At 43.0% G+C, this 62,809-nt stretch overlaps 1 long non-coding RNA gene across 2 annotated transcripts; it reads right to left on the reverse strand.

Annotated features, from left to right (window-relative positions):
* Window positions 1-27,260: 27,260 nt before the first annotated feature.
* LOC309622297 lies at window positions 27,261-58,480 on the reverse strand. 2 transcript variants are annotated; one of them, XR_014240690.1, is made up of 3 exons: window positions 58,280-58,480; window positions 36,587-36,764; window positions 27,261-27,409 (listed from the first exon to the last, which is right to left on the reverse strand). It is a non-coding gene; the product is annotated as an uncharacterized lncRNA (long non-coding RNA). The 2 variants fall into 2 exon arrangements; XR_014240691.1 differs by lacking the exon at window positions 58,280-58,480 and adding an exon at window positions 42,194-42,513.
* Window positions 58,481-62,809: the final 4,329 nt, after the last annotated feature.

Below are 62,809 nucleotides of genomic sequence, written 5' to 3' on the forward strand. Positions count from 1 at the left end.
AGCAACTTGAAAGTTGTTTAAACAACTTGATAACAGATTTGTTCTATCTATACTTGCTATGTATAAACTCTTCATTTTTATAGAGTAACTGGCTTGCTTAAGCAATACTACCTTGAGATGGTGATTCTCAAACTTGGGCACGCATCACGATCACCTAATGGGTTTGTGAAACTCCTGATTGCTGGGCCTCATCCCCAGAGTTGCTGATTCTGGGGTGAGGCCTGAGAATTTGCATTTCTCATAAGTTCCCAGGTGATGCTATGCTGCTGGTCCACACTTTGAGAACTATTACCTTAAGGAATTGGCTTCATTTAAAAAAATTAGGTCATATATAGTTTTTGCATATATAAAATATGCAAAAAGGGAGGTTTAGTTTCTTAGGAGTTACCTATGTAATTCAGGACTCTGTTTTAGATAGCTCATGAATACTACCTCAGGGAGAACTGAATTTTTTATTCATGCAATGGCATGTATTTAAAATCAGGACTATCATGTCAAAGCAGTTGCAGAAAATCCTCCTTCCCTTTGTTATTTATAAAACTAAAAGCTCTCTGTTGTTTTTTGGGTTTTTTTTTGCAATGCAGTAGGTACTTGTGTGCCATTTTCATCCTCGATGACAGACACTTTTCCCATGTGGATCAGAATCAAATGAGGAAAGCATTCTTTCTCAACATCCTGGTTAAAAGGATTTCTGTCAGTGATGTCCTCCAATTAGGAAGTGTTAGCAGGAGACCTTCAAATTCTCCATATCCTAAACACTCCTGGTTGAATGGAAAAAACCTTGAACTCATAGATGGGGAGGGCAGAGTAATGTAGTCCCTGGACTTCTGATGGCATCCGCAGCATAGACATAAGGGCACAGATTGTGAAACCAGACTGACCGGGTATGAATCTCAGTTTTGTCACTCATTAGCTTGAGCAAATGATTGAACTCCTTTGTGACTCAGTTTTCTTATCTGTAAAATAGGAATAATAGTATTTACTTCCTAGAAACAGTAATGAAGGTTAAATGAGTTAGTGTGTGTAACGTGCTCGGAATTGTGCCAGGCGCAAAGTAAATGTTAAATAAATGTTACCTTTTACTATCCACAAGCAAGTCTCTCTGTGCTCTAACGAAGTTGGCTTAATCTGAAACCCACTGATCTTATTTCCCCGACCAGGGATCGAACCCATACCCTTGGCAGTGAAAGTGTGGACCCCTAATCACTGGACTGCCAGGGAATTCCTGCTCCCACACCCCCCCGCCCCCCGTCCCCCGTCCCACTGATCTTTTCAATGTCATAATTTTGGAGGCTTCTTGAGGGATAGGTATACAGTTAAATCCATTTTTGCTAGTGGTTCTCAGGCAGGGTGATGTTGCCCCTTGGGATAAATGTCTGGAGACATCTTTGGTTGTCATAACTGGGGGGAGGGAGGGTCGTCAGTGGGTAGCACCTAGTGGCTGGAGGCTGGGGATGCTGTTAAATTCTACAATGCTCAGGACTAGCCCCCGCCACCACAAAAAATTACCAAGTCCTAAATGTGCCGGAGTTGAGAAGCCCTGATTTGTGCTGTCTGGCGTGAGATTAATATGTGGCTCTTCATCTTGGTGACAGCCTGAATCTGTGGTGTGTTGATAAATATTTAACAACCTGTTTCCAGCCCCACTGATGGGGGTGGAAACAAAGTCCAGATTTGCAGAATTTTGCCAAGTTCCGTGGTGTAAAAGTTCCCACTGTAACCCGTTTCAAGCAACCAACTTTACGTCACTGCACGTAGAATCAGGAAGAGAGAATGTACCAAACCATTACAGTTCCTGGTCACATAGGGGATGGGGGCTCAGGTTGTCCAAGGGGTTCTCCTGTTGGTTCCTTTATGGGGTGCAGAGAAAAGGATAACATTCTTGTTATTACTCCCATCTGCTTGTTTAGTGTTTCTCTAGGGGTGGGATTATGAATTTGAGCATGAGGATGAATAACTTAATTCTGAGTGCCATTGACAGTGTTAATTTCACAAAAAAAGATAAGGTTAAAAAAAAAAGAGAGAAAAATAGGATGTGGAGGAATGAAAAATGGGAAAGGCTGGAGAAGAGTAGAGAGGGAAAAATTGATGTACTGTGTGAGAAGTGACAGTGTCTATTGACAAAAATGTTAACTATTAAGACAATGAATAGAGAAAAATGTATAATAGAATACAGTGTTTAAAAAAAATACTACTATCCTGACACATCTCCTCTCCCAACCCTGTATTTCCCCTCTTGGCTAATAGCATCATTAGCTACCTGGTCACTCAAGCAAGAAACCTGGGCATCACCCCTAACTTCTCACTCTGACCTCCCCACTTAGAATTGGACACGGAGTCCTATCAGTTCTCCCATCTCCTACCTGTCCCATTATCTTCCTTCTTAGCTCTCAATTTAGGCCCTAATGATTTGTGGCCTGGACTCTTCCAGTAGTTTCCTGATGGCTGCCTGGAATTCTGATTCTCCTCTACAGAATGGTTTTCTGAGTACAGTGGTTAACAGCATAGAACCTGAAGCCAGACTGCCCTGGGTTCCAGTCATTCCATTACTCACTAGCTGTGTGATTTGGAAGTTACTTTACGTCTCCGTCTTAGATCCCTCATCTGTGAAACAGGGATGACACGAGTAGTACCTCATAAGGCTGCTGTGAGGTCTAAAGGAAGTGCTATATGGGAAGTACTTAGAACTGTGCTCTGCGTTACTTTGTTCAAGATTGCAGTTGACAACCCTTCAGCAGTTCTCTAGTCCCACTTACCAGGCAAAGTCCTGCTCAACCATCAGGACTTGGCTCCTGGGTCTATTTCTCATGAAGCCCTGGGTGACTCATTGAGGCAGTTCAACTTTTCTTCCTTCCAGACTTCACCTTGAATCTCTCACTGCACTCAGCACAATAGTGCAGTCACCTGCTTACAGACTTACAGTCGTCCTTCTGGGAAGTGAGCTACTGATACTTGAGAGCAAGGACTGTGGCTTTTTTCTTTTTCTTTTCTTTTTTTCTCAATCTTCAGTCAAGACCAAGCACTGTGCCTAACCACAGAGTAGATAATTAGAAGCAGTGAACAGTGTTAACTATGTATGAGTGTAAGAAAGGGACAGAAAGGATTCGGAAAAAAAACACCTGTTTCGCCACACTGATTGGATGATGGATGTTTGAACCCTTCTCTGTATTATTTTCATGTGGTTTCTATAATACAGAGTTTTGTTCAAAAAGAATAATTTTATGTATTATTTTTGGCTGCACTGGGTCTTTGTTGCTGCGTGTGGGCTTTCTCTAGTTGTGGCGAGTGGGGGCTGCTGTTCGTTGCGACGTGCGGGCTTCTCATTGCAGTGGCTTCTCTTGTTGAGGAGCGCGGGCTCTCGGCTCGCGGGCTCAGTAGTTGTGGCTCGTGGACTCTAGAGCGCAGGCTCAGTAGTTATGGCACATGGGCTTAGTTGCTCCGCGGCATGTGGGATCTTCCCGGACCAGGGCTCGAACCCGTGTCTCCTGCACTGGCAGGCGGATTCTTAAGCACTGTGCCACCAGGGAAGTCCTTGTCATACAAAGTTAAAGATGGCTCCCATGTATCCATATAAAACTGCCCTTTTCCCCCTTGGTTAAAGTAGACTGGATCCATAAAATGAACTACTGCTTAGCAATAAAAAGGAACAAAAGATTAAATCGTAAAATATGGGTGAGTCCCCAAAACTGTCTACTAAGTAAGTGACACCGACACACAAACATGGATAGACAGAGCTTGCCTGAGTTAGAATGTCATTTCCACCGCTACCGTAGCTGTGTCACATCAGACAAGTGGTTTAACTTCTCTGGGGCTATTTCCTTATCTGTAAAATAAGGATGACAGTAGTACCTACCTCACAGGGCTGACAGGAGAATTAAATGCTCATGTGCTCAATAAGTGTGAGCTAAAGCAGTCATTTCTGTAAACATTCTTTTGACATCCTGGGAGCCCCTTCTGTCCATGACAGGCTGCACTGTTCTCTGGACTCCCGGTGGCTTGTGGCAGGCCACACCTCTCACCTGAGGACCGCACCCCACCCTTCCTTCATACCTCCTCCTGAACCCAGAGGTATGAAGGAACTTTAAAAATTACACCTATTCATTCTTGAAGATCAGGAGACTAAACAGGAAAAAAAAAATGGAAGAATTAACTCAGTGGAAGTCTCACCCCACAGTTAACCACTAATGTAATAGGGAAGAACCTTTGTATTCTATTACAAGTTAGTCACTAAAGGGCTGTTGCCTGTAAGCTTCAATTATACATAATGGCCCATCTCTGGGAACCCTGCCTCCCAGGTAGTGAGCATTAAGCTAGAATACCTTTTCTTTTAGCTGACAAGAAACATCCTGACCAGGCCCACCTGTGAATGACTGCAAGGAGGAAGAGGAGGCTGACCAGAACCCGGACATGTTTGACTTTGCTCTCTCCCGTTTTAGTATAAAAGAAGCCTGAATGCCAACGCAGGCAGCTGGTTCCTTGGGGTCAGGAGTCCACCATCTTCTCGGTTTGCTGTCTCTCCAGGTAAGTCGTTACTCCTTGCCCCAACCAGTCATCTCTGGGATTCACTGGCCTGTCCTGCAGCGCGCAGCAGGAGCTTGGACTCGGTAACACTAATGTTTTGGTATATACTTTTTAAGACCTTTTCTTAGGCAAATACACCGTATCAGTATGTCTTTCTACTTTTAATTAAAAAACGAGTTCATATTATATAAACTTTATTTCATAACCCATCCTTTTACTTACTAGGGCCCTTCCCCCAGAAACACCCCTCCCACTTGCAGCTTCTACTGGTCAGCCCTTTCCTCGGAACCCCCGGCCCTGCGGGAGACCAGGTTCCGGCCCCACCTGCCAGGCCCGGGGCCGGCCGCCCCGCCCCCTTCCCCGCCCACGCCCCCCCGGCCCGCCCCACCCCACCCCGCCCCCGCCGCGGCCAGCTTCCATACCCGGCCCCGCACGCCGCGCTCGCGCTCGCTGTCACCGGGGGCCCGTCGGTCGCGGCTCCGGCTCCTCCGTGCGGCCCGTTTCCGGTGGGGCAAGGGCGTCTCCGCGGCGGCCCGGCTCCCGCGCGTTCAGCACCGCCGTCGGTGGCCAGATGCAGGCGGAGCTCGGAGCTCGGGGCGGCCGAGGACGCCGACCCGGCCGCGGCTGGCCTAGCGGGGATGGCGACCGCGAGCGGGCCGGCGCCCCGGCGGCGGTGGCGAGAGGCGGCGGCGGCGGGGATAGAGGCGGCCGCCGGGGCCGCGGCAGGGGCTCCCGGGGCAGCCGAGGAGGAGGAGGAGGAGGAGGAGGAGGAGGTCCGCGAGGCGGCCGCCGAGAGGCAGGAGGCAGGAGGCCGGGGCGCCGGGCCCAGTGCGCCGGTAAGAGGGGACGGCCGGTGGGGTTGTGGGCGGGGTCGGGGTCGCGGCTTCGTGGGAGCGGGGCTGGTGGGGGGTCCGGGCCCCGAGTCAGAAGCCGCGAGCGCCGTGCAGGGCACGCGCGAGCCAGACGGCGGCAGCGCCTGTGCAGGACGGGCGGAGGGCGGTGGGGGCGTGCGCCGGGGTGTGCACGTGGCGCGGGGGGTGGGTGTGCGTCCCTTGCTCCCTGTCTGCTGGGGTGCCCTGGAGGGTCAAGGCCATGGGCTTCCCCAGCCTGCCCAAGAGGTCTTGGCCCAATTATAAAAGAACCTAGCGGCTGCGGCTCTGTGTCCGCAAGTCTAGGGGGCCGTTTGGGTGCGGGTGTCAGTGTGATTAACCCTTTTGGGGTGGGGACAACCAGGGCTTGGTCTCCCAGTGCCTAACCTCCCAGGGAGACATTCCTGTTATTAAGAAGGAAGGGATTTGGGGGTCAGTTTTGTTCACTGCCTGTGCAATGCGTGGCACACAGTAGGCACATAATAAATGTTCATGGAGTGAAAGAATGACCCCGACGAGCTGGACTGGATAGTATTTGGGGGCGGGATCTGATGCATAGCTCTCTCTTTTTTTTTAATAGCATAGTTCTCTTTCATTGTATATGTGTAGGAATCAGGGGTCGGTGGCCTTCGTCTATTTGAATTTTCAATCTGTAAATGTTTCAGCAGTCAGGTCTCAATTTTACTAGCAATATAATCGGCCGTATTCATGCATTCGTAATGGGAAGTGTCTTACAGCTTGGAGCAGGGAATGGTTTGGGGGCAAACTTTTACTCTACTGATACCCTAGCTACAGGAGTTAAATTACTGTCTTTCTGAGCTGTTCTGTTGTTTTAACATTTGTAGTACAAAACTGTATATTTTGAATTCCCATGTGCATAGATTAAAAAATTATTATAGTTTTGGGTTGAGTTAAATTTCCTATTACTGAAGTATTGACGTTTGTAATATCTTAAGGGCATAGTAGGTAGGATGTCCCTAAAGATAGGAGTTGTGTACAAAAATGGAGTTGGGAAAAAATGCAAAACTTAAGTGTGCCATATTTAACCTTGTTAGGATTAAGGCAGGTAATAAGTAAAATTTGAGAGAGGTATCAAGTAATTCTTAGAGTCAGCTCACCAGGAAATGAAGGAAACTGACCAGTCTAGTGCACATTATATATCACCTCGTGTTTTTATAACAACGGTATTTACCTATATAACTTTATTACAACTTAATTTTTTTAGCAACTTGAAAGTTGTTTAAACAACTTGATAACAGATTTGTTCTATCTATACTTGCTATGTATAAACTCTTCATTTTTATATAGAGTAACTGACTTGCTTAAGCAATACTACCTTGAGATGGTGATTCTCAAACTTGGGCACGCATCACGATCACCTAATGGGTTTGTGAAACTCCTGATTGCTGGGCCTCATCCCCAGAGTTGCTGATTCTGGGGTGAGGCCTGAGAATTTGCATTTCTCATAAGTTCCCAGGTGATGCTATGCTGCTGGTCCACACTTTGAGAACTATTACCTTAAGGAATTGGCTTCATTTAAAAAAATTAGGTCATATATAGTTTTTGCATATATAAAATATGCAAAAAGGGAGGTTTAGTTTCTTAGGAGTTACCTATGTAATTCAGGACTCTGTTTTAGATAGCTCATGAATACTACCTCAGGGAGAACTGAATTTTTTATTCATGCAATGGCATGTATTTAAAATCAGGACTATCATGTCAAAGCAGTTGCAGAAAATCCTCCTTCCCTTTGTTATTTATAAAACTAAAAGCTCTCTGTTGTTTTTTGGGTTTTTTTTGCAATGCAGTAGGTACTTGTGTGCCATTTTCATCCTCGATGACAGACACTTTTCCCATGTGGATCAGAATCAAATGAGGAAAGCATTCTTTCTCAACATCCTGGTTAAAAGGATTTCTGTCAGTGATGTCCTCCAATTAGGAAGTGTTAGCAGGAGACCTTCAAATTCTCCATATCCTAAACACTCCTGGTTGAATGGAAAAAACCTTGAACTCATAGATGGGGAGGGCAGAGTAATGTAGTCCCTGGACTTCTGATGGCATCCGCAGCATAGACATAAGGGCACAGATTGTGAAACCAGACTGACCGGGTATGAATCTCAGTTTTGTCACTCATTAGCTTGAGCAAATGATTGAACTCCTTTGTGACTCAGTTTTCTTATCTGTAAAATAGGAATAATAGTATTTACTTCCTAGAAACAGTAATGAAGGTTAAATGAGTTAGTGTGTGTAACGTGCTCGGAATTGTGCCAGGCGCAAAGTAAATGTTAAATAAATGTTACCTTTTACTATCCACAAGCAAGTCTCTCTGTGCTCTAACGAAGTTGGCTTAATCTGAAACCCACTGATCTTATTTCCCCGACCAGGGATCGAACCCATACCCTTGGCAGTGAAAGTGTGGACCCCTAATCACTGGACTGCCAGGGAATTCCTGCTCCCACACCCCCCCGCCCCCCGTCCCCCGTCCCACTGATCTTTTCAATGTCATAATTTTGGAGGCTTCTTGAGGGATAGGTATACAGTTAAATCCATTTTTGCTAGTGGTTCTCAGGCAGGGTGATGTTGCCCCTTGGGATAAATGTCTGGAGACATCTTTGGTTGTCATAACTGGGGGGAGGGAGGGTCGTCAGTGGGTAGCACCTAGTGGCTGGAGGCTGGGGATGCTGTTAAATTCTACAATGCTCAGGACAAGCCACCGCCACCACAAAAAATTACCAAGTCCTAAATGTGCCGGAGTTGAGAAGCCCTGATTTGTGCTGTCTGGCGTGAGATTAATATGTGGCTCTTCATCTTGGTGACAGCCTGAATCTGTGGTGTGTTGATAAATATTTAACAACCTGTTTCCAGCCCCACTGATGGGGGTGGAAACAAAGTCCAGATTTGCAGAATTTTGCCAAGTTCCGTGGTGTAAAAGTTCCCACTGTAACCCGTTTCAAGCAACCAACTTTACGTCACTGCACGTAGAATCAGGAAGAGAGAATGTACCAAACCATTACAGTTCCTGGTCACATAGGGGATGGGGGCTCAGGTTGTCCAAGGGGTTCTCCTGTTGGTTCCTTTATGGGGTGCAGAGAAAAGGATAACATTCTTGTTATTACTCCCATCTGCTTGTTTAGTGTTTCTCTAGGGGTGGGATTATGAATTTGAGCATGAGGATGAATAACTTAATTCTGAGTGCCATTGACAGTGTTAATTTCACAAAAAAAGATAAGGTTAAAAAAAAAAAGAGAGAAAAATAGGATGTGGAGGAATGAAAAATGGGAAAGGCTGGAGAAGAGTAGAGAGGGAAAAATTGATGTACTGTGTGAGAAGTGACAGTGTCTATTGACAAAAATGTTAACTATTAAGACAATGAATAGAGAAAAATGTATAATAGAATACAGTGTTTAAAAAAAATACTACTATCCTGACACATCTCCTCTCCCAACCCTGTATTTCCCCTCTTGGCTAATAGCATCATTAGCTACCTGGTCACTCAAGCAAGAAACCTGGGCATCACCCCTAACTTCTCACTCTGACCTCCCCACTTAGAATTGGACACGGAGTCCTATCAGTTCTCCCATCTCCTACCTGTCCCATTATCTTCCTTCTTAGCTCTCAATTTAGGCCCTAATGATTTGTGGCCTGGACTCTTCCAGTAGTTTCCTGATGGCTGCCTGGAATTCTGATTCTCCTCTACAGAATGGTTTTCTGAGTACAGTGGTTAACAGCATAGAACCTGAAGCCAGACTGCCCTGGGTTCCAGTCATTCCATTACTCACTAGCTGTGTGATTTGGAAGTTACTTTACGTCTCCGTCTTAGATCCCTCATCTGTGAAACAGGGATGACACGAGTAGTACCTCATAAGGCTGCTGTGAGGTCTAAAGGAAGTGCTATATGGGAAGTACTTAGAACTGTGCTCTGCGTTACTTTGTTCAAGATTGCAGTTGACAACCCTTCAGCAGTTCTCTAGTCCCACTTACCAGGCAAAGTCCTGCTCAACCATCAGGACTTGGCTCCTGGGTCTATTTCTCATGAAGCCCTGGGTGACTCATTGAGGCAGTTCAACTTTTCTTCCTTCCAGACTTCACCTTGAATCTCTCACTGCACTCAGCACAATAGTGCAGTCACCTGCTTACAGACTTACAGTCGTCCTTCTGGGAAGTGAGCTACTGATACTTGAGAGCAAGGACTGTGGCTTTTTTCTTTTTCTTTTCTTTTTTTCTCAATCTTCAGTCAAGACCAAGCACTGTGCCTAACCACAGAGTAGATAATTAGAAGCAGTGAACAGTGTTAACTATGTATGAGTGTAAGAAAGGGACAGAAAGGATTCGGAAAAAAAACACCTGTTTCGCCACACTGATTGGATGATGGATGTTTGAACCCTTCTCTGTATTATTTTCATGTGGTTTCTATAATACAGAGTTTTGTTCAAAAAGAATAATTTTATGTATTATTTTTGGCTGCACTGGGTCTTTGTTGCTGCGTGTGGGCTTTCTCTAGTTGTGGCGAGTGGGGGCTGCTGTTCGTTGCGACGTGCGGGCTTCTCATTGCAGTGGCTTCTCTTGTTGAGGAGCGCGGGCTCTCGGCTCGCGGGCTCAGTAGTTGTGGCTCGTGGACTCTAGAGCGCAGGCTCAGTAGTTATGGCACATGGGCTTAGTTGCTCCGCGGCCTGTGGGATCTTCCCGGACCAGGGCTCGAACCCGTGTCTCCTGCACTGGCAGGCGGATTCTTAAGCACTGTGCCACCAGGGAAGTCCTTGTCATACAAAGTTAAAGATGGCTCCCATGTATCCATATAAAACTGCCCTTTTCCCCCTTGGTTAAAGTAGACTGGATCCATAAAATGAACTACTGCTTAGCAATAAAAAGGAACAAAAGATTAAATCGTAAAATATGGGTGAGTCCCCAAAACTGTCTACTAAGTAAGTGACACCGACACACAAACATGGATAGACAGAGCTTGCCTGAGTTAGAATGTCATTTCCACCGCTACCGTAGCTGTGTCACATCAGACAAGTGGTTTAACTTCTCTGGGGCTATTTCCTTATCTGTAAAATAAGGATGACAGTAGTACCTACCTCACAGGGCTGACAGGAGAATTAAATGCTCATGTGCTCAATAAGTGTGAGCTAAAGCAGTCATTTCTGTAAACATTCTTTTGACATCCTGGGAGCCCCTTCTGTCCATGACAGGCTGCACTGTTCTCTGGACTCCCGGTGGCTTGTGGCAGGCCACACCTCTCACCTGAGGACCGCACCCCACCCTTCCTTCATACCTCCTCCTGAACCCAGAGGTATGAAGGAACTTTAAAAATTACACCTATTCATTCTTGAAGATCAGGAGACTAAACAGGAAAACAAAAATGGAAGAATTAACTCACTGGAAGTCTCACCCCACAGTTAACCACTAATGTAATAGGGAAGAACCTTTGTATTCTATTACAAGTTAGTCACTAAAGGGCTGTTGCCTGTAAGCTTCAATTATACATAATGGCCCATCTCTGGGAACCCTGCCTCCCAGGTAGTGAGCATTAAGCTAGAATACCTTTTCTTTTAGCTGACAAGAAACATCCTGACCAGGCCCACCTGTGAATGACTGCAAGGAGGAAGAGGAGGCTGACCAGAACCCGGACATGTTTGACTTTGCTCTCTCCCGTTTTAGTATAAAAGAAGCCTGAATGCCAACGCAGGCAGCTGGTTCCTTGGGGTCAGGAGTCCACCATCTTCTCGGTTTGCTGTCTCTCCAGGTAAGTCGTTACTCCTTGCCCCAACCAGTCATCTCTGGGATTCACTGGCCTGTCCTGCAGCGCGCAGCAGGAGCTTGGACTCGGTAACACTAATGTTTTGGTATGTACTTTTTAAGACCTTTTCTTAGGCAAATACACCGTATCAGTATGTCTTTCTACTTTTAATTAAAAAACGAGTTCATATTATATAAACTTTATTTCATAACCCATCCTTTTACTTACTAGGGCCCTTCCCCCAGAAACACCCCTCCCACTTGCAGCTTCTACTGGTCAGCCCTTTCCTCGGAACCCCCGGCCCTGCGGGAGACCAGGTTCCGGCCCCACCTGCCAGGCCCGGGGCCGGCCGCCCCGCCCCCTTCCCCGCCCACGCCCCCCCGGCCCGCCCCACCCCGCCCCGCCCCCGCCGCGGCCAGCTTCCATACCCGGCCCCGCACGCCGCGCTCGCGCTCGCTGTCACCGGGGGCCCGTCGGTCGCGGCTCCGGCTCCTCCGTGCGGCCCGTTTCCGGTGGGGCAAGGGCGTCTCCGCGGCGGCCCGGCTCCCGCGCGTTCAGCACCGCCGTCGGTGGCCAGATGCAGGCGGAGCTCGGAGCTCGGGGCGGCCGAGGACGCCGACCCGGCCGCGGCTGGCCTAGCGGGGATGGCGACCGCGAGCGGGCCGGCGCCCCGGCGGCGGTGGCGAGAGGCGGCGGCGGCGGGGATAGAGGCGGCCGCCGGGGCCGCGGCAAGGGCTCCTGGGGCAGCCGAGGAGGAGGAGGAGGAGGAGGAGGAGGTCCGCGAGGCGGCCGCCGAGAGGCAGGAGGCAGGAGGCCGGGGCGCCGGGCCCAGTGCGCCGGTAAGAGGGGACGGCCGGTGGGGTTGTGGGCGGGGTCGGGGTCGCGGCTTCGTGGGAGCGGGGCTGGTGGGGGGTCCGGGCCCCGAGTCAGAAGCCGCGAGCGCCGTGCAGGGCACGCGCGAGCCGGACGGCGGCAGCGCCTGTGCAGGACGGGCGGAGGGCGGTGGGGGCGTGCGCCGGGGTGTGCACGTGGCGCGGGGGGTGGGTGTGCGTCCCTTGCTCCCTGTCTGCTGGGGTGCCCTGGAGGGTCAAGGCCATGGGCTTCCCCAGCCTGCCCAAGAGGTCTTGGCCCAATTATAAAAGAACCTAGCGGCCGCGGCTCTGTGTCCGCAAGTCTAGGGGGCCGTTTGGGTGCGGGTGTCAGTGTGATTAACCCTTTTGGGGTGGGGACAACCAGGGCTTGGTCTCCCAGTGCCTAACCTCCCAGGGAGACATTCCTGTTATTAAGAAGGAAGGGATTTGGGGGTCAGTTTTGTTCACTGCCTGTGCAATGCGTGGCACACAGTAGGCACATAATAAATGTTCATGGAGTGAAAGAATGACCCCGACGAGCTGGACTGGATAGTATTTGGGGGCGGGATCTGATGCATAGCTCTCTCTTTTTTTTTAATAGCATAGTTCTCTTTCATTGTATATGTGTAGGAATCAGGGGTCGGTGGCCTTCGTCTATTTGAATTTTCAATCTGTAAATGTTTCAGCAGTCAGGTCTCAATTTTACTAGCAATATAATCGGCCGTATTCATGCATTCGTAATGGGAAGTGTCTTACAGCTTGGAGCAGGGAATGGTTTGGGGGCAAACTTTTACTCTACTGATACCCTAGCTACAGGAGTTAAATTACTGTCTTTCTGAGCTGTTCTGTTGTTTTAACATTTGTAGTACAAAACTGTATATTTTGAATTCCCATGTGCATAGATTAAAAAATTATTATAGTTTTGGGTTGAGTTAAATTTCCTATTACTGAAGTATTGACGTTTGTAATATCTTAAGGGCATAGTAGGTAGGATGTCCCTAAAGATAGGAGTTGTGTACAAAAATGGAGTTGGGAAAAAATGCAAAACTTAAGTGTGCCATATTTAACCTTGTTAGGATTAAGGCAGGTAATAAGTAAAATTTGAGAGAGGTATCAAGTAATTCTTAGAGTCAGCTCACCAGGAAATGAAGGAAACTGACCAGTCTAGTGCACATTATATATCACCTCGTGTTTTTATAACAACGGTATTTACCTATATAACTTTATTACAACTTAATTTTTTTAGCAACTTGAAAGTTGTTTAAACAACTTGATAACAGATTTGTTCTATCTATACTTGCTATGTATAAACTCTTCATTTTTATATAGAGTAACTGGCTTGCTTAAGCAATACTACCTTGAGATGGTGATTCTCAAACTTGGGCACGCATCACGATCACCTAATGGGTTTGTGAAACTCCTGATTGCTGGGCCTCATCCCCAGAGTTGCTGATTCTGGGGTGAGGCCTGAGAATTTGCATTTCTCATAAGTTCCCAGGTGATGCTATGCTGCTGGTCCACACTTTGAGAACTATTACCTTAAGGAATTGGCTTCATTTAAAAAAATTAGGTCATATATAGTTTTTGCATATATAAAATATGCAAAAAGGGAGGTTTAGTTTCTTAGGAGTTACCTATGTAATTCAGGACTCTGTTTTAGATAGCTCATGAATACTACCTCAGGGAGAACTGAATTTTTTATTCATGCAATGGCATGTATTTAAAATCAGGACTATCATGTCAAAGCAGTTGCAGAAAATCCTCCTTCCCTTTGTTATTTATAAAACTAAAAGCTCTCTGTTGTTTTTTGGGTTTTTTTTTGCAATGCAGTAGGTACTTGTGTGCCATTTTCATCCTCGATGACAGACACTTTTCCCATGTGGATCAGAATCAAATGAGGAAAGCATTCTTTCTCAACATCCTGGTTAAAAGGATTTCTGTCAGTGATGTCCTCCAATTAGGAAGTGTTAGCAGGAGACCTTCAAATTCTCCATATCCTAAACACTCCTGGTTGAATGGAAAAAACCTTGAACTCATAGATGGGGAGGGCAGAGTAATGTAGTCCCTGGACTTCTGATGGCATCCGCAGCATAGACATAAGGGCACAGATTGTGAAACCAGACTGACCGGGTATGAATCTCAGTTTTGTCACTCATTAGCTTGAGCAAATGATTGAACTCCTTTGTGACTCAGTTTTCTTATCTGTAAAATAGGAATAATAGTATTTACTTCCTAGAAACAGTAATGAAGGTTAAATGAGTTAGTGTGTGTAACGTGCTCGGAATTGTGCCAGGCGCAAAGTAAATGTTAAATAAATGTTACCTTTTACTATCCACAAGCAAGTCTCTCTGTGCTCTAACGAAGTTGGCTTAATCTGAAACCCACTGATCTTATTTCCCCGACCAGGGATCGAACCCATACCCTTGGCAGTGAAAGTGTGGACCCCTAATCACTGGACTGCCAGGGAATTCCTGCTCCCACACCCCCCCGCCCCCCGTCCCCCGTCCCACTGATCTTTTCAATGTCATAATTTTGGAGGCTTCTTGAGGGATAGGTATACAGTTAAATCCATTTTTGCTAGTGGTTCTCAGGCAGGGTGATGTTGCCCCTTGGGATAAATGTCTGGAGACATCTTTGGTTGTCATAACTGGGGGGAGGGAGGGTCGTCAGTGGGTAGCACCTAGTGGCTGGAGGCTGGGGATGCTGTTAAATTCTACAATGCTCAGGACTAGCCCCCGCCACCACAAAAAATTACCAAGTCCTAAATGTGCCGGAGTTGAGAAGCCCTGATTTGTGCTGTCTGGCGTGAGATTAATATGTGGCTCTTCATCTTGGTGACAGCCTGAATCTGTGGTGTGTTGATAAATATTTAACAACCTGTTTCCAGCCCCACTGATGGGGGTGGAAACAAAGTCCAGATTTGCAGAATTTTGCCAAGTTCCGTGGTGTAAAAGTTCCCACTGTAACCCGTTTCAAGCAACCAACTTTACGTCACTGCACGTAGAATCAGGAAGAGAGAATGTACCAAACCATTACAGTTCCTGGTCACATAGGGGATGGGGGCTCAGGTTGTCCAAGGGGTTCTCCTGTTGGTTCCTTTATGGGGTGCAGAGAAAAGGATAACATTCTTGTTATTACTCCCATCTGCTTGTTTAGTGTTTCTCTAGGGGTGGGATTATGAATTTGAGCATGAGGATGAATAACTTAATTCTGAGTGCCATTGACAGTGTTAATTTCACAAAAAAAGATAAGGTTAAAAAAAAAAGAGAGAAAAATAGGATGTGGAGGAATGAAAAATGGGAAAGGCTGGAGAAGAGTAGAGAGGGAAAAATTGATGTACTGTGTGAGAAGTGACAGTGTCTATTGACAAAAATGTTAACTATTAAGACAATGAATAGAGAAAAATGTATAATAGAATACAGTGTTTAAAAAAAATACTACTATCCTGACACATCTCCTCTCCCAACCCTGTATTTCCCCTCTTGGCTAATAGCATCATTAGCTACCTGGTCACTCAAGCAAGAAACCTGGGCATCACCCCTAACTTCTCACTCTGACCTCCCCACTTAGAATTGGACACGGAGTCCTATCAGTTCTCCCATCTCCTACCTGTCCCATTATCTTCCTTCTTAGCTCTCAATTTAGGCCCTAATGATTTGTGGCCTGGACTCTTCCAGTAGTTTCCTGATGGCTGCCTGGAATTCTGATTCTCCTCTACAGAATGGTTTTCTGAGTACAGTGGTTAACAGCATAGAACCTGAAGCCAGACTGCCCTGGGTTCCAGTCATTCCATTACTCACTAGCTGTGTGATTTGGAAGTTACTTTACGTCTCCGTCTTAGATCCCTCATCTGTGAAACAGGGATGACACGAGTAGTACCTCATAAGGCTGCTGTGAGGTCTAAAGGAAGTGCTATATGGGAAGTACTTAGAACTGTGCTCTGCGTTACTTTGTTCAAGATTGCAGTTGACAACCCTTCAGCAGTTCTCTAGTCCCACTTACCAGGCAAAGTCCTGCTCAACCATCAGGACTTGGCTCCTGGGTCTATTTCTCATGAAGCCCTGGGTGACTCATTGAGGCAGTTCAACTTTTCTTCCTTCCAGACTTCACCTTGAATCTCTCACTGCACTCAGCACAATAGTGCAGTCACCTGCTTACAGACTTACAGTCGTCCTTCTGGGAAGTGAGCTACTGATACTTGAGAGCAAGGACTGTGGCTTTTTTCTTTTTCTTTTCTTTTTTTCTCAATCTTCAGTCAAGACCAAGCACTGTGCCTAACCACAGAGTAGATAATTAGAAGCAGTGAACAGTGTTAACTATGTATGAGTGTAAGAAAGGGACAGAAAGGATTCGGAAAAAAAACACCTGTTTCGCCACACTGATTGGATGATGGATGTTTGAACCCTTCTCTGTATTATTTTCATGTGGTTTCTATAATACAGAGTTTTGTTCAAAAAGAATAATTTTATGTATTATTTTTGGCTGCACTGGGTCTTTGTTGCTGCGTGTGGGCTTTCTCTAGTTGTGGCGAGTGGGGGCTGCTGTTCGTTGCGACGTGCGGGCTTCTCATTGCAGTGGCTTCTCTTGTTGAGGAGCGCGGGCTCTCGGCTCGCGGGCTCAGTAGTTGTGGCTCGTGGACTCTAGAGCGCAGGCTCAGTAGTTATGGCACATGGGCTTAGTTGCTCCGCGGCATGTGGGATCTTCCCGGACCAGGGCTCGAACCCGTGTCTCCTGCACTGGCAGGCGGATTCTTAAGCACTGTGCCACCAGGGAAGTCCTTGTCATACAAAGTTAAAGATGGCTCCCATGTATCCATATAAAACTGCCCTTTTCCCCCTTGGTTAAAGTAGACTGGATCCATAAAATGAACTACTGCTTAGCAATAAAAAGGAACAAAAGATTAAATCGTAAAATATGGGTGAGTCCCCAAAACTGTCTACTAAGTAAGTGACACCGACACACAAACATGGATAGACAGAGCTTGCCTGAGTTAGAATGTCATTTCCACCGCTACCGTAGCTGTGTCACATCAGACAAGTGGTTTAACTTCTCTGGGGCTATTTCCTTATCTGTAAAATAAGGATGACAGTAGTACCTACCTCACAGGGCTGACAGGAGAATTAAATGCTCATGTGCTCAATAAGTGTGAGCTAAAGCAGTCATTTCTGTAAACATTCTTTTGACATCCTGGGAGCCCCTTCTGTCCATGACAGGCTGCACTGTTCTCTGGACTCCCGGTGGCTTGTGGCAGGCCACACCTCTCACCTGAGGACCGCACCCCACCCTTCCTTCATACCTCCTCCTGAACCCAGAGGTATGAAGGAACTTTAAAAATTACACCTATTCATTCTTGAAGATCAGGAGACTAAACAGGAAAAAAAAAATGGAAGAATTAACTCAGTGGAAGTCTCACCCCACAGTTAACCACTAATGTAATAGGGAAGAACCTTTGTATTCTATTACAAGTTAGTCACTAAAGGGCTGTTGCCTGTAAGCTTCAATTATACATAATGGCCCATCTCTGGGAACCCTGCCTCCCAGGTAGTGAGCATTAAGCTAGAATACCTTTTCTTTTAGCTGACAAGAAACATCCTGACCAGGCCCACCTGTGAATGACTGCAAGGAGGAAGAGGAGGCTGACCAGAACCCGGACATGTTTGACTTTGCTCTCTCCCGTTTTAGTATAAAAGAAGCCTGAATGCCAACGCAGGCAGCTGGTTCCTTGGGGTCAGGAGTCCACCATCTTCTCGGTTTGCTGTCTCTCCAGGTAAGTCGTTACTCCTTGCCCCAACCAGTCATCTCTGGGATTCACTGGCCTGTCCTGCAGCGCGCAGCAGGAGCTTGGACTCGGTAACACTAATGTTTTGGTATATACTTTTTAAGACCTTTTCTTAGGCAAATACACCGTATCAGTATGTCTTTCTACTTTTAATTAAAAAACGAGTTCATATTATATAAACTTTATTTCATAACCCATCCTTTTACTTACTAGGGCCCTTCCCCCAGAAACACCCCTCCCACTTGCAGCTTCTACTGGTCAGCCCTTTCCTCGGAACCCCCGGCCCTGCGGGAGACCAGGTTCCGGCCCCACCTGCCAGGCCCGGGGCCGGCCGCCCCGCCCCCTTCCCCGCCCACGCCCCCCCGGCCCGCCCCACCCCACCCCGCCCCCGCCGCGGCCAGCTTCCATACCCGGCCCCGCACGCCGCGCTCGCGCTCGCTGTCACCGGGGGCCCGTCGGTCGCGGCTCCGGCTCCTCCGTGCGGCCCGTTTCCGGTGGGGCAAGGGCGTCTCCGCGGCGGCCCGGCTCCCGCGCGTTCAGCACCGCCGTCGGTGGCCAGATGCAGGCGGAGCTCGGAGCTCGGGGCGGCCGAGGACGCCGACCCGGCCGCGGCTGGCCTAGCGGGGATGGCGACCGCGAGCGGGCCGGCGCCCCGGCGGCGGTGGCGAGAGGCGGCGGCGGCGGGGATAGAGGCGGCCGCCGGGGCCGCGGCAGGGGCTCCCGGGGCAGCCGAGGAGGAGGAGGAGGAGGAGGAGGAGGAGGTCCGCGAGGCGGCCGCCGAGAGGCAGGAGGCAGGAGGCCGGGGCGCCGGGCCCAGTGCGCCGGTAAGAGGGGACGGCCGGTGGGGTTGTGGGCGGGGTCGGGGTCGCGGCTTCGTGGGAGCGGGGCTGGTGGGGGGTCCGGGCCCCGAGTCAGAAGCCGCGAGCGCCGTGCAGGGCACGCGCGAGCCAGACGGCGGCAGCGCCTGTGCAGGACGGGCGGAGGGCGGTGGGGGCGTGCGCCGGGGTGTGCACGTGGCGCGGGGGGTGGGTGTGCGTCCCTTGCTCCCTGTCTGCTGGGGTGCCCTGGAGGGTCAAGGCCATGGGCTTCCCCAGCCTGCCCAAGAGGTCTTGGCCCAATTATAAAAGAACCTAGCGGCTGCGGCTCTGTGTCCGCAAGTCTAGGGGGCCGTTTGGGTGCGGGTGTCAGTGTGATTAACCCTTTTGGGGTGGGGACAACCAGGGCTTGGTCTCCCAGTGCCTAACCTCCCAGGGAGACATTCCTGTTATTAAGAAGGAAGGGATTTGGGGGTCAGTTTTGTTCACTGCCTGTGCAATGCGTGGCACACAGTAGGCACATAATAAATGTTCATGGAGTGAAAGAATGACCCCGACGAGCTGGACTGGATAGTATTTGGGGGCGGGATCTGATGCATAGCTCTCTCTTTTTTTTTAATAGCATAGTTCTCTTTCATTGTATATGTGTAGGAATCAGGGGTCGGTGGCCTTCGTCTATTTGAATTTTCAATCTGTAAATGTTTCAGCAGTCAGGTCTCAATTTTACTAGCAATATAATCGGCCGTATTCATGCATTCGTAATGGGAAGTGTCTTACAGCTTGGAGCAGGGAATGGTTTGGGGGCAAACTTTTACTCTACTGATACCCTAGCTACAGGAGTTAAATTACTGTCTTTCTGAGCTGTTCTGTTGTTTTAACATTTGTAGTACAAAACTGTATATTTTGAATTCCCATGTGCATAGATTAAAAAATTATTATAGTTTTGGGTTGAGTTAAATTTCCTATTACTGAAGTATTGACGTTTGTAATATCTTAAGGGCATAGTAGGTAGGATGTCCCTAAAGATAGGAGTTGTGTACAAAAATGGAGTTGGGAAAAAATGCAAAACTTAAGTGTGCCATATTTAACCTTGTTAGGATTAAGGCAGGTAATAAGTAAAATTTGAGAGAGGTATCAAGTAATTCTTAGAGTCAGCTCACCAGGAAATGAAGGAAACTGACCAGTCTAGTGCACATTATATATCACCTCGTGTTTTTATAACAACGGTATTTACCTATATAACTTTATTACAACTTAATTTTTTTAGCAACTTGAAAGTTGTTTAAACAACTTGATAACAGATTTGTTCTATCTATACTTGCTATGTATAAACTCTTCATTTTTATATAGAGTAACTGACTTGCTTAAGCAATACTACCTTGAGATGGTGATTCTCAAACTTGGGCACGCATCACGATCACCTAATGGGTTTGTGAAACTCCTGATTGCTGGGCCTCATCCCCAGAGTTGCTGATTCTGGGGTGAGGCCTGAGAATTTGCATTTCTCATAAGTTCCCAGGTGATGCTATGCTGCTGGTCCACACTTTGAGAACTATTACCTTAAGGAATTGGCTTCATTTAAAAAAATTAGGTCATATATAGTTTTTGCATATATAAAATATGCAAAAAGGGAGGTTTAGTTTCTTAGGAGTTACCTATGTAATTCAGGACTCTGTTTTAGATAGCTCATGAATACTACCTCAGGGAGAACTGAATTTTTTATTCATGCAATGGCATGTATTTAAAATCAGGACTATCATGTCAAAGCAGTTGCAGAAAATCCTCCTTCCCTTTGTTATTTATAAAACTAAAAGCTCTCTGTTGTTTTTTGGGTTTTTTTTGCAATGCAGTAGGTACTTGTGTGCCATTTTCATCCTCGATGACAGACACTTTTCCCATGTGGATCAGAATCAAATGAGGAAAGCATTCTTTCTCAACATCCTGGTTAAAAGGATTTCTGTCAGTGATGTCCTCCAATTAGGAAGTGTTAGCAGGAGACCTTCAAATTCTCCATATCCTAAACACTCCTGGTTGAATGGAAAAAACCTTGAACTCATAGATGGGGAGGGCAGAGTAATGTAGTCCCTGGACTTCTGATGGCATCCGCAGCATAGACATAAGGGCACAGATTGTGAAACCAGACTGACCGGGTATGAATCTCAGTTTTGTCACTCATTAGCTTGAGCAAATGATTGAACTCCTTTGTGACTCAGTTTTCTTATCTGTAAAATAGGAATAATAGTATTTACTTCCTAGAAACAGTAATGAAGGTTAAATGAGTTAGTGTGTGTAACGTGCTCGGAATTGTGCCAGGCGCAAAGTAAATGTTAAATAAATGTTACCTTTTACTATCCACAAGCAAGTCTCTCTGTGCTCTAACGAAGTTGGCTTAATCTGAAACCCACTGATCTTATTTCCCCGACCAGGGATCGAACCCATACCCTTGGCAGTGAAAGTGTGGACCCCTAATCACTGGACTGCCAGGGAATTCCTGCTCCCACACCCCCCCGCCCCCCGTCCCCCGTCCCACTGATCTTTTCAATGTCATAATTTTGGAGGCTTCTTGAGGGATAGGTATACAGTTAAATCCATTTTTGCTAGTGGTTCTCAGGCAGGGTGATGTTGCCCCTTGGGATAAATGTCTGGAGACATCTTTGGTTGTCATAACTGGGGGGAGGGAGGGTCGTCAGTGGGTAGCACCTAGTGGCTGGAGGCTGGGGATGCTGTTAAATTCTACAATGCTCAGGACAAGCCACCGCCACCACAAAAAATTACCAAGTCCTAAATGTGCCGGAGTTGAGAAGCCCTGATTTGTGCTGTCTGGCGTGAGATTAATATGTGGCTCTTCATCTTGGTGACAGCCTGAATCTGTGGTGTGTTGATAAATATTTAACAACCTGTTTCCAGCCCCACTGATGGGGGTGGAAACAAAGTCCAGATTTGCAGAATTTTGCCAAGTTCCGTGGTGTAAAAGTTCCCACTGTAACCCGTTTCAAGCAACCAACTTTACGTCACTGCACGTAGAATCAGGAAGAGAGAATGTACCAAACCATTACAGTTCCTGGTCACATAGGGGATGGGGGCTCAGGTTGTCCAAGGGGTTCTCCTGTTGGTTCCTTTATGGGGTGCAGAGAAAAGGATAACATTCTTGTTATTACTCCCATCTGCTTGTTTAGTGTTTCTCTAGGGGTGGGATTATGAATTTGAGCATGAGGATGAATAACTTAATTCTGAGTGCCATTGACAGTGTTAATTTCACAAAAAAAGATAAGGTTAAAAAAAAAAAGAGAGAAAAATAGGATGTGGAGGAATGAAAAATGGGAAAGGCTGGAGAAGAGTAGAGAGGGAAAAATTGATGTACTGTGTGAGAAGTGACAGTGTCTATTGACAAAAATGTTAACTATTAAGACAATGAATAGAGAAAAATGTATAATAGAATACAGTGTTTAAAAAAAATACTACTATCCTGACACATCTCCTCTCCCAACCCTGTATTTCCCCTCTTGGCTAATAGCATCATTAGCTACCTGGTCACTCAAGCAAGAAACCTGGGCATCACCCCTAACTTCTCACTCTGACCTCCCCACTTAGAATTGGACACGGAGTCCTATCAGTTCTCCCATCTCCTACCTGTCCCATTATCTTCCTTCTTAGCTCTCAATTTAGGCCCTAATGATTTGTGGCCTGGACTCTTCCAGTAGTTTCCTGATGGCTGCCTGGAATTCTGATTCTCCTCTACAGAATGGTTTTCTGAGTACAGTGGTTAACAGCATAGAACCTGAAGCCAGACTGCCCTGGGTTCCAGTCATTCCATTACTCACTAGCTGTGTGATTTGGAAGTTACTTTACGTCTCCGTCTTAGATCCCTCATCTGTGAAACAGGGATGACACGAGTAGTACCTCATAAGGCTGCTGTGAGGTCTAAAGGAAGTGCTATATGGGAAGTACTTAGAACTGTGCTCTGCGTTACTTTGTTCAAGATTGCAGTTGACAACCCTTCAGCAGTTCTCTAGTCCCACTTACCAGGCAAAGTCCTGCTCAACCATCAGGACTTGGCTCCTGGGTCTATTTCTCATGAAGCCCTGGGTGACTCATTGAGGCAGTTCAACTTTTCTTCCTTCCAGACTTCACCTTGAATCTCTCACTGCACTCAGCACAATAGTGCAGTCACCTGCTTACAGACTTACAGTCGTCCTTCTGGGAAGTGAGCTACTGATACTTGAGAGCAAGGACTGTGGCTTTTTTCTTTTTCTTTTCTTTTTTTCTCAATCTTCAGTCAAGACCAAGCACTGTGCCTAACCACAGAGTAGATAATTAGAAGCAGTGAACAGTGTTAACTATGTATGAGTGTAAGAAAGGGACAGAAAGGATTCGGAAAAAAAACACCTGTTTCGCCACACTGATTGGATGATGGATGTTTGAACCCTTCTCTGTATTATTTTCATGTGGTTTCTATAATACAGAGTTTTGTTCAAAAAGAATAATTTTATGTATTATTTTTGGCTGCACTGGGTCTTTGTTGCTGCGTGTGGGCTTTCTCTAGTTGTGGCGAGTGGGGGCTGCTGTTCGTTGCGACGTGCGGGCTTCTCATTGCAGTGGCTTCTCTTGTTGAGGAGCGCGGGCTCTCGGCTCGCGGGCTCAGTAGTTGTGGCTCGTGGACTCTAGAGCGCAGGCTCAGTAGTTATGGCACATGGGCTTAGTTGCTCCGCGGCCTGTGGGATCTTCCCGGACCAGGGCTCGAACCCGTGTCTCCTGCACTGGCAGGCGGATTCTTAAGCACTGTGCCACCAGGGAAGTCCTTGTCATACAAAGTTAAAGATGGCTCCCATGTATCCATATAAAACTGCCCTTTTCCCCCTTGGTTAAAGTAGACTGGATCCATAAAATGAACTACTGCTTAGCAATAAAAAGGAACAAAAGATTAAATCGTAAAATATGGGTGAGTCCCCAAAACTGTCTACTAAGTAAGTGACACCGACACACAAACATGGATAGACAGAGCTTGCCTGAGTTAGAATGTCATTTCCACCGCTACCGTAGCTGTGTCACATCAGACAAGTGGTTTAACTTCTCTGGGGCTATTTCCTTATCTGTAAAATAAGGATGACAGTAGTACCTACCTCACAGGGCTGACAGGAGAATTAAATGCTCATGTGCTCAATAAGTGTGAGCTAAAGCAGTCATTTCTGTAAACATTCTTTTGACATCCTGGGAGCCCCTTCTGTCCATGACAGGCTGCACTGTTCTCTGGACTCCCGGTGGCTTGTGGCAGGCCACACCTCTCACCTGAGGACCGCACCCCACCCTTCCTTCATACCTCCTCCTGAACCCAGAGGTATGAAGGAACTTTAAAAATTACACCTATTCATTCTTGAAGATCAGGAGACTAAACAGGAAAACAAAAATGGAAGAATTAACTCACTGGAAGTCTCACCCCACAGTTAACCACTAATGTAATAGGGAAGAACCTTTGTATTCTATTACAAGTTAGTCACTAAAGGGCTGTTGCCTGTAAGCTTCAATTATACATAATGGCCCATCTCTGGGAACCCTGCCTCCCAGGTAGTGAGCATTAAGCTAGAATACCTTTTCTTTTAGCTGACAAGAAACATCCTGACCAGGCCCACCTGTGAATGACTGCAAGGAGGAAGAGGAGGCTGACCAGAACCCGGACATGTTTGACTTTGCTCTCTCCCGTTTTAGTATAAAAGAAGCCTGAATGCCAACGCAGGCAGCTGGTTCCTTGGGGTCAGGAGTCCACCATCTTCTCGGTTTGCTGTCTCTCCAGGTAAGTCGTTACTCCTTGCCCCAACCAGTCATCTCTGGGATTCACTGGCCTGTCCTGCAGCGCGCAGCAGGAGCTTGGACTCGGTAACACTAATGTTTTGGTATGTACTTTTTAAGACCTTTTCTTAGGCAAATACACCGTATCAGTATGTCTTTCTACTTTTAATTAAAAAACGAGTTCATATTATATAAACTTTATTTCATAACCCATCCTTTTACTTACTAGGGCCCTTCCCCCAGAAACACCCCTCCCACTTGCAGCTTCTACTGGTCAGCCCTTTCCTCGGAACCCCCGGCCCTGCGGGAGACCAGGTTCCGGCCCCACCTGCCAGGCCCGGGGCCGGCCGCCCCGCCCCCTTCCCCGCCCACGCCCCCCCGGCCCGCCCCACCCCGCCCCGCCCCCGCCGCGGCCAGCTTCCATACCCGGCCCCGCACGCCGCGCTCGCGCTCGCTGTCACCGGGGGCCCGTCGGTCGCGGCTCCGGCTCCTCCGTGCGGCCCGTTTCCGGTGGGGCAAGGGCGTCTCCGCGGCGGCCCGGCTCCCGCGCGTTCAGCACCGCCGTCGGTGGCCAGATGCAGGCGGAGCTCGGAGCTCGGGGCGGCCGAGGACGCCGACCCGGCCGCGGCTGGCCTAGCGGGGATGGCGACCGCGAGCGGGCCGGCGCCCCGGCGGCGGTGGCGAGAGGCGGCGGCGGCGGGGATAGAGGCGGCCGCCGGGGCCGCGGCAAGGGCTCCTGGGGCAGCCGAGGAGGAGGAGGAGGAGGAGGAGGAGGTCCGCGAGGCGGCCGCCGAGAGGCAGGAGGCAGGAGGCCGGGGCGCCGGGCCCAGTGCGCCGGTAAGAGGGGACGGCCGGTGGGGTTGTGGGCGGGGTCGGGGTCGCGGCTTCGTGGGAGCGGGGCTGGTGGGGGGTCCGGGCCCCGAGTCAGAAGCCGCGAGCGCCGTGCAGGGCACGCGCGAGCCGGACGGCGGCAGCGCCTGTGCAGGACGGGCGGAGGGCGGTGGGGGCGTGCGCCGGGGTGTGCACGTGGCGCGGGGGGTGGGTGTGCGTCCCTTGCTCCCTGTCTGCTGGGGTGCCCTGGAGGGTCAAGGCCATGGGCTTCCCCAGCCTGCCCAAGAGGTCTTGGCCCAATTATAAAAGAACCTAGCGGCCGCGGCTCTGTGTCCGCAAGTCTAGGGGGCCGTTTGGGTGCGGGTGTCAGTGTGATTAACCCTTTTGGGGTGGGGACAACCAGGGCTTGGTCTCCCAGTGCCTAACCTCCCAGGGAGACATTCCTGTTATTAAGAAGGAAGGGATTTGGGGGTCAGTTTTGTTCACTGCCTGTGCAATGCGTGGCACACAGTAGGCACATAATAAATGTTCATGGAGTGAAAGAATGACCCCGACGAGCTGGACTGGATAGTATTTGGGGGCGGGATCTGATGCATAGCTCTCTCTTTTTTTTTAATAGCATAGTTCTCTTTCATTGTATATGTGTAGGAATCAGGGGTCGGTGGCCTTCGTCTATTTGAATTTTCAATCTGTAAATGTTTCAGCAGTCAGGTCTCAATTTTACTAGCAATATAATCGGCCGTATTCATGCATTCGTAATGGGAAGTGTCTTACAGCTTGGAGCAGGGAATGGTTTGGGGGCAAACTTTTACTCTACTGATACCCTAGCTACAGGAGTTAAATTACTGTCTTTCTGAGCTGTTCTGTTGTTTTAACATTTGTAGTACAAAACTGTATATTTTGAATTCCCATGTGCATAGATTAAAAAATTATTATAGTTTTGGGTTGAGTTAAATTTCCTATTACTGAAGTATTGACGTTTGTAATATCTTAAGGGCATAGTAGGTAGGATGTCCCTAAAGATAGGAGTTGTGTACAAAAATGGAGTTGGGAAAAAATGCAAAACTTAAGTGTGCCATATTTAACCTTGTTAGGATTAAGGCAGGTAATAAGTAAAATTTGAGAGAGGTATCAAGTAATTCTTAGAGTCAGCTCACCAGGAAATGAAGGAAACTGACCAGTCTAGTGCACATTATATATCACCTCGTGTTTTTATAACAACGGTATTTACCTATATAACTTTATTACAACTTAATTTTTTTAGCAACTTGAAAGTTGTTTAAACAACTTGATAACAGATTTGTTCTATCTATACTTGCTATGTATAAACTCTTCATTTTTATATAGAGTAACTGACTTGCTTAAGCAATACTACCTTGAGATGGTGATTCTCAAACTTGGGCACGCATCACGATCACCTAATGGGTTTGTGAAACTCCTGATTGCTGGGCCTCATCCCCAGAGTTGCTGATTCTGGGGTGAGGCCTGAGAATTTGCATTTCTCATAAGTTCCCAGGTGATGCTATGCTGCTGGTCCACACTTTGAGAACTATTACCTTAAGGAATTGGCTTCATTTAAAAAAATTAGGTCATATATAGTTTTTGCATATATAAAATATGCAAAAAGGGAGGTTTAGTTTCTTAGGAGTTACCTATGTAATTCAGGACTCTGTTTTAGATAGCTCATGAATACTACCTCAGGGAGAACTGAATTTTTTATTCATGCAATGGCATGTATTTAAAATCAGGACTATCATGTCAAAGCAGTTGCAGAAAATCCTCCTTCCCTTTGTTATTTATAAAACTAAAAGCTCTCTGTTGTTTTTTGGGTTTTTTTTGCAATGCAGTAGGTACTTGTGTGCCATTTTCATCCTCGATGACAGACACTTTTCCCATGTGGATCAGAATCAAATGAGGAAAGCATTCTTTCTCAACATCCTGGTTAAAAGGATTTCTGTCAGTGATGTCCTCCAATTAGGAAGTGTTAGCAGGAGACCTTCAAATTCTCCATATCCTAAACACTCCTGGTTGAATGGAAAAAACCTTGAACTCATAGATGGGGAGGGCAGAGTAATGTAGTCCCTGGACTTCTGATGGCATCCGCAGCATAGACATAAGGGCACAGATTGTGAAACCAGACTGACCGGGTATGAATCTCAGTTTTGTCACTCATTAGCTTGAGCAAATGATTGAACTCCTTTGTGACTCAGTTTTCTTATCTGTAAAATAGGAATAATAGTATTTACTTCCTAGAAACAGTAATGAAGGTTAAATGAGTTAGTGTGTGTAACGTGCTCGGAATTGTGCCAGGCGCAAAGTAAATGTTAAATAAATGTTACCTTTTACTATCCACAAGCAAGTCTCTCTGTGCTCTAACGAAGTTGGCTTAATCTGAAACCCACTGATCTTATTTCCCCGACCAGGGATCGAACCCATACCCTTGGCAGTGAAAGTGTGGACCCCTAATCACTGGACTGCCAGGGAATTCCTGCTCCCACACCCCCCCGCCCCCCGTCCCCCGTCCCACTGATCTTTTCAATGTCATAATTTTGGAGGCTTCTTGAGGGATAGGTATACAGTTAAATCCATTTTTGCTAGTGGTTCTCAGGCAGGGTGATGTTGCCCCTTGGGATAAATGTCTGGAGACATCTTTGGTTGTCATAACTGGGGGGAGGGAGGGTCGTCAGTGGGTAGCACCTAGTGGCTGGAGGCTGGGGATGCTGTTAAATTCTACAATGCTCAGGACAAGCCACCGCCACCACAAAAAATTACCAAGTCCTAAATGTGCCGGAGTTGAGAAGCCCTGATTTGTGCTGTCTGGCGTGAGATTAATATGTGGCTCTTCATCTTGGTGACAGCCTGAATCTGTGGTGTGTTGATAAATATTTAACAACCTGTTTCCAGCCCCACTGATGGGGGTGGAAACAAAGTCCAGATTTGCAGAATTTTGCCAAGTTCCGTGGTGTAAAAGTTCCCACTGTAACCCGTTTCAAGCAACCAACTTTACGTCACTGCACGTAGAATCAGGAAGAGAGAATGTACCAAACCATTACAGTTCCTGGTCACATAGGGGATGGGGGCTCAGGTTGTCCAAGGGGTTCTCCTGTTGGTTCCTTTATGGGGTGCAGAGAAAAGGATAACATTCTTGTTATTACTCCCATCTGCTTGTTTAGTGTTTCTCTAGGGGTGGGATTATGAATTTGAGCATGAGGATGAATAACTTAATTCTGAGTGCCATTGACAGTGTTAATTTCACAAAAAAAGATAAGGTTAAAAAAAAAAAGAGAAAAATAGGATGTGGAGGAATGAAAAATGGGAAAGGCTGGAGAAGAGTAGAGAGGGAAAAATTGATGTACTGTGTGAGAAGTGACAGTGTCTATTGACAAAAATGTTAACTATTAAGACAATGAATAGAGAAAAATGTATAATAGAATACAGTGTTTAAAAAAAATACTACTATCCTGACACATCTCCTCTCGCAACCCTGTATTTCCCCTCTTGGCTAATAGCATCATTAGCTACCTGGTCACTCAAGCAAGAAACCTGGGCATCACCCCTAACTTCTCACTCTGACCTCCCCACTTAGAATTGGACACGGAGTCCTATCAGTTCTCCCATCTCCTACCTGTCCCATTATCTTCCTTCTTAGCTCTCAATTTAGGCCCTAATGATTTGTGGCCTGGACTCTTCCAGTAGTTTCCTGATGGCTGCCTGGAATTCTGATTCTCCTCTACAGAATGGTTTTCTGAGTACAGTGGTTAACAGCATAGAACCTGAAGCCAGACACTGCCCTGGGTTCCAGTCATTCCATTACTCACTAGCTGTGTGATTTGGAAGTTACTTTACGTCTCCGTCTTAGATCCCTCATCTGTGAAACAGGGATGACACGAGTAGTACCTCATAAGGCTGCTGTGAGGTCTAAAGGAAGTGCTATATGGGAAGTACTTAGAACTGTGCTCTGCGTTACTTTGTTCAAGATTGCAGTTGACAACCCTTCAGCAGTTCTCTAGTCCCACTTACCAGGCAAAGTCCTGCTCAACCATCAGGACTTGGCTCCTGGGTCTATTTCTCATGAAGCCCTGGGTGACTCATTGAGGCAGTTCAACTTTTCTTCCTTCCAGACTTCACCTTGAATCTCTCACTGCACTCAGCACAATAGTGCAGTCACCTGCTTACAGACTTACAGTCGTCCTTCTGGGAAGTGAGCTACTGATACTTGAGAGCAAGGACTGTGGCTTTTTTCTTTTTCTTTTCTTTTTTTCTCAATCTTCAGTCAAGACCAAGCACTGTGCCTAACCACAGAGTAGATAATTAGAAGCAGTGAACAGTGTTAACTATGTATGAGTGTAAGAAAGGGACAGAAAGGATTCGGAAAAAAAACACCTGTTTCGCCACACTGATTGGATGATGGATGTTTGAACCCTTCTCTGTATTATTTTCATGTGGTTTCTATAATACAGAGTTTTGTTCAAAAAGAATAATTTTATGTATTATTTTTGGCTGCACTGGGTCTTTGTTGCTGCGTGTGGGCTTTCTCTAGTTGTGGCGAGTGGGGGCTGCTGTTCGTTGCGACGTGCGGGCTTCTCATTGCAGTGGCTTCTCTTGTTGAGGAGCGCGGGCTCTAGGCTCGCGGCTCGTGGGCGCAGTAGTTGATAGGGGAGGAGGAGTCAAGGCATCTGGGGCAGCAGCGGGTTCCCACACACAAGAGAGATGAAGCTAGAAAAGTTGTCTGGCGCCTCACCCTAGAGCTCACCCTTGCTAATATTTGTACCTACTCATTCAGAAGTGCAGAAGTGTCATGAGTTAAATTTTCAGTCTTGATAAGTTATTTCTAATTTTGGTTAGGAAAGAAATTATACACTAAAAGAAAAGTAGAAGAGAGAATCAAAAGTTATATACTCTTTAGATGACTGAAATGCAAGCTGGAGTAACTATGCCACCTCATTCCATTAATCTAAAAATGGTCGTAAAAGTTTCAGTTATATAAGATAGGTAAGCAGTAGAGATCTACTACACAGCAGAGTACCTGTAGCTAACAAGACTGTATTGTATACCTAAAATTTGCTAAGAGGGTAGATCTTACGTGTTCTTGCCACCAAAATTAATAATAAGATAAAGCAGATGGGAGGAAATTTGGGGGGCTGATGGACATTCTATGGCCGCAACTATTTCACAGGTACAAACTTAATCCCCAAACTCATCAAGTTGTATATGTTAAATATGAACAGCTTTGTATATTTCAATAATACCTCAATAACGTTTTTTTTTAAAGTTTGTGAAAGAATGTAGCAACTGATAAAATTTAACACGCTTCAGAAAACAAAGCAAAATTTGAATTTTTAAGAGAAAATACAAGAGAACATATCTTTGGGATCTTGAGGGAAAGATGGACTTCCCAAACAAGGCACAAAACAACACATACTGTAAGACAGAAAGTTGATAAATTCAATTACATTAAAACATAAAACCATGCACTAAAAGATACCATTACAAAAGTAAGAGAAAATCCCATAATAGAAGATATCTGTAAAAATAAACATCAAAAGATAAGTATCAAGAATATATTAAAAATGTATGTCAAGAATATATTAAAAATATATGTCAATAAGAAACAAACAAGCCAAATGGTCAAAGAATGTGTGCAGGCAGTTCATAGAAGCAAGCTAGCACAGCAAAAAAAGATGCTCAGCCTCAACAGTTAGCCAAGGAAACGCAGCAACCCAGCCCTCCACGCCAGCTCAGAGCCACTCACTCACGCTTTTATACTAGAGTATATCATTATCATCATTTACAACCTCTGCCCCACTAAACCCAAACTTGAAATGCTCCACTCTGTGGCCACCACTTCCCCCCTTTCCGACTCATACCCCTTTCAAGGAGGTCAACAATCCTTCTGCACAGAGAAATCTACAGTCCACTGATCCCTCTATCTTTCCTCTGCCCCTCACCTCTCTCATGCCTGCACGTCTCTCTTTACCCAGCCTGAATGCAATGGCAATCATTCTAATCACCCCTTTTCTGTTTCTCACTTCATTGCATTTGCTTGGCTGAACAACAATATAATCATGATTAAATCCTACTCTCCATCCCTCCATACCTGCACCCATACAGCAGAATGTGAATGGGGGAAAAACACGCCTTTTCTCACCTTAAATTCATGACCATCAACCTCCTGTGGGCATCCATTAGCACCCAGCAACCAAACCCCATTTTCCTATTTCAGTCAATTTCCCACTGTCTAGACAGCTGTTTCTTTCTTTTTTTTTTTTTTAGTATTTTTTTATTATTGAAATGTAGTTGACTTACAATATTATGTTAGTTTCAGGTATGCAGCAAAGTGATTCAGTTATATATTTTTTCAGACTATTTTTCATTATAGGTTATTATAAGATACTGAATCTAGCTCCCTGTGCTATACAGTAAATCCTTGTTGCTTATCTATCTTATGTATAGTAGTTCGTACTTGTTAATCCCATACTCCTAATTTATCCCCCTCCCTTCCCCTTTGGCAACCATGAGTTTGTTTTCTATAGATAACTATTTCTTAACTTCTACTCTCTCCTCACATTTCCAACACCTCCTCCCTGACTCTCACTGACAGCCTTCTCATTTCACTAAGAAAACAGAAGCAACCAGAAGAGAACTTCCTCAAGCCCCCATCACATCTACCCACCTACCTATACCTATGCCCAAATATTCTGGGTTTCCTCCAATTACAGTTGAAAAACTGCCCCAGCCCCTGGCAGTGGGCAGTTGCTCCATCTGTACAAACAATTCCATCACCTCATGTGGACCAAGGAACACAGATCCAGTAATTCTCACCTCTTCTCACGTTATTTTTGACCTCTTTTCTGGATCTTTCTATCAACAAATAAACATGCAATTACTTCTCCCATGTTTAAAAAATATGTTTTGACCCACTTCCTCCACCAGCCCATTATTCTCCTTCCCTTTATAAACAAAATTCCTCAATATTAATAGTTGTGTTTATACTTTCTGTCTCAAATGTCTCTCCTTCCATATTCTTTTTGAATCCAAGAAAGAATTTATCCCACCACTCCCACAAAACTGCTGTCGCTAAGATCACCAGTAACCTTCTGTTGTTAAATTCAACTGTCAATTCTTGGCTCTCATCAGCTGTGTTTGACACAAATCCCTCTTTCTTCCTGGAAACACTCCTTCATTCCTTCTTCATTCTCCTTTGCTGGTTCTTTTCTCATTTCCCTAACCTCTAGACACTGTGGTACCCAGGGCTCAGTACTTTTCTAGTCAATAACTCCCTTGGTCATCTCATGCATTCTCATAACTTTAAACACCATCTGGCATCACCCAAATGTATATCTCCTGTCCAAACCCGGGTCCCGAACCCCAGATACCTTTATCCAACAACATGCTTGATATTTCCGATATTTCCAATATTTCCTGTTGGATGTTGTGCTGGGTCTCTTGCAGTTACCACTCCAGATTCACTCTCCACCCATCCCCTCTCTGTTCTGCCCTAGGAGGTTGATCTACATGGATCACAGCTTCAGGCTTCCCTTGCCTTCTGACTTCCAGTAGGTTAGGCTTATGGGGAGCCCTGCCCTGGCAGGAGAATGGAGGAAAAAAGGAGTCTAAGACCAGAGCACTTCTTCCCCTGTCCCTCTCCCTGGAGAGTCACCTTTGCTGGCTACATCTTTAGACCAAAGGCGATTCATCCTCTCAAGGCAAACTTCTCACATGAAGCTCTCCTTCAGAGTTCTAGTAACAGGGGTGGTAACATCTCTGCCTTTACCTGCCCTCCCAATGCTGTACTATCTTTGTGCTTTCCCTACATGCTACCTGTAACTTTGTAAATGATTCCTTCGTTAAAACTTCTTTATAATTATACTGAGTGTACCGTCTATTTCCTACAGGATTTTGACTAACACAGATGTCTAACTGGCATCTCAATTTTAACACGTGCTAACTGAGCACCTCCTACAGTTTTATCCATCTCATTTAATGTCAAACCCCTTCTTCTAGCTGTGCAGGCCGCAATCTTGGCGTCATCCTTGTGCATCTTTTAATCTCATACACCACATTTGCAAGTCCGATCTTATACCCTACATTTGCAGTTCTTCCAAAATAGATCTGAAACTCAACCATGTTTCACCACCTCCACCGCTACCACCCCTAGCCCCCAGCCACCATCAGTGCTTGTCTGCATTGCAGTCGGCCCTTCATATCTGCAGGTTCCACATCCGCGGATTCAACCACAGATAGAAATCTGCAGATCCAGAACCCACGGAAACAGAGGACTAGCTGTACTACACCATTTTACGTAAGGGACTTAAGCATCCACAGATGTTGTTATCCACTGGGGGTCCTGGAACCAAACCCCCATGAATACCGAGGAACAACTGAATTTCAATAGCCTCACTGGTCTACCTGCTCCCTCCCTCACCAGTCTTCAGGTTATTCCAACTCAGCAGCCAGAGTGATCCCGTTAAAACAAGAGTTAGCTATATCACTCTTCTCTTCAAAACCCTCCAGTGGCTGCACATTTCACTCTGAGTAAAAGCCAACATCTTTATAATGGTCTACAAGCCTCCAGGTGATCTGGCCACGTGACGCATCTCTGACCTCACCGCCTACCTGCTCACTTTGCTCCAGCCACGCTGGCCTCTCTGCTGTTTCCTTTACTCCTATCGCAAAGCCTTTGAACTTGCTCCTGCCTCTGCCCGGAACACTCTTCCCACAGATATCCTCAATGCCTGCTCCCTCACCTTCCTCAGGTCTTTTATTCAACTGTCATCTTATCGGTAAGACTTTCTCTGGCCACCTTTCTAAAATTGTGACGGCCCCTCCTCACTTCATTTCTACCCTAAGCAATTATATCCATTTGACATCTTATATAGTTTCCTTTTCTGTATTCTGTGTCTCCACCCTCTAGAATGTCAACTCCACGAGGCAGGTGTTTGTGTCTGTTCTGTTTCACTTCTGTATGCTCAGCCTCTGAAACGGTACCTGGAAATGGTGGGTGCTCCAATAATTGAAGGAACCTCAACTAGATACCACTCAATCAATTGGCCACAATAAAAATGTTTTTTAAAAGTCTAACAGTGCTATGTATTGGCAAAGACGGCAGACACTAGGAAGTTCAGCTCATCTCCTCTTTGGAGCATTTTGGCAATAGCTAGGGAAGTTTACGATGTGCATGTCTAGGATGTTTTTTCTGGGTTGTATATTTATTTATACAAACAAGGATAGTATACTGAAAAATCAGAATCATTCCAAGGAGTATGGTCAGTGATATTTTTTCTGGGTTGTATATTTATTTATACAAATAAGGACAGTATACTAAAAATCACAATCATTCCAAGGAATATGGTCAGCCTATCTAGAGGACATTCTTAATATTTTATGATCACAGAATGAACGCCACTTCTCAAAAGTAATCCAATATAGCCTACCCCACCATAGAGGAAGAAAGCAAGGCAGCTCTTCTCAGGCTTATGCTATAGTGAAAAGAAAATGATAGATCAGCAGCAGAGTGGGAAAGAAATGTAAGCACATATCAAGATGTGACAGTTGTCATCTCCCAAGAAACTAATCACCGATAAACAAACCGCTTAAGAAATCAGTAAGCAAAGACAGACTACAAGAAAAATATGCATATAAGACCCAAACCATGCCAGGCTTTAAGTTATAAATAAAACGCTACAATAAATAACCAAAATCATAAGCCAATGTGCATAACTGTTGGATTAGACTAGCATTCTGAATTGCTTTCAAACATTTATGCAGTCTCTTTTATTGCCAGGTACCGTCCTAGTAACTTGACTACACAATTGATTCAGTTAAATCCACTGGTAGGTAGTCCACATGTTAATTTTATGCACTACTTCAGTTTGCCCCCTAAATCTTTTAGTGGAACAGCTGATAAAAATTGAAACTGACCAGCCCACATTTTATCCTTCTCCTATCTTGAATAAAAGTGCTTATCAATCCATAACTGGCCAAAATGCAGGTAATAAGAGGGAAACACTCATCTGAGTGGCAAAAAGATGAGCTACCAGTCCCTGAACAACGAGTTGGATGCCATCATCCACACAAGGGGATTACGCTACGTGGCATAAACATAATGACCCCAGGCTGAATCTGCTCTCCTACCCAAATCTAATACTGTCTCCACTTACCTCTTCATTTTCTACTCGAAGGGTTTATTCTATTAACTTGGAAGACAATTCATCACTTTATGATACTTAGTTTGGTGCAGGCATTCAAAAATACAGGCAGATGAGAAAAGAGATAGGTACAACTCAACAGCAACATAAAAGTCGGGGAGAAGAAGAAATTCAAAGCCAACTACCTGAAAATATTACTTTCACTTTATTTCTCTGTTTCTCATAGCTTCATCCTTTAAATTTTTTTTAACCTGGCAACTTTTTTGAGGTAATTGTAAATTCAGATAGTCATCAGAAATAATACAGCAAGATCTCCTACACGGTTGGCCCCGATGATAACATTTTGCACAACTATAGTATAATATCCCAACCAGGAATTGACATTTGACATAGATAGACTCCACCAATCTTCTTTAGATTTCCCGTTTTATTTGCACTCACTTTTATGTGTGTGTATATAGCAGTTTGTGTGTCCACCACCACAATCAAGATACGGATCGGTACCAGCACCGCAATGATCCTTCGTGTTGCCCTTTTATAAGCACATCCACCTCCCACCCACTCCCCATCCGTAACTCCTGAAAACCAAAAGTCTATCCACCATTTATCCTTTGAATTCTTATGCCACACGCTGGTAGGGAATAGCCTTCTATACAACCAGCTCTGGCCCATTTCCTGTTACTACTCTCAGGCCTCACACTGCTGTGCGTTGCTCAACAGAGTCAATCTTAAACAGCTGGTCAAAGAAGGCATGAGTTTCTCACCTTGCTGACAGAGAAGACTGTCCAAAACCAACAAAGAAAAGTATCGGTGTTCAGACACATATGGCTCCAATATGTGCCTACCCACTAATATGTAAAAGGAAAAAGAACGTATATGCTAGAAACTTTGTAAAGCTTTGTATAAACTTCAGTACTAATTCCTCTGAAATCAAAGAAAACACTTCTGTTTCTCAGCCTACCCAATTCAGAGGGGCATAGTTTAGCATTTTTCATTCCTATAAAGCCTTTTATCCATTTCAACCAGGACTTAAGTCTTTCTACATCAGTACATGGAAACCCAGATTTCCATTGAAAGAAATATCACTTTTTCCTTGCCAACCATTAGACACACTGTCCTTTACCTGGATTTAAAATCCAAAGAACAAACAACGAATTTCTAGTTATTAAAATGCTATTTAAAAAGGAACACAGATGCCTATGCAACTTTCAGAGCACTAAGCAGTACGCGTGCAACTGGAATTCATACCTGCAGAGCTGAGGAGAACACTGAAATCTGTCCCCCGCTGTGATTCTCCACTTTCATTATCGACCTCTTTTTCAGTATCTTGATATTGATCCCAGTTAGAAACTATCTTCCTTTTAGAATAGTTTCCCTGTTCTTCATTCTCTTCTCCACAGGTCTCTGCATCACTGTCATCTTCGACCTGCAATCATGAGAGACAAATCGATAAGCAGGCAGTGGAAATCTTAACCTTAGTAGCCTTAGCAGTAAAAATTTTTAAAAACAAATCAAAACAAAAAAATAGTACATAGGTATCACGATAAAGAGCACATCTTATAAACCAAGCTCTATGCAAGTATTAAATAATATTTCAAGAGAACCCCATTATATCAGAATGTACTTTCAGCGTAAACTCTTCATTTAGCTGTGAAAACGAAATCTGATGAGATCCTACCTAAAATCAGTGTAACTGAATCACTAAAGTCTACCCCCAATGTAATCCTATTTCAAGAGTGGTTTCTTCTTACTGAAATAATCAAGGCTATAAGAGTCTTAAATTCAAAAGACTTCAGGATGGAAATTAGTTCTTCCAACTTACAGATTTTACAAACACATTCCGTAAGTATATTTTTATAAGCTTAAAATGGGAACCTACTCAGATGCATTCTAGAGAACAGTTTCCAGACTTGGGCATTAAAATGTTAAGAGGGCATGCAGAAAAATGCAGAATGTGAGAAATTACAAAAGATAAAGGGTCTAGTTTCTTCAACAAATAAATTGCAAGGGAAAATAAATGATGGGGGAGGAGGGAGAAACCTATAGATTAAAAGAGCTTAATAAGAAACTAACACACCATTGTAAAGCAATTATACTCCAATTGAGATGTTAAAAAAAAAAAAAAAGCTTAATGGACACGTAACCATTGTAATGTTGGGAAGTTATTTGTACTCTGATTCAAACACTATAACTAGACAAAATCACTTATAAGACTATTGAAGAAATGTGAACAAGATATTTTCTTATATTAAGGAAATACTGTTATTTTATTTACTTATTGTTTGGTGTGATACCATTTTTTTTTAATGTTTTTATCTTTTAGAAATAAATATTGAACTATCTATGGTTGCAAAGATATGACATGTGGGTTTGCTTCAAAATAATAGGCGGAGAGGAATGGTGGGTAGAGATGAAATACACTGGGCATAATTGATCATTTCTGAAGCTGGATGATGAGTACATGGAAATTCATTATATTATTCTATCTATTTTAATATGTGTTTGAAATTTTCCATAATAAAAGATTAAATTTTAAAAAAGATATATATGGAATCTAAAGATACAATTCAAAGGAGTATCCCAAAGATTATAAAATCCTTACCAAGAAAAGAATTTGTGAAATATATTAAAATAATCCATCTGTATAGGATGAGTTAGACTTTTTAAAAGTAAGTTTTTATTAACACAGAAACGGGTTGTACATTGCAGGAAATTAGGAGGGAAAGACAAGTAAAAATATTAAAACCCCACATTCCCATCACCTGGGAGTACCACTACTAACACCTTAGTGTATATACTTCCAGATCTTTTACTATGTAAATATTTATATATACTTTTTTTTTTTTTGGTAAGCAGAGTTTTTCATCAATATTCTCCACTTCTGCATTTCAGTAAATTTCATTTCACATAACATCCAGACTATTTCCAAATTTCCCTAACAGACAAAAAAATTTCCTTTACAGTTGGTTTGTCTAAGCCAGTATCCAATTCAAGATCATGCGTTGTATCTCAGTGCTTGTCCCTTAAGTCTCTTTGAATCTAGTACAACCTCTATTTTTATGACATTGATTTACTGAAGAGACCAGTACAGGTAGAATGCAAAAGGACCCATCTTCTGTCTGGCTGCTTCCTTGTGGTGTTAGTATATCAGTTTACAGGAAAGAGTGGATAAAAAATTTTTTTTAATCTAAACACCCAACAGAGTCAGGTAGGTTTTGGCTAAAATACATCACAGATGGTGCTCTGAACCTTATGTTACATCACACCAAATGACAGACGATAAATGGCTAAGCCAACATAAGTAAAGCTAAGATTAACCAATGACTTTGGATGATGAAGCCTGATCCACCCACTGTATGGATATGTTTTCCCTGTTACATCTAGGAAATTGTCTGTGTAGTGTTATTTTGGTCCACTACAAATTTCTAGTTCCCTGTCAACCATTCACCTAACAAATTTAACAGTAGTCAACAGTCCTCACCTGAATCGAATTTTTATAAGTTTTCATGAAACAATGGAGTAACTGACCTTTCAAGATCACTTTCAGCACTCAAATATCATAAACCTCCTTGACAGCACCCAAAAAATGGCAATCCACATTATATTCTAGAAATTGCAGAGACTGCCTGAAACCTAGAGGTTTCCTACCATTCCTGCAAGTTTCTCAGAACCATAAGATGCTGGCAGATTAAAGGTATGTGACTGAATGAGATCTGCTATATAAATAACAAATACCAGGAACACCCTAAAGAAAATAGCTTTGCAACTGATGAGAATTTGGGGAATAGAGAACTACAGCTGAAAAATACTTGCAGGGTTTAATTTGAGAAAATCCCATACTCTTTTGCTGACCCACTGGGTAAACAGAGTTCAGAGAGTCTTCTCCAGTTAGTAAAAAACTTTGAACACAGATATAGCCATGGCAAAAATGTAACCCTGAGCAAAATAATTAGCTCGATGTGAAAGGATTATCATCTGAAACACCCGAGGAAGTATTAACACAGAAATAACCACTGAAACGGAAGACTGGAGACCTAGATAGAATTAATGACCCTGCCATCACCTCATTTAATATTTACAGACTGTTTATAATAGGCTGGGCCTCACACAGCTGAATGACTCACTAATCCCCAACTTAGAAGAATCACTGAACAAGAATCTCATTACCTCCACCCAACAGTGGAGACAAGAAAAGTCGTCATTAGCCTCCATCACAAGAGGGTAGTAGAAGTAATAAAGTTTAGAATACATTTGATGTAACTTAGAGAAAGGTGTATCTTAAAAACTCCTAGAGATTTTATGTTTGGTTCATCTTGCAAAAATCTGGGACAAAAAATAAAATATGCATAGTCCCATGATGGAGAGAAAGAACAGAACAAATAAGAAAATACTGATGAAAGCAATGTGAAAACTAAATAGGAAGGCATCATTATTATGTTAACATCATCATTATGAAAGTAGTCTGGTGTATACTGTGAACTGTAAGACACTGATGAAAGAAATCGACAGTACAAATAAATGGAAAGCTAGTTCTTGTTAACAGATTAGAAGAATTAATAGTTAAAATGTCCATACTACCCAAAGCAATCTACAGATTCAGTGCAATCCCTATCAAAAGTCCAATGGCATTTTTCACAGAAATAGGAAAAACAATCCTAAAATTCGTAAGGGAACACAAAAGACCCCAAATAGCCAAAGCAATCTTGAAAAAGAAGAACAAAGCTAGAGGCATAACACTTCCTGATTTCAAACTATATTACAAAGCTATACCAGTTAAAACAGTATGGGGCACTTCCCTGGTGGCACAGTGGTTGAGAATCCGCCTGCCAGTGCAGGGGACATGGGTTCAAGCCCTGGTCCAGGAAGATGCCACATGCCGTGGAGCAACTAAGCCCATGCGCCACAACTACTGAGCCTGCACTCTAGAGACCGTGTGCCACAACTACTGAAGCCCGTGCATCTAGAGCCTGTGCTCTGTAGCAAGAGAAGCCACCACAATGAGAAGCCTGCGCACCACAACAAAGAGTAGCCCCCACTCGCCACAGCTAGAGAAAGCCCGGGCGCAGCAACAAAGACCCAACACAGCCAAAAATAAATAAATTTTAAAAAATAAACAGAAAAAAACAGTATGGTATTGGCATAAAAACAGACACATCGCTCAATGGAACAGAATAGAGAGTCCAGAAATAATCCCATGCATATATGGTCAATTAATTAATGACAAAGGAGCTAAGAATATACGATGGAGGAAAAAACAATCTCTTCTTTAAATGGTGATGGGAAAACTGGAGAGCCACATTCAAAAGAATGAAACTGGGCCCCTATCTTACCCCATACACAAAAATTAACTCAAAATGGATTAAAGACTTGAATGTAAGATCTGAAACCATAAAACTCCTGGAAGAAACATAGGTGGTAAATTCCCTGACATAGGTCTTGGGAATGAGGCTTTGGATTCGACAACAAAAGCAAAAATAAACAAGTGGGACTACATCCAACTAAAAAGTTTCTGCACAGCAAGCGAAACTACCAACAAACTGAAAAGGCAACCTACAGAATGGGAGAAACATTTGCAAATCATATCTGATACAGCCTCTCTTCCAATAACTGATTTTAAAAGCAACTGTACAAAACAATATGTGCATAATTATATTTCTATACGTTATAGACCCAACAATACATTTGCCAATAACGGCAAAATGGAGGTGAGTGGGAGCAAAACTGTATTAGTCTAAGGAAATAACTCTATATGGGGAATACCCAAAAACAAATGAAAAAAACTAGAAATAGGAAATAAGAAGGCTCTTGTAACAAAAGCCACAAACATATGCTTACTCTTCTTTCTTCTCTCATATTCTTTAAAGGATATAAAATTATATAAGGTAATAAGTATATCAATGTGTTACTGGTTTTGTAACATATGGATGTAATATGTATAACAACAATGCCACAAGAAGGGGAAATGGGGACTAGAGCGTACTGGAGTAATGTTTCTATATCTCACTGGAATTAACTTATCTGATGCAGAGTCCAATAAATTAAAAGGTATATGGTAAGCCCTAGAGCAACCATTAAGGCCATAACTACAAAAAAGTGAAAAAAATCATTAAAGGAATTAAAATGTTACATTAGAAGTATTCACTTGGTGCAAAAGAAAGCAGTAACGGAGGAATAGAGGAATGATATATGTGAGACGTGGAAAACAAAGTAAAATGCAGATACAAATATCCAACTGTATCAGTCATAACATTAAATAGGAATAGATTAAACAATTCAATCAAAAAGGCAGAGACTAGCAGAATAGATTTTTAAAAATCCAACTGTATGCTGTCTACACTAGACATGTTAGATTCAAAGATAAAAATATCATTAAAATGAAGTAAGAGGATGGAAAAAGATATTCTATTCAAAACAGTTCGCCAAACCGAGCTAGAGTGGCTATACAAATATCAGACAAAATAGACTTCAAGGCAAAACTGTCATAAGAGACCAAAACGGACATTATACAAGGATAAAAGGGTCAATCTATCAGAAAGATAACAACTGTAAACATTTAAACATATGCTCCTAAAGACAGAACCCCGTAATATATGAAGCAAAAACAGACAGAATTGAAGGGAAAAATAGCTCAACAATATTTGGAAACTTCAACACCTCATTTTCAATAATGGCTAGAACAACTAGACAAAAGGTACCAATACACACAGCAGAACAAATAAAATTATTTACTCACTGAAGCTGTAGTCCTATTTAACTTACAACAATAACTTACATTAACTTGCAATCAGCTTAATTTAACTGGCCAGCCTATGAACATTACGTTTGGGCAACATTATTTTTTAAATATCCTCTTACCTTCTCTTTCAAAAAAGCAACAGTGGGGCTTCCCTGGTGGCGCAGTGGTTGAGAATCTGCCTGCCAATGCAGGGGACACGGGTTCGAGCCCTGGTCTGGGAAGATCCCACATGCCGCAGAGCAGCTGGGCCCGTGAGCCACAATTACTGAGCCTGCGCGTCTGGAGCCTGTGCTCCCCAACAGGAGAGGCCGCGATAGTGAGAGGCCCGCGCACCGCGATGAAGAGTGGCCCCCGCTTGCCGCAACTGGAGAAAGCCCTCGCACAGAAACGAAGACCCAACACAGCCATAAATAAATAAATAAATAAATAAAAATTAAAAAAAAAAGCAACAGTCTTTAAAGATTATCTTTATCATTAAGAGCTTGCAGATAAACCAGTAAAATCTGGGAAGTTACTAATACATAACAGTTAGACAACAGATCCTATTTAAAGCCTTTTATACTCAGGAACCTACCTTTTGAAGGTCCCTGTTCTACTTTCTTCTGGAGTAAATGGGTGTAGAAAAAGGCTTTCCTGCTTTGAACCTAATAAGGAGGTTGAAAATAGTCAATCACACATTTTTCAACAAACTCGTATGTTTCTCACAAAATGTAATTATACCACAGAAGGGAACAGGTGGGATAGAAAGATATGAAACCCTCCTACAGAAAGTAACTGGAAACTGATTTCAGTAATTAAGTAATAATGTCAAATATATCCAACCAAAAATGTCACACTGTGTATAATTTGAAAATTATATTAATTCATCCTACTATAAAATTTTTAAATGTTATCAAGTTTTAAAATATATCATTAGTTAATAATCTAGTTGCCAACTTTTATATTTTTAACCCTATTAAGGTTATTTTTATCTCACATAATCATTTGGACCATAAGCAGCAACTGATACGTCACTATTTTTTATTGAAGTATAGTTGATTTACAATGTTGTGTTAGGTTCAGATGTACAGCAAAGTGATTCAGTTATACCTACATATTTATCTATTTTTCTCAGATTCTTTTCCCTGATAGGTTATTACAAAATACTGAGTATAAGTTCCCTGTGCTATATAGTAGGTCCTTGTTGGGCATCGCTATTTTTTTAAATTATGCTTTTAATAAAAAAAAATTCACACGCCATCATGGTTAAAGAATTCAATGACAGCTTTCAGTATTAGAAAAGTATGCTAGCAAAAATAATTTTTATATATCATTTCAAGAAGCTAAATTTTAATAAATGACTGAATAAAAAATATAGTATATACCTAGTATACCGATATACTAAGGACGACATTTCCATTTGGCATTGTGTATTAAATAAAATACACATTACAACATGATCATACTTGAAAAAATTAGTAAATGCAATACATGGCATATATATATAAATTATCTATTGAGCCCAGAACAACATACATAGTATTTGAGCTCCAAAATACTGTGGCCATTAAGAATGGGAAAAAAAGTGATCCAGACTGGGAAAAAAAGGGATCCAGACTGTATTCAAATTCAACTGTTTCTCTAGCAAGAGAATTATATACAGCCTCTTTTCTTGTCCCTCCTTGTGAACAGTATATGGGAAAGAAGAGAGGGTGGAGGCATCTGAGAACAGAGAAAATGGTAACCCAACCGTCAAAGCAGCTGTTCAGTGACACTTCTCCACAGGCCTCCTCACTCACCCCAGTCCTTACATCTTTCTTTCTCAAGTCTTTCTTTCTCACCTGTGTTACTGTTTCAGAGTGTTGCCTAAAAATAGGAGGCAAAGAAAGCCAATTACCATTTGCTGGCAGCCCACCTAAGACCTTGAGAGTTTATCGCTTCCATGATTTAAGGGCAGTCTGGGAAATTAGACTGCAGTAACTTTCATTGGGCCAACTGGTGATTTTATTTTTTTTTCAAATTTTCAAATAATAGCTTTATTGATGTATAATTCACATACCATGCAATTCACCCATTTAGAGTATGTAATTCAATAGTTTTTAGTATATTCACAACGTTGTGTAACAATCACCACAATCAATTTTAGAACATTTTCATTACCCCAAAAAGCCTGTACCCATGAGTAGTCACTCTCCATTTTCTAGAAAGCCCTAGAAAACCACTAACATACTTTCTGTCGCTATAGATGTGCTTATTCTGGACATTTCCTATAAATGCAATCACTTTTATGACTGAATTCTTTCACTTAGCATAATGTTCTCAAGGCTCATCCATGCTGTAGTGTGTCTCAGTACTTCATTCCTTTTACTGTTGAATAATATTCCATTGTATGCATATACCACATTTTATTTATCCATTCGTCCCAACTGGTGATTTTAAACTATACTTTGTGTATGTCCTTTTATGGAGTCCTTATGGAAAGGAGGGTGGGAGTGGCAATGGAATGAATCAGTTTCGCTTTATCTGCTTTACAACTTGAGCTCCATGTAAGAATTCAGGCTTAAAAAAGGTTTAAAAACTACCAAATTAATCCACCATGTAAGTCCCAACTCCCTGGTAAAATTCTACGAATTAACATCAACAGTTTTTCCAGTAGAGAAGGCACTACGTGCAACTATAAGGGAGACAATTTGCTTCTCGCTGTGGTTATGCTCTAAGTCACACAAGTTAACTAGAAAAGCAACTAAGAGGCCTTCAAGTAAGAACCTTGCTTTATCAAAACATTTGACTAAAAGGTTTTACATACACAAAAATAATCAACCTTCATATAAAGAGTGCATGTAGACCAAGCATTCCTGGGTAAAGCTCAGTGTACAAAACATATTCCCCTCCACCACAGCCATTGACAGTCTACTCTTCCTAAGAAGGCAAATGGTACTTCAGGTGCACCTGCCTCTGTCCCATCTTCCCACGGATTACACTGCATGGGCTTAACACTGGAAATCAGATTTTCTTTTTCTTAAATCGAAGTAGAGTGATGTACAATATTATAAAATTTAAGGTGTACAACATAGTGATTCACAATTTTTAAAGGTTATATCCATTTATAGTTAGTATAAAATATTGGCTATATTCCCTGTGCTGTATAACATATCCTTCTTTGTAGCTTATTTATTTTATACGCAGTGGTTTGTACCTCTTAAACCCCTACCTCTATCTTGCCCCTCTCCTCTTCCCCCTCCCCACTAGTTTCTTCTCTATAGGCCAGATTTTCTTTCAACTCTGTCTCAGGTAAATTTTCACCTCACTTCTCCACCAGCACAGGGTTGGTTTCCTTAGTTACTGAGGTTTTAATGTCATCACCTTCCATTTTCAAGAAAAATCACAGACCGCTAAATAGCTGTTGTTTATCTGGCCAACTTTAAGACACTCCCCAAACCCTCAAATCACCAGACAGAACTTAATTAAATTAGTAAAGAATTATCAATCTAAAGGGAACCTGGGTAGCCCTGGTCCACCCTCTGCCCTCAAGCAAGATCATGTAGAAATCACATTGGGCCAGTCTACCTGGGTCTATGATTATGTTCTCTACCTAAATTAATCATATTTCTTCCTTCATAATGACAAAGTTCTGATTCCTCAATCATTATCACTGATTGTTCTATATCTCTTAAATTCCCCATGACCATTTTTAGTGGTTATAATCAAAATGGACTTGGTAGATGTGGCTTGACCAGTGCTGCCCTCTCCCCACCAGAAATTTTGAAAATAAAAATAGTCATCCTCACAGTTCCATACCAGGACACATTTTTTCTTTAAATACAAGCCTAAGTGGCACTTTTCTTTCCCTCTGTCTATCTTACAATATATCTGAAGAGGACTGCTTTTGTTCCTTGCACTGCTCGTTTGCGAGTGTTCCTTCAACAAGCATTTCTTGAGTAGTTGCTGAGTGCCAAGCAGCAGCTCAGGCACTGGGAATATAAAACACAAGACAAGGTCCCTAGCCTTAAGAACCGCTGTCCTATGGGGAAATCAGAGAAGCAAACACACACTTAAAGCAGTGTGATATGTGCTTTGAAAAACACGTAAGACGCTATGGGAGAAAGAGAGCATCAGAAATGGAGGAAGGAGAGGGATGGGGGACGTTTGCAGGACCAGTCTTGCACTTCAGGGAAGGCAAGAAGGTTGAGGGAATAGTATACCTCAGCTCTAGCTGTGAACACGTGGCCTGAGATTACTCTAGTAAAGGAAACAGCTGCTATCTCCTCCTGGAAGGCGGTCCCCAGGTTCAAGGAGAATTAGCAAAGAACACGCTTCTAACTAAGGGATGAGAGCTGTTCAAAGCACAGCCCAGGGAGGTCAACCATGGGAAAGGGTGAAAAAGAAAAACATGTTTGAGGATTCTAGGAAGATGGTAGCAGTAGTAGCAGTTTTTTAGTCTTCCCAAACCCCCCCATAAAGTCCACACACAACCACGAGGACAGAAAAATCAAAAACACACGGAAAACATCCACAAAAACCTAGGTGGCAAGGTACAGCCACAAAGTGACAGAGGTGAACAGGTAGAAACCAATCACCAGCAGCCACAAGCCCCACATGGACCAGCACCTGTGAGAGGAAGCAGAGGGAGCAATGGAGCACCGAGGAGACCTGAGCATCCCAAAATAAACAACAGGGGCTCACTAGAAGAGGGCCGGCGAGAACAGCGGCTAAGAACGTTGGGTCCTTTGTATTCCAGTAGTGGGTGTGTACAAGGCCTTCACAGGAAAGCCTGAAGGGGCTGAGTAAGCCAGGGCCTTATGAACCCTCAAAAGTAACAGGGCAAAACTCCTTTGCAGGACAAGACTCCACTCTGGAGAAACTGCTGGGGGTAGAGTCACAGTTGAGCAGAACAGGGGAGGGAGGGAGGGAAAAGAAGGTCCAGGTTTGGGGGTAGGGGTGGTGAGGAGGCAGGGATATACCAGATGTGAGATGTCCGTATTTTTACACTTCAAAATAACATAAGAGGGGGCTCCAGAACCATGAAATCTGAAAAGCCAACCTTAGGTTGTGTCTCCCTTTTAAAAGTTCCGGAAACTGCTTTCACATGAATATCAGGAACAACCGAGGATCATGATCAAATCCCATACAAAGCTGTTATTGTAAGGACAAAGATACTAAGGATAAGCACATTTTTACAATAAATCCCACACAGCATCCAGAAGTGTTTTATCAGAATACAATTTCACTGTTTTAAGTATGTAACTAGAAATTCTACCCTCAGTCTTTCGGGGCAAAGGATATAAAAGAACAGCTGTCCACTCTCAGTGTTGCTCAGAGATGTCAATACATAAAAAAAAAAAAAAAAAAAGTGAGGCGGAAAGAATCTGAGAACAGAGAAAAAAAAGGTAAAACAACCCATGAAGCGGTTGTTCAATGACTCGGCTCATGGGGCCCTTCATGCCATCCCTTTCCTTCTCCAGGTTCTTTTATCTCTTTCTCATTGGTGTTATTTTGGCTCAGAGTCTGATAAAAATGAGGCATGAAGAACTGATTACCATTTGTTAGCAGAATCAAGAGCCTGGGGCCATACAGCTCATCTCCAGTCCTAGCTCCTCACAGGCTCTGCACCTTTCCTTCCGACGATACACCCCCGATCCGAACAGTAACCACTTTTGTGGACACAAAACGGGGCGAAATTTTCTACTTCCTAGGTTCCTTATCAGAATGAAGTTCACAGCACTATCAGATCAGCACAACAGATTGTTTCAAAATTACCTAATAAACATTATATTAAAGTTAGCTTCTGAGATGGACTCTGGTGGGTATCTGTCTCACACGGTCACTTATTTCCTTGTTACTTCATTCTTTGCATGAGGCAGTCTCTTTGCTCACAACCGTCCCCCTCTCTTTCATATTGTACTTCAGTCAAAAGTTCTCTCAAGCACTATTTATCTCCAGAGCTGCAAAATGCACCTGAATCTCTTCTAAAATATTTCTACCAGTTTTTGGTCCAGCTAACAAACTTTTCTCCATCAAACTTGTGAACCCACTGTGAGCTAGACCCAAGTGTCTCTGGGTGCTTGTGTGCTACAGAGTCCGGGAGAATGAAGAAACAGTTGAAATACTTAGCGAATACCCTCCTCTGGTGAGCAACAGGTATTTAGACAAAAGCAAGGTTGTTTTCTTCTTTACGTTCAGAGTTCTGAACCACTGTCTTGTAAATAATCTCTTGGGCTTATCAAAATACTGTGTATGATTTGCCAAGTGTCCCTTCACCAACTACGAACACACCCACCCATCCCAAATTCACCCCCAGTCCACCTGGTAACAATTCATCACAGAGCCTAGAATGGAGTGCTAGACTCTCCCTACGAAATGACACAAAGTAACCGCCTCCACCTGCCTTTTAAACAGCATGGAGATCCCATCCTTGTTTCAGTAATAGTAAGCAGCTTCCTCAAAGAAGTTAGCTATTTTGAAACACTTACCACTTAATTTTTCATACAATGTCCCTGTTACCACGTAGCTATTAATTCTAATAAGATGCCAATTACCAAGGTAAGTGATTTCAGTAAGCCTTATTCAGAGATTCTGACAGGACTGAAAACTGTTACCTGGCAACCATTTATTCCAGCAGCACTTCGAAGAATCACAAAGTCATATACAGTTCTTTTGTATGCTGCTGTACTTTACCCTATGCACACAACAGAGTCAATAAATTTATTTTTTTAATGATGTCATCTACTCTTTTCCACGCCTCAAAACACGTTTTACTACCAGATAATGTCATTTTCTACCTTTAGAACAGAATTTCTTACCGATAAATACCTTTACAAACTTGTTCCACAATAATCAACCCAAGGAGACAAATTGAAAATTTGGTTGAAATAACAGTATTTCTCTTAAAGCATCTTTGTAGATCATCTGGTTTAAGCCCCGAGGCTTTGGAGATGAGATGAGATGAGCTTCAGAAAAGAACTTGCCCAAGGTCTTACTGGCAGAGGCAGAATGACAATCTGCCTGAGACGTAATTTAGTGCTTTTGCAAATATGTCTCTTCACTGAGCAAAATCTTAGTAAAACAAATCATTCTCTCTAATGTTTTTAGTCTTTTAGTTTCTAAAGCTTTTGTGAAGGTCCTGCTCAAAACTCCTAACTACCAACAGAGAAAACTAATGAGACTGTTTAACGAGCAGAAGAGATGTAACCAGCCAGAGACTGATTATTCAAGAATCATCTTCTGATGTGTGAAACTACCTTCCCTGCATCAATGACACCATCTCGCATCTCTCAAAACTCATTCTCATTCAATTATCTTAATTTCAAGAAAGCCCTGGAAGATAGACAAGACCTTACTGATACATAATCAATTATATGTATACAGATGAAATACAGTTGAAACAGGTCACGTACCCACTCCAAAAACTTACCAACCACACAAGAGAACAAATGTCTGACCCCAAAAACTTATCCACTGCAACCCGTTCATATTAATTATTGGAAACAGCAAGGTTCACAGGATGGGGAAACGGCTTGATAGTAACAAGTCACTTATAGTTAAAAGCAATAAATGTGACCAGAGAGAAGGGAGGGGAGAGAAGGACACACGTAATCCATGACATGAAGAAAAATATGCAATTGAACAGGGGAGTTGACGAGCTTTTGCAAAAATTGTCGAAACTAAAATAGAAGATGATGTCAATGGGTGACAAACTGATAAAATGTGAAAAAAAGAAAACCATAAGCAAATAGGTGTGATTTACATCTTATACAATCTATTCTTATTAATTAAAGGACGAATGCTACCATCTGGGAGAACACACTTCCTCACACCGCCTCACAACTCAGTCAAGTGGGCTGCAATTTTCACTGCACTTTCCTTCGTGACTGATCTAAGTTACAGCTGTGCAGCTAGAAACTTGTGGGCCTTCATATAAGTTCTGCACATCTCCTCATTTACATCCCCTGACTGAATTACAGTCTTACTCTCCTTGTGGCAAAAACCTATAAGCTTAACCTATAAATTTAACCTATAGGTCAAATTTCTGAAGACAAAAGACACAATCTCTACCCTTTTTAGCTGTTCTCTCTTCAAAGACAAGGGTTAAACCCAGCCCCTACCCAGTGAAAGCTGCTGAATTTGCCATTTCACATGAAAGAACAAACGGACCTAAGAGAATTCTCTTCCTGTTGAGTCCCTATCTTACGTGATGTGGGGCAGCCCATGCACACACTGACCGAATGAGGAGGAGTGACTCACTCTACCAATCATTGGAAAAGTGTTTCTTTGTGCACGTATTTTATCTGACACATAATTTAATGTATGCTTCCACGGTCTCTCGCTTTCTACCATTTGAAGTGCCTCTTTTGAATTTATCCCCCTATTCAGTTCTTCCCTGATGAATAGAATCGGTACAAAATGCATAACATTTCTCTTTTGTGGGCTGGCTGATTTTTTTTTTTTTCTTACATTAAAATCTTTTCTTTATCTTCAAGAGCACTTACACATGACAACATTAGCCTGAAGAGAAAACGACTCGGACGCTCGGAGCACTCTTGTCAGTCGGCCCCCTTAGCGTCCATAGAAATCGGATGCCAACTTCTACAAACATCGTATTTAGAGGTTTCAAGGGCAAATATTTTGTAGATGGCATAAGATGGCGTTGTTTGCAATGAAGACAAAACGCCTGGGTTAAACGCGAGGCCTACGTTTGCCCCATAATGCGTGACATTTGCAAGGAGCTCAAGCCGGCATGCTCTTCTTTTCGGGCTCAACTGCCTTCTCTGCTCCTCTGCCATCAGCAGAATGACATCATGGCTACATGTCCGCAAAAACTCTTTCCTTCCCATCCGCACCACTTTAACCAAAATTGAGAAATGAGAAAAAGAAAATGCACTTTCCGGAGGCAGAGAGGTTCGCAAGACAATTTCCCCTGTGAAAGGACAGAATGCTATAATCAGCATTTCCCTTCTGCAGCTCTTTTCAAGTGTGACCTGTAGGAAGCTCTTCCAACATTAGGGAGGAAAAAACTTCAATCAAAAGAAAGGGCAGCAGAGACACATAAGGAAGGGAGAGAGCTTTTTACCTTGCATTAGAGAAAGGTGGATTTTCTCAAAGCCCTCAATCCACAAGGACAAAACGCAAATCTCAGGACCAGGATTATGGAGTGCACACAAGCCAAGGGCCTTGAAGCTGGGCCATGGCACAGCGAGCCTGAATAATCGCATGTCGGTAAAATTCCCTTGGAGTTAGCAATACTGACATGATGTGTACCTCATCTTTTGTGTAAGCGTGAGACTATCTCCGCTTCATAGAAATGTAAAGCAACACTTAATTCCACCTTCTCTAGATCCCCACCAACAGTGTCCAAATACTCTTTTGTGGAGGAAGCACAAATTAGACTCGTAGTATTGCTTTCCTCTAACAAGGCAGCCTGTGAGTTTAAAATCGTAATCGAAACTCTCAAGAGGAATAAATATGAAAAAGCTACTACCTATTAGAACATGAGCTCTAGGCTTGGCAGAAGGAAAATGCTGTATCTTTCCATAATATGCTCAGCACAAAAAGGCTCATCTGCCCCCAAACTAGTGTCCCCACTGGGATGTCTAAAAAGGCAACACACTGACTAGATTAAAGAAACCTGAAATTCAAAGCCCTTCCCTGAGACTAACACACGGTCATTATCACAATTTTGACAAGAGGAGAAGAAAAGAAAATGTCTGGAGTGTGACTTATCATTAAGATACCACAGGGAGATCAGCTCGGTGCTTTGTGACCACCGGGGGGGGGGGGGGGGGGATAGGGAGGGTGGGAGGGAGATGCAAGAGAGAGGGGATATGGGGATATATGTATACGTACAGCTGATTCACTTTGTGATACAGCAGAAACTAACGCACCATTGTAAAGCAATGATACTCCAATAAAGATGTTAAAAAAAAAAAAAAAAAAAGATAGTTCTGAACGGGCTACCTCAGAGATAACCCTAGAGGACAGAAGGAACAGGAAGAAGGCCCTGGGTCTGTCCCAAAGAAAATGTCACAATCACCAGCAAGATAAACCTTGCTTCCTTCTGCACACAATCCCAAGACCAGCCTTCAGGCATTATTCACAGCAATTCAGTGCACTAAACGTTAAAAAGAAAAAGGGAAATTCCTCTCATTGTTTCTAATGGTCCTGAAGCCACTCAAAAAGCAGTAAGATCCAGAGTGGTAGATTTCGTTAGCTGAGGCACACCATTCACTTAAAAAAGACATCACAGGTTTACAAGTCTACTAAACAGACACGCTCTTCTCTCACCACTGAAGAGGGCTGGTGACTTACCTCAAAGCAAAGTGTATCATGTGAAAAATAACTGCCCTCTCGGTCTGGAATACTTAGCTTTTTAGGGTCTGCTAAAAATTATTACTAGATGGTCCCCAATAAGTATTTTCTTTTATCAATTTCCATATAGTAAAATACAAAGTACTATGAGCTTAGACAAATGGAATCAATATAACCACCACCACGATCAAGATACAGGACAATCCCATCATCCCAAAGTTTCCCTTCACACCACCCTCCAAGCTTCTTTCACTTAACCTAGTACATTAGTAGCAGATCCATCCATGTTGTTTTGAGTAACAGTGGTTCATTCCTTTTTACTGCCAAGTTGTAGACCATTGCATGGAGAGTTTGTGTCTCCATTCACCAGTTAAAGAATCTTTGGGTTGTTTCTGGCTTTTGGCAATTATGAAAAAAAATGCTGCTATAAACATTCATGTACAGAAAGTTTTCATTTCCTTGGGGGTAAATACATACCTAAGAGTGGGACTGCAGGGTCATATGAAAAGCGTACGTTTAATCTGATAATAAAGTGCTAGGATTTGGTACTGTCAGGGTTTTTTTTAAGCCATTCTAATAGACATAAAGTGGTTTCTCATTGTGGTTTTACTTTGGATTTCCCTAATAACACATGACGTTGACCACCTTGTGCTACTTGCCATCAATATATCTTCTGGGGTAAACCATCTGTTAAAAAATGGGGAAAAGATTTAAACAAATTGTTTACTTTAATACTGAGTTTTGAGAGCTCTGTGTATTTTCTGGATACCGGTCCTTTGTTGGATATGTGATTTGAAAATATTTTCTCCCAAGTCTGTGGCTTGTCTTTTTTTAATAGAATTTATTCTTTATAGCAGTTTTAGGTTCACAGCAAAATTGCATGGGAAGTACAGCAATTTCCCATATATTCCTGTGTCGCTTATTTTTTTTTTTTTTTCCTCAACAGTGTCCTTCCCAAAGCATAAATTTTTAATTTTCAGGAAGTCCAACTTAGCAATTGTTTTCTTTGCGGATCATCCTTTTGGTGCTATACCTAAGAAATGTTTGCCTAACCCAAGGTCACAAACATTTCCTCCTATGGTTTCTTCTAAAAGAAGAATAGCTATCCTTCCATTCAGGTCAAGATACTTTAACTCATGGAGGGAGCAGACTTATAATAACTGCTTTAAAGTCTCTGGCTCAGAATTCCATTATCTGGGCCATCTTGGGGTTGGCATTTATTGATTGTCTTTTGCCTCAAGAATTGGTCACATTTTGCTGGTATACTGTGAAATTTTAGATGTAGAATAACATTGTGAATATGAAGTTGTTTAGACTCTGGATCCCATTAAACATCCTCTGGAGAATGTTATGGTTTTGTTTGTTCCATTTTATCAGGCAACCAATCTGGTTAGATCCAGACAGTAAGTTCTGTCTCATCTCCTGTGGGCGACAGATCCAATGTCACATCAGTTCTCAAGGCTTTTGCTACACTGCTACTTCCAGTCTGTCTCCCCGATGTGCAGCTCAGGGTGAGCCCCTGCCTTTGGACATTTCACACACAGAGAGGATCCCCTTCCAGCTCTTTCCTCTCTAGGATTCTCCCAATCCTCTGGCCCAAAGGTCGGGTTTCTCTTAGAGTTCTAGCTGCCCACATTGCCGCTCAGAGGGCAAAGCAGAAAGGGGAAAAAAAAGAAAGAGGAAAAACAAAAAACAAAAACGGGCATTTTCCCATACTTTTTGGACTGCAGGAACCCATTTTCCTGGTCCTCTGTCCAGAAAAACAGACTTCTACACGTTTTAGCTGCTGGCACCACCAGCCAGCCTGACTCTCCAAAGGGTCTGGTGCTCCCCGACCCCAGCACTCATCCCATGATTCAAAAGAAGGAGGGGACCCCCCCCACCCCATACTCTCCAACTTGCATTTTCCTAGTCCTCTGGTCAGAAAGATGGACTTTCTCTTGGTTTTTAGCTACCTCCGTGCCATGGCTGCAGCTCTGCTGAGAGCCTGCCTTTGGTTCAAGGCCAGAGAGAAAAGGAAAACGATGAGGAACTCACCCCCCTGGTCCCCATACAGGTCGCTTACCCGGGGGTTTTCACTCCCTTCACCATCTGCCAGCTTTTCTTTGCCTTTCTGAGTCCTTGGGCAATCTGTCCATGGCGTTGAGCTGCACGCAGCAGAAGAAACAGGCCGTAGTGGGCCAACTCCACCTTGGTCGTGTCTGCCCAGTAACTCTACCGTGGTTTGCTGAGGCAGCATCTCTCTCAACCTCTTGGATTATGAGAGCTTCCACACACCTGAGCTGAGGGCCAGCCCATTTCTCACCTTCCATTTGATGGTATCGCCAGGGGAGAGAAAACCCCATCACTGACTCTTATAAAACCGTGATATTCGTGCACATTTCTTATTCTCCTCTTAGGTGTCACAATTTATCTAATACCCTCAAAAAAAAACAAGAAAGAAAACCAAAACTTCCTGACCTCTGGAACACTCTCCTATTCTAGTCCCCGCTCTGTAAGCCTCACCTCTTACCTTCAGGCTGGGTTTAAGAGGCCAGGAGGGTGGGGAACTATTCATTGTAAACAGCTGCTCACCAGGTATGTTGCTAGAGACTAAGGAAAAGTAATCTACACACATTCCCCTTGTTAAGGGCATTGAAAGACAGAAAGCACGTGTTGGAAACTGACAGATGCTTATTTCTTTGGCAGAGGCATTTAAACTCCTTCTGGCTCTTTTCACGGATGGCAAAATAGAGGACTGTGTGCAGAGAGGAGCCCAGAGAGTGGATTTGGTTTCAGAGTTACTACAGCTACACCCAGCCTCCCTTCACTACTTTTAGTTGTAATAGGAAAAGCATAAAGCTGCTAACAAAAGATAAATGTGAATATTTCCAAAATATTCTAATGCCATGCTTAAACACAAAATCCACGATTTGGTCACATAACAAATATCGATTGAGAGCCTATACTATGCCAGGCACTGTTTGATGTGCATGGAACATTCCCTGCCCTCCTGGAGCTGACATTCTACTGTAGGAGTCAAACAACCAACAAATAAATAGACAAAGTTTGAATAAATATATGCATAAAACACTGTGCTTTCAGGTAGTGACAAATAAAACCCTACAAATAGAAAGCAGGGTAATGGTTTGGAGAATGATGAGGGCACTATTTTATATAGAATCATCAGTGAAACATCTTCAGAGAGAACATTTAAGCAGAGAACCAGATAAATGAGGGAGTAGGCCATGCTGGGATCTGGGGTAGAAAGGCAGAACATTCCAGGTCCTCAGGAGAGGACAATCCTGCCACATTCAAAAATCAGAAGTAAAGCCAGTATCCTGGCTATACTGCATTGAACTTGGAGGAAAGAGTGAAGGAATGAGGCCTAAGAGGCTCACAGGAGTCAGATTATGAAGAGCATTATAGGGCAGGGTAAGGAATTCGGATTTTATTCTAAATGTAATGGGAAGGCAGATCCATAAAGACATGAAAAGCGCAAGGTTTAATCTGACCAGGTCTCAGTCCTAACCAGAAAAATTACTTTCAAACTCAGAGCTAAATCTAACATTCAAATCCACTTCATGGTCAGTCTTCACAGATCAAGAAGCCAATACAAAGTCAAATCACAAAGTTAAAGATGAATAAAGCATAATTAACTCACCCCCCAAAAACACATTATTTATATTTCATAAGTAATATTCTCAAATGCCAAATTATTCCTTTTCTACTAAAAAACAAAACTGACATCATGGCTTTTAGATAATAACAATATATCAATATTGGCTCGTTAATTGTAACAAATGTTCCATGCTAATGTGAGATGTTAATAACAGGGGAAAAACTGGGTATGGGATCTATGGGGACTCTCTATACTAGTCTCTCAATTTCTCTGTAAATCTAAACGCTTCTAAAAAGTCTATAAAGTCTATTTTAAAACTATATATATAGATATAGCTATATAGTTATCCAGAGGTAATACATAGTTATATAGAGATATATAAAATCTCCATATATTGATATATATATAAAATCTCAGACCAGGATATGTGCTCTGAAACCACATACCAACAAAAGCGATCACCTTATCCTACTGCTATGAGTTATTTCAGTTGATACAACAATGAAACTGAAAATGAGCTTCAAATCAACTAAGCAATTAAGATTGCAGATCTTTTACTTTTTGTGAACAAGCACTAATCCATACTCTACCTACCTCTTAAGTATACGGACATGTTTAGAAAATATGTTAGGTATGCTTACCTCTTTAAATAAGTTCACAATAGCAATAGCAAATAATTACTATTATGGGGGAAATGGAGCCGGTAATAAGAATAAGGCAAACACTAGGCAGATTTTTAAGTCGAACAAAAGGGCAAATGTTATATCCCAGAGCCTAAAATACTCCAGAAGTCTCAGAAACAATGGCCCAGATGTAGGCTAAGTACAGGTGTGACAAACCTTATTTAGCTCAAACACTTGGGGGATGCGGGGGTTATGTGAATATTTTAGGGGGGGAAAAAACAAATATGTTTATTATCGACTGCAGAACAGACAAGCTTTGTTTCTCAAAAGAGGACATAGGTTTAAACAGTTGAGAAATACAGACCATGACTCTTCCAAGAAAAGACAGGCTGAAAGACAAGAACTCCAATAATTTCCCAAGCAAAGTTTTCTTTTACTTTATTAAATATATCACTTTCTGCCTGTGATAGGCAGAATAATGGTTCCCCAAAGATGCCCACGTCCTAATCCCCTGAATCTGTGAATATGTTAGGGTACACTGCAAAAGGGAATTAAGGTTGCTAATTAGCTGACTTTTAAAGCAGGGAGACTGCCCTGGATTATACAGATGGGCCCAATGTAATCACAAGAATCCTTAAAAGTGGAAGAGGGAGGCAGAAAAAAGGAGAGAAAGGAAAAGAGACGTGACCACAGAAGTAAAGTGAGACAGACCCTATGTTGCTAGCTTCGAAAACAGAGGAAGAAGCCAAGAGCCAACGAACGTTGGCAGCCTCTAGAAACTGGAAACATTGTCTCTGGAGCCTCCAGAAAGGAATGCAGCCCTGCAGACACCTTGATTTTAGCCCAGTGAAACCCAGGTTGGGATTCCAGAACCATAAGATAATCAATTTGTATTGTCTTAAACCACTAAGTTTTTGGCAAGTTGTTACAGCAACAATAAAAACACAAATACGCTTCCTCTAAAAAGAACTCTCCTGCTTCGAGGAGAGAGCCCTTTTTAACCCAGTATCAGGGGGCATCTTTACCACAGACGAGTCTTTACCACAGATGAGTGAAAGGGGGGAAAAAATGTGTCATTCGCACGTGAAGTAAACAATCACAAATAAGAGAATCCAAAGATCAGTAACTAAAAGAATTGATATATGTAAGCTACAACAAAAAGCAGACTGGCGGGCTTCCCTGGTGGCGCAGTGGTTGAGAATCTGCCTGCCAATGCAGGGGACACGGGTTCGAGCCCTGGTCTGGGAAGATCCCACATGCCACGGAGCAACTGGGCCCGTGAGCCACAATTACTGAGCCTGCGCGTCTGGAACCTGTGCTCCGCAACAAGAGAGGCCGCGATGGTGAGAGGCCCGCGCACCGCGATGAAGAGTGGTCCCCACTTGCCGCAACTAGAGAAAGCCCTCACACAGAAACGAAGACTCAACACAGTCATAAATAAATAAATAAAAGAACGTGAATTTCTTTAAAAAAAAAAGCAAACTGGGCTATTCATTTCAGTAACAGTCAAGTGGTCTTAGTTTGCATTCAATTTCCAATCAGTTTCTCAATCTATTTCATCTGAAGTCTTCACATTACCCACTATAAAAAATACCTATTTATTTATGGTTAGGAAGTTAGCCATCTGTATTAGCCATACAGACTGCCCAAACAAATTACCACAGACTGTGTGGCTTAAACAACAGAGATTTATTTCTCACAGTTCTGAAGGCTAGAAAGTCCAAGATCAAGGTGCCAGCAGACGATGTCTAGTGAGGACCGGCTATCTAACTTGTAGATGGCTGCCTTCTCACTGTATCCTCACACGTCAAGGAGAGAGGGCTCTGGTCTCTCTGCCTGTCCTGACAAGAGCACCAGCTCTATCAGATTAGGGCCCCGCCCTTATGACCTCACTTAACATTTATCACCTCCTTACAAGCCCTATCTCCAAATACAGTCACCTGGGAATTAAGGCCTCAACATGTGAATTTGGGGGGAAACAGAAACATTCACTTCATAACATCACCAGTAATCATTATTTAGGTCAGAAAACAAAAAAGGAAGATATGTTGCCCAGAGAATATTCATTAGGGAAAACTATTAAGTCATATAAATTACCATAAACAAAAAGGACAAAACTGGGAGTATAAAGCACTTCCAAATAGCATATTAATATACAACTTATATGAGTACGTTAATGAATACATACGTGTAGATACAGAGAGGGGCACATGCCAGTTGTAGGTGTGGATAGAACATATACGGTCAGCTCCTGCACTAAAAAAGAAAGGTGCCCCTTTAATTTGTTCTTTTAAAATAAATGTGTATTTAAAGATATACCAGCTGTGGTAGTGGAGAAGTACAATGGCTGGGGCACCCAAAGTCACTATATATATAAACTGCAAATATCAACGCAGTTTCTGCAATCCAGAAAATGAAGGAAGTAGCATAAACAAAAGTCCATATATCAGAAGAGACTCAACGCAAAATAAAGAACAACTCCCTAAGTTTGCTGTTTATGCCACAAAATTTATTCTGTAAGTTCTACCTTAACTCTAAGCCATTAATGCTCAAAAATCAATGAAACTATATTGAAATTTCACAAATACGATAATACATACCAGATCTCGAGTTTATACTGCAAAAGTCTGTTTCAGGCAACATTTTCATCTAGAAATACCTATGTTAAGGATAAAATATTAAGCAGCCTATTAAGCTCACACATTTGCTAATTATCCTTGCCTCAAATACCCTTGGCCATGACATACACACCAACAATCAGAGATAAAGCCCACACACCCAAGAGATAAGAAACCCCTTCATTAAAGAAGATTTTCTCCTACAACTTGTCTCTCTGATTCCCACTCTTTTTTCCTCTATGGGTAAGACTGTATGAGTCTAACAAAACAAGGGGAGGAGGAACACAAAAGAGAATCATGAGTGTACATCATTTCTCAGATTTCCAGTCTGGTTTGAAATAATATCAACAATCTAGGAAATAGTCAAAATTGAGGAGTAAAGATTTATAATCGCAGTGAAGAATTTGTTGCTGTTGCTGTTGTTTTAATCTACTCAGCTAAGGTTTGAACCCACTCGGGTTTGCATGCATTCCATGGTTGTTCAATCAATGACTAAGTATGAAATGAATGTTACTCCCATTTGGAAAAATGTTTGACTGCTTACCCCACCTGCTATTCAAGGCTAAAACTGTACTTTGGCTGCTGGTTTCACGTCAGCTGCGAGCAGACACACATTCTGTGCAGCAGGTGATGCCTGGGAGTGGCCTGGAATTTTCTTTTCACTCCTGTTTTGGAGCCGGACAAGGGTACTGGAGTTCATACATCTAGTTCAACCTGCATTTGACAGATGGCTCAATTGTCCTTTATTTGATTAGGCCAAAGAGCACTTATACATTTGCTTTTATCTCTACTATTCACTTTTTATTTAAAAAAAAAAAATCCTTTAACTTTTGTAAAGAGAAATGAAGCATCACCATTTCAGTCACTTTTAAGCAGTCTGCACTTCCAGAATGTGGACTTACAGAGCAAATCAGAATCTAACACGATTTTTTTTTAAGCTACAGGATGATTTGATTATAAACTATAATGATGACATTATAAAACTCAGTGGTCTCTTAAAAGTTTTTCACACTTAAATGTTTTATAAGTGAGAGAGAGAATGAGAATGAATCAATACTTGTTTGCTATAGAGGTCCCAATTTTAGAAAAAGAAACTGAGAAGGGAAGGTTAAGTGGGATGCTAAAAGTTTCCCAGTCTTTTTAATACCACATATCACAGCAGCCCACTTAGAACCCCTTATGTTTAAGGAACTAGAAACTGAGGGATAGAAGCATGGCTTTTTACAGCCTAGGGAGAACAGTGTGGTGAAGCCACACACGTAGACCTAGGATACTGGGCGGAAACCTCCATTTCTGTGTCATTTGGTGAAAATCTTAAATTCCCATCTCCACATTTTACTACCCCACATTTGCTATCTCTAAGAGCAATGACATACATATTGAATAAACTAAAAAAAACTTAAGTCAACAGATCTAAGGGATAAACTACAATTCAATATCGCCTAACCATTTGCTATATTAGAAAAGATATATATGCTTGATAGGAAAGCATGAAAAGTACATAACCCTTCTAGGAGGGGGAAAAAAAAACAATTCACAATTCATTGTTTTGTTCATTCATAAACAAAAAAACTTGTCTCATCCTAGAAGTTAGAAACCTCAGGTATTCATTCCACCACCAACTACCTCGCTATATCCTTTGAAAGGCCTAAATCCACCCAACCACTAATTTCTTCATCTATAAAACTACACTTAGGGCTTCCCTGGTGGCACAGTGGTTGAGAATCCGCCTGCCAATGCAGGGGACACGGGTTCGATCCCAGGTCAGGGAAGATCCCACATGCTGCGGAGCAACTAAGCCCGTGAACCACAACTACTGAGCCTGAGCTCTAGACCCCCATGTGCCGCAACTACTGAGCCTGCATGCTGCAACTACTGAAGCCCGCATGCCTAGAGCCCATGCTCTGCAACAAGAGAAGCCACCACAATGAGAAGCCCACACACTGCAACGAAGAGTAGCACCCGCTCGCCACTAGAGAAAGCCCGCATGCAGAAACGAAGACTCAGTGCCAAAAATAAAATTAATTAATTTTTTTTTTTTAAACTACACTTAACACTGCCAGCCTCCTTCACAGGGAGGTTCTGATCATTTAAATGTAAGGATGGCTTTCAGGGCCTACGAAGAAGCAGTTCTAGGTAATTGAACTTAACGTTTAATTTGTTTCTTTACTCATATGAGTAATGCATGTTCATGGCAACAAAATAAAAATTCAATAGTACAGAAAGATAGAAAGGAAAATCCTCCTTTTCTCCTATTCTCATTCCCCAAAGGTAACCACTACATATGTTTCTTATACAGCTTTCCATTGTATGCCTATGTATGAATATCTTTTTTACACAAATGTAATACTATCCTTAGTTTTCTGAAGTAACTCTTTCCCTTGATATTAGACATTTTCCATACCTACCCCATTCTTTAATAGCTACATGGTATCCCTCTGCATAGACATACCATGATTTACTTAACCAGTCCTCCTTAACAGACATTTAGGAAGTTGTTTCTAGATTTTCCTTATTTTAAAGTGTTGCAAAGAACAATCATCTACTTACATTTGCTAACTATTCAGACATATTTGTAAGATAAATTGCTAACATGGAATTGCTGGGTCATGGGCTAAACCCTGATGTCAAATGATTTCATTAATGAGTTGTATCAACTCCCACCAAGAGAAGAGTATCTAAGTGTTGAATATGATCAACACTTTTTCTAAAAACATAGTTTTAAAGGTTCATTCTGTATATGCTTTCATTAGGAAGTTTATCTGCAAGGAAATTAACATAGTTTGTTTTGTTTTTTGTTTTGGGATGCGTTGGGTCTTCGTTGCTGCGTGCGGGCTTTCTCTAGTTGCGGCGAGCGGGGGCTACCCTTTGTTGCGGTGCACGAGCTTCTCATTGCGGTGGCGTCTCTTGTTGCAGAGCATGGGATCTAGGTGCGCGGGCTTCAGTAGTTGTGGCATGTGGGCTCAGTAGTTGTGGCGCACAGGCTTAGTTGCTCCACAGCATGTGGGATCTTCCTGGACCAGGGATTGAACCCATGTCCCCTGCAATGGCAGGCGAATTCTTAACCACTGCACCACCAGGGAAGTCCCTAACATAGATTTTTAAATATTTGTAAGCAACCTAATTTATGTTTCCACCATCTCTATGAAGCAAATAAAGAACCTACAACTTCTACTTGGCCAAAGAAACAAAAGTAACAATAATAATAAAATTAAGGCACAAGAAATGCTCTGTCCTAGGTTAGTCCTGACCTAATTTTACAGCATAAAGAAACACTACTAAAAAGCTAGTTACTTTAATTATTCCCTGCTAGGGAAAAAAAAAATTTTTTTTCTCCAATCCCGTTATTCTATACATAGAACTAACACAGCATATTTTTATAAATAAATTCTAGTTTAAATTTAACAAACATGTACTCTTGTCAATTCATTAGTAACAGATTAGGAAACAGTTAAGAAAAAACAGAAAACTAAACACTAAAATTTCTTATGGACTCTAACATTTCAAATATAATTTAAAATATACAGAACCATATAAATCAGACAGCTTTAAAAAAAACTTTTCTATTTAATAATTGACAAAAAAAATGGCAAAGATAAAAGTGGCAAGGAC

The sequence above is a fragment of the Balaenoptera borealis genome (assembly GCF_965194805.1).
Source record: "Balaenoptera borealis genome assembly, contig: HAP1_SCAFFOLD_2033, whole genome shotgun sequence".
NCBI classification, from domain to species: domain Eukaryota; kingdom Metazoa; phylum Chordata; class Mammalia; order Artiodactyla; family Balaenopteridae; genus Balaenoptera; species Balaenoptera borealis.